This window comes from Dasypus novemcinctus, chromosome 11, assembly GCF_030445035.2.
Source record: "Dasypus novemcinctus isolate mDasNov1 chromosome 11, mDasNov1.1.hap2, whole genome shotgun sequence".
In the NCBI taxonomy this organism is placed as follows: domain Eukaryota; kingdom Metazoa; phylum Chordata; class Mammalia; order Cingulata; family Dasypodidae; genus Dasypus; species Dasypus novemcinctus.
The window spans coordinates 3,199,291-3,265,956 of NC_080683.1; the positions used below are offsets into that span (position 1 = coordinate 3,199,291).

A 66,666-nucleotide genomic window follows, 5' to 3' on the forward strand; every position below is an offset into this window, starting at 1 on the left:
AAATTAATAAGAAAATAATCTCATCAACTGGTACTTTAACCTGAACTGTTCCTACTACAAAGCCAGGATAAATGTCTCATTCTTTCCTTTAATTATAATATTCCAGGTAAGGAGTTGGTGTCAAAGTTTCCTCTGATGGCAGGAAATGAATTTGCCATTCTGTAAACCCAGGTCCAGGAATTTCCTGGGCTCTGTGACCTTGTGTTGAAATCCAGACACATGGAGACACTGGACTTCCTCTGGCCTCTCCTGTTAGAAACCTGACCAAGGTATTGGTGCTGGGGTTGGCACGATCCCTGTGAACCAGTGTTAGTTCCCTTGCTTTGCTCTGTACTGGGCACCTCTGGTGAATTCTATCTTCCCAAATGTTGGACATCCAAACATTTCTAAGGATTCTGAATATCAGAATCAAGCTTGTTAGAAGCCAAACAATTCGTGTTCCTTATAAATTGGTTAACTGATAGGAACATAGCAAAGTTAAGTTGGCTTAAGATCCAGAAGTAAAAGGCTGATTACAAATCTTCACCCCTCCCTCCAATGCTCTCCTGATGTATGCTTGGATCATATGCTCTGAACACCACTTTCTTTGATTCTATCATTTTTTAAAGATTTTATTTACATCCCCCTCGTTGTTTGCACTCGCTGTCTGCTTTGTGTCCATTTGCTGTGTGCTCTCTGTGTCTGTTTGTCTTCTCTTTAGGAGGCACTGGGAGCTGAACCTGGGACCTCCCATGTGGAAGAGATCTGCTCAATCACTGAGTCACCTGTGCTCCTTGCTTGTTGCGTCTCTCATTGTGTTTCCTCGTTGTGTCTCTTCGTTGCATCATCTTGTTGCATTAGCTCGCTGTGCCAGCCCATTGCATCAGCTTACTGTCTTGCTCATCTTCTTTAGGAGGCACTGGGAACCAAATTCAGGACCTCTCATGTGGTAGGCAGAAGGCCAATTGCTTGAGCCACATCTGCTTCCCTCTCTATATTCTTATTGAGAAGTCTCCACTTACCTTTTTCCTTCTATTTTATTTGTTGTGAGGCATATAAGATATACAAAGTATATATATAAAGTTTATATATAATTTAACATCATGTACTCACCACTGAGTTTATGATCTGGTATCACTACAAAATTTTCAAAAATAAGCTTGAAAATCTTTATTTAAGGTCACGTTCTCTCCCACTTACAACACATTAAACTCTGAACACTGCATTCATTTCCCCAGTGAGATTTTCACAGTCAGTAGCAGATAGTTACTCTTGCTTCTGTCAGGCTACCTACAAGCCAGTCAATTTTTCACTGTGGCTAAAAATCAGATTTTAGGACATTGTGTTGAATTACAGGATGTAGTGGGAATGCTTCTATGGCTTTAGTCTTGGATTGAGTTTCAATATTGAGCTTCAGAGTTGATATCCATCCTTCCACAATCTTGAGTTCCCCGCACCGCCCCCCCCCCAAAAGGCTCATTACAAATGGCAAGAGCAGAAATAGCAGTTATGTACAGCAGGGGAAACAGAGAGAGATTGAGAGGTGAAGAATTTTCTTGTTTATTATTATTGTTGAAAATGCTGTAATAATGATTGAAGTGATAAATGCACAACTATGTGATTATACCAAATACCATTAATTGTACCCTTTGGATGAACTGCATGCTTTCTTAATATGTACCAATGAAATTGATTTGTTTATAAATAAATAAAGGCAAGAGCTATAACCAGAGCCCTTCCCTTTTACCCCTTCAATATATTTCACCTGAAATCATAAATTTCACAAACGTCTCACTTGCTATTCAGCCACCCGAGCACTGTGGCGTCACGGTGAAATGTAAGCAAGCTTAAGGTGTCCCAGCGTCACAAGGACAGCAGTGTGGGCAGAGTCCAAGCCCAGCCTGTGCCAACTGGAGGTGTGACTTTGACAAAGTCACGGTCACCTCTCTTAGCCACAAGTCTTTCACCTGTAAATGATTTGGATTAATTTACCTTTGAGCTTTGTTCCAGCTTTCCAATCTTATTATTCAGCTAATGAGCCCATTAAAAAACACTGAATTTTCAGCTTGCAGATTTGGGGATCGTGGGAAATGTGATTTCTGGCCCCAATCCCACACGAGTGTGAAATTTGTTAGGAGTTTTCTTTTTTAATTTTTATTTTATTTTTAAAGGAGGTGCCAGGGATTGACCCAGGACCTCATACATGGGAAACAGGTGCCCAAATACTGAACTACACCTGCTCCCCAGTGTTAGTTTTCTGGGGATGGTTTCTGTTATATTTTCCTTCCTTTTTCTCTTTTTTTTCTTCTGCTCCATCCAGAACAAATACCGAGGCCAGCAGTGGTACTGCCGCTCTCTAGTTCACCCACCAACGATGTGGCCTTCTGAAACCTTATTTACATAAAGAGGCAGCACGCCATTCAGTTGAAGTTTGCCAATTTGATTTTTAAAAATATTGCTTTGAAATATTATTTATCTTGATTTGGGGACATCTTAAATTTTGCACCCTACACGAGTGCCTCATTCAAGTCCTTCTTGGGGGTGTGTGTGTCTTATTTAACTCCCAACCCTTCACAGGCCCCTCGTTTGTCTCCTGGCCTGCAAAAGTGGGATCCACTGAAAGCCTGATTTAGGCACCGCCAAGGCTCACTTGCTTTGCTGGATTCCTGCTTCCTATCATTTACAGTCTGTGTTAGTTTGCCAAAGGGCTGCTGATGCAAAGTACCAGAAACGGGTTGCCTCTTATAAAAGTGACTTATTTGGGGTAAGCCTTTCAGTTCCAAGGCCACCACAAGAGGTACTGTCTCACCAAAGCCAGCTGCTGTTGATTCTGTTGTGTGGACACGTGGCAAAGCAAGATTGCTGCCCATCTCTGCGAGGCCACAGCCTTCCTCTCCAGGCCTGACGGCCACTCTTTTTAAGATTGATTTTTTTATTTCTCCCTACCCGCCTCATTGTTTGCATTCACTGTTCATTGTGTGCTCATCTTCTTTTTTTAGGAGGCATGGGAAACCAAACCCAGGACCTCCCATGTGGGAGGGAGGCACCTAATAGCTTGAGCCATCTCTGTTCCCTACTTTGTTGTGTTTCTCACTATGTTGTTCTCCTTATATCTCTTGTTGCATCATTTTGTTGTATCAGCTTGCCGCACCAGCCCGATGCGTCAGCTCGCTATCTTGCTCATCTTCTTTAGAAGGCACCAGGAACTGAACCGGGTACTTTCCACGTGGCAGGCAGGAGCTCAATCGCTTGAGCCACATCCACTTCCCAGTCTCCTCTTGAGCTGCTCTGTGGGCATGGCCTCTTTGAGCCTCTCAGGGGCTTCTGTTTTCCTGCAGTCCTCTCTCTCACATTGCAGAATCAAATGTTCAGGCTTCCGTTTCCTGTGTCTGTGTTTTCATTTATATCAGACACAGGAAGGGGGCGGGGACAATCTGAGTCATGCCTCACAGTCCAATCAAAAGTCCTAAATTGATCTTATCAAGTAATCTGATCAAAGACCTCTCAACGGAATTTAATGTAACCAAAGAGTATCACATTCAGAGGAAGAGATTACAAACACAATCTTTCTTTTTGAGATTCATAAAATAATCTCAAACTGCCGCACAGATTTTGAGCGTTTCTCTTACTTTCCTGCCTGCTTAACCTCGCACTAAAAATGTGCCTTTAAAAATATTCTTTTTGGAGTAATGGAATTGTTTTAAATTTTTTTGTGTGGTGATGAATGCACAACAGTAATTATACTAAAAGCTATTGGTTGTGCACTTAGGCTAGATTGTATGGTATGTGAATTTATCTCAATAAAACTGCTTTAAAAATATTCTATTCGGAATATTAGGAAAGGGAAAAGCTGTCCTTTCATCGTCATCAATTGAGTCTTTTTTTTTTTTTTTTCTGGTCAAAAAGAAGTCCAAGCCTTTGTCTCGGAAGTTCCTTCCTATACTTTTTTTCTTCTACTCTTCCTGGTAACGAGGACTGAATTGGTTAAGTCCCGTGCTCGCGCCTGGCCCCTGGTATTTGCGGCTCCGTCAGTGTTAGCTGTTATCTTTTCCTTGTTCCAGGGGCAGCCTGGGAAGTCCCCAGCGCGCAGAGCCCGAGCATTCCTCACCAGAGGGGTCGAGGGGAGGACCGCCCGGAGCGCCAGGGCCGAAACTGCTCGGCTGGGATGTGGCCGCGAGCCCGCTGCCCCTATTCCCAAAGCGTTCTTCGTCCAGTTTTTACAGATAAGAACCTCACCTTCCCCTTGCCAATCTCCTTCCTCCTGATCTTTCCTTTACATTAAAAAAAAAAAAATTGCCCAACCTTTTCCGCACCCTTGACATGTAACACACACCAGCTGGAAACCAGAACTCATTTAACAGTCAAGCGGGGAGCGATGTCGCTGAAGTGGGTGAGCGCCTGCTTCCTGGATATGAGGTCCTGGGTTCGATTTCCTCTACCTCCTAAAAACAATACAAGGAAATGAAAAAAAAAAAAAACCCTCCCTGGGGAGCGGATGTGGCTCAGTGGTTGAGCACCTGCTACCCATGTACGAGGTCCTGGGTTCAATCCCCGGTGCGTCCTTAGAAAATAAGTCAAGAGCTCTAACAGGCTTGCGGAGTGAAGGCGCTCTAGAATCACCCGGGGGCCCGCTGGACAGGCTAGCTGTGGGGCCCCCCGAGTTCCTGATTCGGCAGGTCTGGGGGGGGCCACTATGTCCCAGGGAGTGCTGCCCACGCAGGGACCCCGCCCTAGAGGAGCTGGCGCCCCGAGCAGCCGCGGGGTGCCGGCGCTGCGGGGGCGCCAAGACGCGCAGGTGCATGGCGCAGCGTTGCGGGTAGTGGGTTCCTGGGACGGGACCTCCTCCTGCGGGGACGCTCTCCCTGAGACCCTTCCCTCAGCGCGCCGGCAGCTGCTCCTGCTTCCTCACCCGAGCCGGGCGGCCCTGCGGCCTGCGCGGGGTCCCAGGGGCCCGCCTTAGAGCAGCCCCCCCCCCCACGCGGCCCCCTCCTGCCCAGTGGACCTGCCCACGCCGCGGAGCGCACCACCGGCCCTTGGGGTCTCGCTCACCCGCTTCTCGCGCCTCCCCAGGAATAAGATGGCCGCCGCGAGGCCCGGATGTGCACGCGCCCTCGCGCTGCGGCGCCCAGCCCGAGGCCCGGATGTGCACGCGCCCTCGCGCTGCGGCGCCCAGCCCGAGGCCCGGATGTGCACGCGCCCTCGTGCTGCAGCGCCCAGCCCGAGGCCCGGATGTGCACGCGCCCTCGCGCTGCGGCGCCCAGCCCGAGGCCCGGATGTGCACGCGCCCTCGCGCTGCAGCGCCCAGCCCGAGGCCCGGATGTGCACGCGCCCTCGCGCTGCGGCGCCCGCCCGAGGCCCGCTCGTCCTCGCTGTTTACCCACCGAGGGCTCTGCAGACCGCACGCGCCTTCCCCCCTGCGGGCCCCGGGCTCCTGCCCCTCCGTGCGACCCCGGCGAGGGAACACTGGGCGGACGGAGGCCATGGATGGCACCCCACCCGGAGACACCGCGAGGGGTGGCCCCGGGCTTTCCCAGGCCGCCGGGTGCAGGGCGCCAGCGGCCCCGACGAGGCGAGGCTCTCCTCCATAGGGAAACGCTGGGACTTCTAAATCACTCCTCTTGTGACCCCTCAGGAAATGATTTATTCGGACAAAATCCACCTGTGAAGGAAGCTGTGAGGTGAAAGGTTGACGGGGCTTTCCCAGGGAGGAAGCTGCGCGCCTGCACTCCCACCTCGCTGCGCTGCACGGAGATGCCTGCTGCACGGAGAGCAGGGGGTGCCCGCCAAGGCCTCGCCCCCCGCCCCAGGGTGGAGGCCGAAGCCAGCCCAGCCTCCAGAGGCGTGATAACTGGAAATACAACAGTGGAGGAAGCTCAGAGGCACTCGGACAAGCACACACAGGCAGAGAGATGCCCGTGGGACAAATGAGCCTGTTTCTGCATTAATGGCATAAAAAAAAAAAAGGCAAGGAAGTGGGACTATAGATTAAAGAGGCTTAAGAGACACCAGGGAGCTGACGTGGCTCAAGGGTTAAGCACCTGCTTCGTACACGGGCAGTCCCAGGTTTGGTCCCTGGTGCCTCCTAAAAACAAAGCAAAAAAACAAACAACAAGCAAACAAATGAAAAAAAAACAAGGGAAGCGGACTTGGCCCAGTGGTTAGGGCGTCCGTCTACTGCATGGGAGGTCCGCGGTTCAAACCCTGGGCCTCCTTGACCCATGTGCAGCTGGCCCATGCGCAGTGCTGATGCGCGCAAGGAGTGCTGTGCCACGCAGGGGTGTCCCCCACGTAGGGGAGCCCCACGCGCAAGGAGTGCGCCCCGTAAGGAGAGCCACCCAGCGTGAAAAAAGTGCAGCCTGTCCAGGAATGGCGCCGCCCACACGGAGAACTGACACAACAAGATGACGCAACAAAAAGAAACATAGATTCTCCCGCCGCTGACAACAAGAGAAGCGGACAAAGAAGAACACGCAGCAAATAGACATGGGGGTCGGGGTGGGGATGCGGGGGGAGAAATAAAATCTTAAAAAAGAAAGAAAAAAGAAAAAACCAACTCAGGGGAGCCAGTGTGGCTTGTGGTTGAGCCCTGGCTTCCTACATATGAGGTCCCGGCTCAATCCCCAACCCTGGTACCTCAAAAAAGACATCAAACTACAATGTGTAGATTTTTCTTGGTGTTCTGATTTGAACATATGAACTGCAAACGACATTTTTGGGACATTTAGTGAAATTTGAATATCAACTAGGTGCTAGAAGATACCACATTAATTATTGTGTTTTGGTGCAAAATGGCATTATGGCCTGTTTGTTCAAAAAAAGAGAAACATATGTTAAGAATGTAAGAGCAGAGAAACAGACTTTGGCCCAGTGGTTAGGGCGTCGGTCTACCACATGGGAGGTCCGCGGTTCAAGCCCTGGGCCTCCTTGACCCGTGTGGAGCTGGCCCATGTGCAGTGCTGATGCGCACAAGGAGTGCCCTGCCATGCAGGGGTGTCCCCCGCGTAGGGGAGCCCCACGCACAAGGCGTGTGCCCCGTAAGGAGAGCCGCCCAGCGCGAAAGAAAGTGCAGCCTGCCAAGGAATGGCGCCGCCCACACCTCCCGTGCTGCTGACGACAACAGAAGCGGACAAAGAAACAAGACGCAGCAAAAAAAGATACAGAAAACAGACAACCAGGGGAGGGGAGGGGAATTAAATAAATAAAAAAAAATAAATCTTTAAAAAAAAAAATGTAAGAGCAAATATCATGTGGTCTGGAATTCTCTTTAAGCTATTTCAGCAAAGGAAATGAAAAGAAAAAAGGAACATAGGCCAATGTGGCAACACCTCGTAACTGCCAAAGCGGGGTGTTGGGTATGTGGAGCTCATGATGCTATCTTCCCTACTTTTGTGTTTCTGAAAATGTCTATGAATTTTAAAAATTACATTAATAACCACAAATTCTGGAAAAAGTATAACGGAATTACCCCATGACTTGACCAGGTGGGCCTATTTCACCTCTTCTGTTCCGACGGCCTTATCCCAACGTTTTTTAGAAAAGCAGCTGAAAGGAGAACAAACCTCTAACTGCTAACGGATGTGGCCCTCACCCCTCAGCCTTACCTTCTTAACATCTGATCCAGCCATCGCATTTCCCTTCCGCGTGGAGGGAACTCGTGGCTCTCCCACTCTCCCGCGGGCCGCCCACGCTCTCGTCTTCACAAGCACCTACCTTAGGGTGGGGGTGCTGTTTTCTCCTGCCGGTTGTCACAGGAAGCACAGCATTTCTCTGGGAGAGGCTTCTTCCGTGCATTTTGCAAATCTGCTAAAAACCTGCTCCCTGTTTTATGGAGGGCAGTACCCCTTCCTCCATCTTAGAGGCATGAAACAGAGCAGGTTTGTAAACATCTTGTGGGGTTTCTCCTCCTACTTCCCGAAACGCGCGTGAAGCGCAACCCGGTCTTCTGTGATCCAGAGGAATGTCCAAGGGAAAGGAGGGCTTGATTGGCCACAGTCGGATTTTCACAGGCTCCCTCCCCCAAACGCATGCCCAGCCTCACAAGCAGACCTGAGAAAAGCAGACACGTTGATATGCATTGGCAGAAGAACAGAGACTTCACCAATGTTCATTCTCCTTCATTAAAATTTTTTAAGTTTATAAATATTTTGATCCACAAACAATCAAGGGGGATGGCGCACCTAGTTATTTACCCTGAAGCCTGTCGGGACATCCACCAACCCTCCCCAAGCCAGAGTCCCCCCACCCCCAAGTCCCCAGTCCCTGAGTTCGGATTCTACAGGCCCACCCAGGTCCCGTCCAAGAAAAGGACCAACCGCTGTCCTGGGGGCAGGGAGGGTCGGGGGGCCCCACCTGGGGGGGCGGAGGGGCAGTGCTCCCAGGTGAGGGTGGAACTTCCTGTGTGGGAGAGTCAGCCAGGCTTTCAGTCCTAAAGAGTGATTTCCTGTCAGAGAGGAATTCCTTTCGCCAAGTGCTAAGAGCCTAAGGGAAGGTGCAGCTGCACCCCTGGCAGACCTCGCCACAGATCGCGGGTCCTCAGGGCTGGTCCAGGCCGTGCCCCCCTGGGGCAGGGGCGGCTCAGAGCGTTCCGTAGACGCTGACCTTGGCCAGGGAGATGCTCTCTATGCACTGGTTCCGGCCTTTCTCATACAGGATGTAGATCTGGGGGTCCTGGGCCTCCCCACCCACGCTGCCCTCCAGGGCTGCCAGGGAGGAGTAGCCGCTGGGCCCAGGCCAGAGCTGCACCGTCTCTTTCTGCCACGAGGTGCCGTTGCTGAAGCTCCAGCGCAGGGTCAGGTTCACCCCTAGGGAGAGCGGGAGAGTCGGGGCGAGGAGGGTCTCCAGCCGGGCCCTCCCCTCCTGCACGCAGGCCGCCCCTGCTGGCCCCAGCGCTGGGCACTCACGGAGCTCGGGGTGGGCTGGGTTGGAGAAGAAGATGATGCCGCCGCTGGTGGCCACGGCGCCCGCAGCCACCACGGGGTCCACGAGCTCGGGGTCGAAGGTCACGTCGCGGGGCCGCAGGGTGTCACAGGCATCGTAGCTGCGGAGGATAATCCGGCAGTGGCAGTGGTAGTTGTTCTGGTTCCGGGCGTTGATGACGACCGAGCCGTCTGGGAGCTCATAGGGCTGAGGGGCCGAGAAGGGACCTCAGCGGGGCACGGCGAGGGGACAGGGCAAGCACCTGTGTCCAGAGAGGAGCAAGGGAGGGTGGGCAGGGCGGGGCGGGAAGTGTGGCCGGGGGAGCGCCCCAGGCGCCGACCTGGCACTCGTCGGGGTTGAAATCGTACTCCCGCTTGGGCTGGCCGTAGGGGATGCCGCTGACCCCGCTCCCGTAGCGCCAGGACGCGCCGTGGTCGTCGCTGAGCAGGCAGAAGACGCCGTCGCGCTCCAGCGTGCCGTGGCCGCACACGATGAGCCGGCCCTTGCGAGGCTCCCGCTGTTTCTGTGGGGCGGGAAGCAGGGGGTCAGAGGGAGCCAGCGCAGGCTGGGCTGTGAGAGCCACACCTCCTCCGTGGGAGGCCTGCTTGCTCCCCGAGTCCCTGGAGCAATCTTTCCAGAATAAGTTCCTTCGGGTGTCCAGGCCTACACCAGCCATGCAAGCACGAGGGGGCAGGCAGGGGTGCCCGCGGTACTTAACCCCTCCGTGCGCAGGCCTGCGGCTGCCCCGAAGAAGGGGGGTCTTTTTCCAATCTGCCGACAGGTGCCACATGGACTAGCACAGCCCTGCCAAGGACCCCCAGTGGGAAGTCAGCGGCAAAGCTCCATCTTGCCCTAGCGGGACGTTTCTTTCTTCCTGGAATTCCACTCAAGACAGAAAACCTGGCATCCTACGAACTTCCCCTTGGGAAGGAGTCTGTTTTGGGGTGTCCCTCGACTCTCTACCAGGCAGCCTGTGACAGTGAGGCTATTGTGTCAACTCGGCCGGGTAACTGTGCCCAGTTCTTTGGCCCAGCAAGCACTGGGCTAACTAATACAAGGGCATTGATGGACTTCAGTCACCACTGACTTTACTGCAGGGGTCAATTGTAACTATCTGGTTATAATTACATCCATCAGGGAGATTGCCATCAGCAATGAATGACACTTAACCCAATTAGCTGAATGCCTTAAAAGGAGAAGTGATTCCAGCATTCGGAGAGAATTTCCCAGCTTGTCTTTGGACAGCCACCGTCTCCCAGGACTCGTCAAGAGCCTTCACTGGATTTTCACTGCAGCCCCTGGTTGCACCTGCCTGCGGGACCTGGACCTGTGCCTCCCCACGGCTGCGTGAGAGACTCTAACAGAACCGCGTACTACTGACCCATCTCTCGCTGATTCTGTTTCCCTGGAGAACCCTGACTAACGCCCAGCCCCTCCACCCATCTCCCAGGACCGCCACCTGAATGCCAGAGCCGGGTCCGGGGGCGAACATCTCGGTGCCGATCTCCAGGGAGAGGTTGCGGGGCGGGCTCCAGGAAACGCCGTCGTCCTTGCTCCACACTAGCATGGTGGAGGCCACCGGGCAGCCGGCCCTGTGGGCGCAGAGCGAGTAGAAGAGGAACACCACGCCTGTGTCCGCGTCACTCACCACCGCCCCCAGGTTGAGCCCGTCAGGGGTCTCCCCGTCATCGATGATGAACGCCGTGGGGGACCACGTGCTGCCTGAGGAGAAAAGGGAAGGAGCGCGGGTGAGCCGGCGGAGCGCCCTTCACACGACCCGTCCACTTCCAGCTTCCGGCTAGGGAGCCCCGGCCCTGGAACGGCCGCAGGGCCCCGCAAGACCTGCCCTTCCCACCTCTCCGCTCTTCTCTTCCCTTGCTCACTCAGATCACGCGCGTTCCTCCACCCCCTCCTGTGCCCTGGCCGGCCTCCGCCTGTGCACCGTCCTCCATCAGGCTCACCCACTCTTCCACTGCCTTTGAGTCTTTGCTTACATGCCCCCTCTTTAAAACTGCAGTCCCTCCAATTACCGCTCTCCGCATTTTGTTTGTCTCCATCGCATTTATTGCCTCTTGACACACAAAAAGTCCTTTTCCTTATAGATTATGCTTATTAGCGGTTTCCCCCAATCGCCTGGGAGCCCTGGGAGAGCAGGGGCCGTGGGGTACTTACTCATAGAACCTAGAGTTGTGCCTGGCATAATAGGTGCTCAGGCAATGGTGACTGAATGTTCAGTCACTTGGGAATCCCGATCTCCAGTTACCCACCCTGAACTCCTGCTCCTCCTAGACGTCTCCCACCTTTGGGGGTCCCAGGCCTCCAGCCCTCCAAGGCGCCATGCCCCCAGGCTCCCCGTCCATCCATCCCTGCACCTGCGCTTGCCGCGCAGGCATCTCGGTACCCTGGTCCGTGGACCTCCGCAGGGCGATGAACTTGGCCCCCATATCGGAGGCCGACAATTTTCGGGCCTCCGCGAAGGCGAGGAGCGAGCCCCGCGGGGTGACGCTGATGAGCGGGATGCGGAACGTGTCCACCGAGCCGATCTGCCTGCCGCTCACCCACAGGAGCTGCTCCATGGTCACCAGGGGCTGCACCTGGGCCGGGGGGAGGGCAGGTCAGCGGGACGGCGCCTGGGGCCTGGGGGCGGGGGCCCCTCCTCAGGACCCCCGGGACAGGGAGGGCGCTGGGGGTCCACAGCCAGGCAACCCGGAGGAGTCCAAAGCAGAGCGGGGGCCCGAGCGGGGGAGGGAGCCCCGGGGGCAGGGGGCGAGCGAGGCGGCGGCTGGAGAGCGGAAGGCGCGGGCCCCGAGGGGGCGCGCTCACCAGACTGAAGTCGTCCTCGGCGCCGGCCCCGGGCCCCGCCAGCGACAGCAGCACCGCGAGGAAGGCCGCAAAGCCCCGCGTCCCGCGGCCTCCCCGGAGCCCCATGCTCCGCGGCTCCCGGTTCCGCCCGCCCGCCGGGCCGCTCGCCCCTCGGCTCCCCGCGGCCGCTGCCGCCGCGACCCCGGCCCGGCCCTTTAAAGGCTCCGCGGCCCCGCCCCCGCGCCCACGGCCGCCGCTCCAATTGGCCCTCCCGGACCCCCCGCCCCCCGCCGGGCCCCCCGCGCCGGAGCTCCCGGGGTCAATGGCCTTCCGCAGGCTCCCGAGCACGTGACCCGAGCCGGGCGCGGATTGGCTGAGCAGGAGACGGGACTCGCGTCACGCCACAGCAGCTTTTTGATTGGCCGGGACCTCCGGTCGCGTCACAGGGGCGGGGCCGATTTTAAAGAGCCCGGCGCGGGGAACAAAAAGGGGAGCGTGTGGAGGCATTGAAAGTCGCAGGATTATTGAGACAACAAAATATCGATCTTTAATAAAAATTTTTAAACTACAAAATCGCGCTCTGGAAGATCAGGTGGGGCTCGGCGGCTGTACAGGAGGGGTGCAGCCCTGAGCGGGGGCCTGGTCTCTCACTTCTTCCTCTTCTTTTTCTCCGAGGGCACCTCGTTCTTCTTGCCCAGAATCTGCAGAAGGCTCTTGGACATGTAGTAGGGCCGGTCCAGGGAGCCATCGTTCCGCTCCAGATCTTCCACTGAGTCGCGAGAAAGACCCACCGGTCAGAGTGGACCCTCGGAGTGTCATCCCTACCCCTTGGGGAAACCAGGGACTGGGAAACTCGAATCCAAGCAGCACCACCCAAGAGGTTTTATAACCCAGCAGGGCAGGTTATGTCATCTGTTTCCTCATCTGTAAGGTGGGGTCAGTGATCCCTTATTTCATAGTGTGGTAGAAGATTAACAGGGGGAAAAAAGGCACGTCAATTACTTGGCCAGAGCCTGAGACATACTAAGCCTTCAATAAATGTACACGGTAGGGTAAGGCAAGTCCCCTCTCATTAGAGGAACCTACAGGGAAGTCTCTCTTAAGGCTAACTTCCAGCCTAGATTTTCTTGGGGGACAGTGTTCCTTCCTTGGAGAGCCCACCAGCCCGGAGACTCACTCATCTTCCCCAAACCCGTGGCCTGAGGGTGTCAGAAGAGGTTCCTTAGCGCCCTGTTGTTCCTAGAAGCACTGAGTCCCTCCAAAGCCTGAGCTGTCCCTGACCATAAGGGGGAGGCGGCTGGGGATGCCACTCACAGAAACAGAGGAAAAGCGTGTCCACACACATCCCGAAAACGCTGAAGAAGCCGCTGGCGATGACGTAGGCTCCCAGGATGGAGGTCTGGAAGACACAAGGCCCGCCGGGGCAAGTGCAGTGAGTGTCCCATGGTGATGGAGGAGGTGGTTGTTACGGGAGGAGTGGGGTGAGGGGGGTGGGGGGTATATGGGGTCCTCATATTTTTTTAATGTAACATTAAAAAATAAAATAAGTAAATAAATCAATTAATTTAAAAAAGGCCTGTCGGGGCTGCCGCGTTCCTCGGGAGAATTGTAGGGTAGGGGTGAGGGGGGCCGAGGCAGAGAAAGAGTCACCATGATGGGCAGCCAGTAATAGTTGAGCTGGGGGTTCTCGAAGTCCTTGCCCAGCCCCTGGATGCGGCCGGAGAAGAAAAAGAAGGACAGGACACCTGCGGGAGAGGACAGAGTCGGCGCAGCTCCTGAGCTCACCTCCTCCGCTGCCCAGCACCCAGGCCCTCTGCCCCCCGCACCCCCGGCTCGGGCGCTCACCGACACCGCCGACCACCAACAGCTTCCCGAAGAACAGCAACAGGTCGGTGACTTTATCCAGGACCACCACCCTGCTCGGGAGTGGAGCGAGATGGGGGTGAGAGGCCCGGCAGGGGCGGGGCCTGTGCAACAAAAAGTGCCCACATTCCAAGGTGCGCCAGCCCGTCCTTAAACCCGCAGGGGCCCTCCCAGAGCGCCTGCGCCCCAGGGCCTGGGGCCGGCCAGGCGTGGAGAGCCGAGCTCGGCCGCGGGCAGGGGCGGCCTGACCTGACGACGTTCCTCATCAGCAGCATGAAGGCGTTCTTGGCCGAGACGCAGAAATTCTTCCCGTAGATGGCGATCTGGAAGGGGCGGACAGGTGAGAGCCTGCCTGCGGGGGGCTTGCCCGAGCCGGGGCGGGGGGCTTTTTCGTGCAGGGTTCGGGGGGGGGGGGCGCACCATGATGTAGGCGTTGCGGTTCAGGAATTTGATGAACTTCTCCAGACACCAGAGGCAGCACTTGAAGCAGCACATGATGCAGCGGGCCAGCGGGTTCTGGGCTCCTGGGGGAAGGGGGCTCGCGTCGGCCCACAGGGCCCCGCCGGCCCCGCCCCGACCGCCCAGCCCCGGGCCCGGGCGCACCTCTCAGCTTGTGGTCGATGTACTCCAAGACCACCCGGGCCATCTGCACCAGGGTCAGGATGAGGGCGCCGAAGGCCAGCGACCCGGTGTGGTAACTGCAGGGGGGAGGCAGTCAGCTGCGGCTCCGGCCCCGGCGCCCCCGCGTTCACAGACCCCCAGGCCCCGCCCCGGGCTTACTGCAGCGTGCGGATGAAGGCCGCGCTCAGGGGGAAGGTGGGGACGTCCCGGGGCTTGTGGAAGGCCCAGTAGTAGGAGGCAAAGGCCCCAGCCAGGACGCACTGGCCCAGGGCCAGCACCCAGTTGAGGGTCCAGAAGAGCCCCAGGACACCGTAGATTTGCAGGTTGAAGAGGGAACGCTGTACCAGGCCCGTGGACAGGTAGCCCTGGAAGACGCACAGCAGCCCTGGGCACGAGGAGTTCACCGGCTGGGCCTGGGGTGGGTGGGGACAGAGTAAGCGCTGGCCTGGCCTTCAGGGACCCCAGGGCCGTGGCCTCTGCCCATTCCCAGCCAGCTCCCCGCCTCCGAGCCGCGGGAGGGGGCGGCGGCAGCCTCTGAGCGAGTGTTCCTTCCAGGAGTGTCCACCTGCAGGTTCAAAGCGGGCTCAGACAGCTCCCCTACGGCACGAGTGCAACCAGCCTGCTTCAGCCAGGAGGCCCTGGGCAGGCCGTGCGGGGGCCTTCGGAGACCCCCGGGACCCCCAGGGTGGCCCCCGCAACGCCAGCCAAAACCCTTTCCAGCAGGATCAAACACACTGGGTGTTGGGGGTATTAAGGAATTTCTGTTAGTTTTGTTGGGTGTGGCAGTGGCCTAGGGGTTGTGTTTTTAATAATCTGCCTGTTGAGATCCACCCTGACATAGGTGAGGTGGCACGCTGTCCAGAATTTGTCTTAAAAAGCTCTAGAGGAAAGTGGGTATGGCTCAAGAGATTGGGTTCCTGTCTACCATATGGGGGAGTCCTGGGTTCGGTTCTTGGGACCTCCTGGTGAAAGCCAGCTGGCCCGTGCTGCAGCTGACACAAGATGGTGCAACAAAAAAGACAGGAAAATGGGCGGTGGACTTGGCCCAGTGGTTAGGGCATCCGTCCACCACATGGGAGGTCCGTAGTTCAAACCCCGGGCCTCCTTGACCTGTGTGGAGCTGGCCCACATATAGTGCTGATGCGTACAAGGAGTGCCGTGCCACGCAGGGGTGTCCCCCGCGTTGGGGAGCCTCATGTGCAAGGAGTGTGCCCCATAAGGAGAGCCGCCCAGTGTGAAAGAAAGTGCCGCCTGCCCAGGAATGGTGCCGCACACATGGAGAGCTGACACAGCAAGATGACGCAGCAAAAAGAAACACAGATTCCCATGCCGTTGACAACAACAGAAGCGGACAAAGAAGATGCAGCAAAATAGACACAGAGAACAGACAACGGGGGGGGGGGGGGAAAGGGGAGAGAAATAAATAAATAAATAAATCTTAAAAAAAAAAAAGACAGGAAAGACAATGAAAGATGCAGCAGAGTAGACAGAAGAGACACAAGACAGTGCACAGCGAATGAAAACAGAACTGACAGCGAGTGCCAGCAGCATGGGGGGGTGGGGATAAATAAATAAAAGGCTCTAGTGAAAAACTTTTTTTCGGGTGATGGGTGGGGAGACAGATGACACAGAAGAGCAGAAAGTTGAGAGTTGCGCAGTCTGGGCAATGGGCACAGGCCTTCGCTTCCTCTCTCTACTTTGCATGTGTTTGAAAATATCCATAATAAAAAGTAACAACAGGAAAATAGAAAATGACCCTTTCCAGCAAATGTGCCCGATATCTTGATAACTGCTGAAGCCGGGTGCACACTTGGATTTTGTCCAAAGGAAATCACTGGGCCACCTACCCGCGCGTGAACCTGCTGGCTTGCGTCAGTCTCCACTCCTGCAGCCCAGCACAGGGAGGCTGTGCCCACCTGCACCAGGCAGTGGGTGGGCTTGCGGGAACTGAGCCTCGCCCGGGGGGAGCCACGTGGGCTCCCCAGAGGCGGTTTTCTTGTTTGCCTGTGGTGGTTTTGTTTGTCTGTTTTTAAGGAGGTGCCGGCGCCTGCCACGTGGGAAGCAGGCGCTCAACTGCCTGAGCCACACCTGCCCTCTCCTTTCCTTTTTTGTGCAGAGTGGGGCTGGAGCCCCAGCTCAGGTGCGGTGGTCACATGACGGCTGACAGCAAATCCCCAGCAGTCGGTGTTCCTGCCACTCCTGGGAACCTCGGGGCTGGGGGGCGGGGTTGCAGGGAAACAGCTCCTGTCCAGGCGCCCCCAGGGCGTGCCCATCTGCCTACCGGCTGGGGCACCGAAGGCTCTGCTCCCAGGGAGAGAGGCTTAAAAACCCCATCGCACTTGATCAAGCCCTCGTCGGGCAAGAGGCATTCCTAAGCACTTTCTGTGCCTAAGGAGTCGAGCTTCTCGGCTACCTGCTGGGACAGGTCTTAACAGTAGCTCCTTTACAGAAGGTGAGGGGCAGAGGGTCCAGTAGGGGGCTAATTGTCCTGACCATGGGAGGGCCCAGGGAGGGGTGGGGTCAGTTCTGGTCCCCAGCTCCCCCCACCCCGCCCTGGGCACACCTTGCCTCCTCTCCCAGCCTCAGTTTCCTTCCCCACACAGTAGCACCGGGCTGGCTCCCTTTCTGGCTCTTGTTGGGGCTGGCTGTGTGGCCTGGAGGGAGCCCCTTGCCCTCTCTGGGCCTCAGGCTCTCTGAACAATGAGAGATCTGGACCGGTCGGCCTCTAAGGCCCCCTCAGCCCCACTGGACGCCCACCCCGTCGCCCCTCACCATGGGGTCGCACGACGTATTCAGTGACGTGTTCTCACAGCCGGGCAGGCTGGCGTTGGGCGCCCACCAGACGTACTGGGGCTGTCCTGACGTGGCCAGGTACCCGGAGGGCGTCAAGGAAAGCGTGGCCCCGTGCCCGCAGGCTGCTCCCCGGGGGCCTCTCCCCAGGGCCGCTCCGGGCCCCTAGGCGGGTTGCTCCCTGCCAAGGCAGCCGGGCTGTGCCGTGCCCGTCTCAGCGCCAAGCCCAGGTCAGGGCGCGCCTGCCCGGGAAGGGCGCCTTCTTCCCGGTCTGGCCAAGTGCTGCCCTGCCCCACCCCCAGGGCTCTGGGAGGGCGCGGCCAGAGGGCAAAGGATACAGAGCGGTCATGGCCCAGTAGGCGACACAGACGAGCAGGAGGACGAAGGTGACCAGCGGGTAGAACATGGTGGACAGCATCTGGCCCACGGCCCTGCAGGGAGGCGGCGCCGTCACCAGCACGGCCGCGCCCGCCCCGCCCCTGCTCTCAGCGGCTGACCCCCGCCTCGCCGAGCCGGCCCCCTCCCCCGGCCGCGGGCAAGCGGGGCAGCGCCCCTGTCCCCTCTCTGTGTCCCCAGCACCCGGCGCAGGGCCGGGCATACAGGAGGCGCTCACTGAATGCGCTGAATTGAATACATCAGACTCGAGGGATCTTCCCCTGAGTCACCGAGAAGCCACCGGGGTGCAGCCTCGGGGTGAGAGGCCCCCGCAGAGTGGCCTCCCGTGGACGGGAGGGGTCCTGGGCGCTGAGTCCCGCTTCTCTGCGGGTTCCTGCCGTCGCCGCCACCAGCCACGAGGGCGCAGCTGCCGCCGCGACCGCCCTCAGCGGGGGCTTTCCCGGAGCCAGGGCCAGCAGAGCCGCCTCGTCCGTCCCCACGACCCCGCCAGGTGGGGGCTCATCGCCCCCTGACCGACGTGCGCACAAGCTCGATTTGGGCCGGTCCTCCTCCTCGGGGCGCCCCGCCCCTCGCGCGCCCCGCCCCCGGGCCGCCCCCCTGCCCCGGCGCGCCCTCGCGCTCCCCGGCCCCGACCTGCTGGCCTCCTTCAGGAGCGCGATGGCGATGCGGATGCGCTGCCGCAGGAAGAGGAGCAGCAGCAGCAGGACGCCCTCCAGCACGGCCAGCACGATCACTGCGGGGGGGGGGGGGGGGGGGATCAGCCGGGGTGACCCTGCACGGGGGGGGGGGCCGCGTGCAGGGGGCGGGGAGGGGGGCCGTCAGGCCAGGGCGGGCCTGTGGGGCGACACAGGTGTGCCGGGGGAGGGGGGGGGCGCAGGGGGGGCTGGAGTGCAGGGGGCGGGTGTGGGGGGTGGGGGGGTGGGCCGCGTGCAGGGGGCGGGTGTGGGGGGGGCGGGGGCGACCCTGCACGGGGGTGGGGGGGTGGGCCGCGTGCAGGGGGCGGGTGTGGGGGGTGGGGGGTGGGCCGCGTGCAGGGGGCGGGGAGGGGGGCCGTCAGGCCAGGGCGGGCCTGCGGGGCGACACAGGTGTGCGGGGGGGGGGGGGGGCGCAGGGGGGGCTGGAGTGCAGGGGGCGGGTGTGGGGGGGCGGGGGCGACCCTGCACGGGGGTGGGGGGTGGGCCGCGTGCAGGGGGCGGGTGTGGGGGGTGGGGGGGTGGGCCGCGTGCAGGGGGCGGGTGTGGGGGGGGCGGGGGCGACCCTGCACGGGGGTGGGGGGGTGGGCCGCGTGCAGGGGGTGGGGAGGGGGGCCGTCAGGCCGGGGCGGGCCTGTGGGGCGACACAGGTGTGCGGGGGGGTGGGGGGGCGCAGGGGGGGCTGGAGTGCAGGGGGCGGGGGGCGGCCCTGCGGGCATGGGGTGGGCCCTGCAGGGGGGCGAGGAGGGGCGGCCCTGGGGGGCGGGGCGGGCGCCGGGGGTCCTCACAGGCCGCCAGCCAGGACTCCTGCACGCTCTGGTAGGCGCTGAGGTCGGTGGTGAAGCCGATCTGGGAGATGGTGGCGCCCCTGTCCCGCAGCTGGCGGTACTGCTCCCAGCAGTGGTAGATGCCGTAGGCCAGCACGCCCAGCACCCCCAGGATCAGCACCAGCACCAGGGGCCCGGCCACCAGGCGCAGAAGCAGGATGAACAGCAGGCTCAGGACCAGGGCCACGCCGAGGGCGCTGCGGGCGGGTGCGGGAGGTGAGGGGCCCCTGCGCCTGTCCCCTTTCATAGCCCACCCCCGCCCCGTGCTTTTCCTCACACCCCCCATATCCAAATCCTGTTGGGCTTGGGGTCCATTCTGAGCGCCAGCTCTTCCTCCCCTGTCTGAAGTCTCTGTTTTAGACACTGGGCTAGAGGACGGAGAATCAGGGAGGGGAAGAGGACGGGAAGGTACGGGAATCTGAGGACTCACAGAAGGATCCAATACCAGGATCGGGCAAAATCTTCAAAGATCTTCACACTGATATCACGAGCATTGAGAGTGTCAAGAAGGCCGCTGTTGGAGAGATACTGGCTCAGATGGGGCTCGGGTGAGCAGGGAGGGGGTGTGTGGGCAGGGAGGGGCTGGGGTCAGCAGGGAGGGGCTGGGGTGGGCAGGGAGGGGAGGGGTGTGGGCAGGGAGGCCCACCTGATGCCCTGGGAGATGTTGCCGGTGATTCCTGGGAGTTCGGGCACAGTGCTGTTGGCCCATGGGAAGCAACGGCCCAGGGCTGGCGGGAGAGAACAGGTGAGGCAGAGGGCGCTGGGTGGGAGGGCCCGGGGCTGCCTCGTTCTCTGGCCCCCACCACAGACCACAGTGCCCTCCGTGGGGGAGGGGGGACGGGGAGATGGGCTCTGCCCCTGGACAGGGGCCCCTGCCCTGCGGAGCCCAAGCCACTCTTCCTCCATTGTCTCTCAATGGCCCCCTCCCTCCCCAGCCCCCCGTGGCCCCCAGCGCCATCTTGGCCCCGACTATCGTGTGCACACGTGCCAGCCTGGCCCCCCCAGCCCAGGGAGGCCACGCCATGCGCAGCCCTCATCCTCGAGGGCTTCAGGCCACCCTGCTGTCCAGAGGCCCCGCCCTGGCCACAGAGCCCCCTCCCCCAGGCGCCCCGGAGCACCGCCCTTCCCCGCACAGCTGTAGGTTTGCCCTTGCTGGTGCCTCCGAGTGCTGCCCCTGCTGCAGACATCCCGTCCATCACTGTTTTTTGAGGTTACGGGGCCAGGAATTGAACCCAGGACCTGCTATGTGGGAAGCCGCTCAACCACTGAGCCACGTCAACAAACTGAGTTGGTTTTCTTGTTTGATTATTGTTTATTTTTAGGAGGCAACGGGGACTGAACCCGGGACCTGGCGTGTGGGAGCTCAACCGCTTGAGCCGCATCCGCTCCCCGCCCGCCCGTTACTTTCCATTCAGCAGGAGCTCTGTCCCACCCTCCAGGAAGCCTCATCAGCCCACGCCCTCCTCCCGTGACACCTGCGACAGGCCCAGAGAAGCCCTTACCTCCACCCTCACAACAAATTTGCCAGGCAGGCTTGCTTTAGCATCCACATTCTGATCTAAAAGGTGGAAAGTAGGAGCGGAAAGCCCGAGGAACCGGCCCTAGACCACATGGCTAGAAAGCGCCAGAATTAGAACCCCGAGCTCTCCCACTCTGGCCCATTCATCTGAGGCACTTCCTACTGTACTTCCATTCAGAACAGAATGTCCTCTCTCAGGCAATAATTTAAAAAAACATTTTCCAAGAAAAAAACTACTGACTGTTGGAAAGAAGAGTATACGGGGGGGGAAAAAAAAGTGAAGTGCGACCCCGCCTGGCAGCCCCCTTCCCCTGCACCCTTGGCATGAACAACCTTCCCCTCCTGGTGCGGTGAACGTGTGGGTGTGGACGCAGATTGCCCACGGGTGTTCCCATGGATTCTCAGGCGAGCGTCCCTGCGCTCCCCCACCTACAGGCCACCTTCCTTCCCCCTGGCACAGAGCAGGCGCCCAGGAAACACGGATGAGCTGCCTGCAGGTCACACAGCAGAGAGGAGAGCCAGGGGCCCGAGAGGGGGACAGGCGCCAGCGGCCCCAGGGCTGCGGCCGACAAGCTGTGTGATCCCACCTTCCTGGGCCCGTTTCCACATCTGAGCAATAACAACATAGGCCGGGCTGACGCCTGGGGCAGGAACGCCCGCTCCTCACCTGGAGTGGAGGGGAGGAGGAAGGCGGGGCAGAGCTCCTCTTGCAGGCTCTTCAGCACTGGCTGGGGGAGGTGGGAAAGGACAGACACACAGACACAGAGCGAGGTGAGAGACGAGAAGCAGGGGCAGCACCGGAGGGAGTGCCCCCCACCCCCAGGAGAGCCAACCTGGGGACGGTCTCCCAAAGATGCCCTCCCCACCCCGCGGGCCCTCTGGGGACAGCGACGCGGGGCCGCTCACCGTGTCCGCGGGCACGCCTGGCCGGCAGAAGTTCCTGTCGGCGGCGTAGAACACCTCCCCGACCGTCCGCGAGTACTGGTCCATCCCCACCGTCCAGGGCTCCGCCGGGCAGGAGGACACGCACACCTGGGGCAGAGAGCGCGCTCAGGGGCTGGCCCTGAGGCCGGGGCGGGCGCGGGGGCGGGCTCTGACCTGGGCGGTGGGGCACTGCAGGTTGTTCGCAGCGGCCGAGATGACGTTGGTGGCCAGGATGCAGCTAAAGATGTTGAAGTAGAGGAGGTAGGGCTTGTCCCTGCGGGCGGGGGAGGGGAGGGCGCACCTCAGGGCCTGGGCGGGGGGGGGGGGGCCGCAGGGGGCATGGGGATGGACCTCCGGGAAGCTGTCCCCAGCGGCTGGCGTCCAGAGGCCTTGGGCCGCACAACCCAGCCGAATCACCCCGATCGCCGGCTGCACGGCCTCGTGCGAGTCACTCAACCTCTCACTGCAGAAGTACCCAGCCACGAGCTGAGCGTCGGAGTAAGGGATCTAAGTGCCGGCTTGTCGTACTGACTGACCCCTGGAACCACCTTGCCTTTCCCAGGAGGAAATCAAAGCTCAGAGAGGTTAGGTAACTGCCCAAGGCCACACAGCCAAACAAAGCCCAGGCAGGGACTCAAACACCAGCCCAGTCTCCGGACTCCGAAAGCCCCTGTGCTGAACGTGACGCCACACCGCCTGCCGGTTCTGGGGGTTTACTCAGAAGCTAATGTCCAGCAACGGAGGCCTCTCAGCGTGGACTGGCTGGATGTGGGGGCGGAGGGAACCATGGGGAAAAGGTGGGAAAGAGCGTGGACAGGGTCTGGAGCCCGAGGGCGGGGGTCCCCTGCCCGCCGCTGGCCCCCCCTCGCTGTGTCCCCCCGCCCCCTCCCCACACTCACGTGTTGCTCCCCATGCCGCAGTAGGCCCCCGTGGAGTTCCTGGGGTACAGGACTTGGCGGGGGTCTCCATACACCCAGGCTGGAGACAGACGCACAGACACATCAGTGGAGGGGGCGGGCTTGAGGGCGGCACTGGCGCGGCCCCTCCCGGGACGGCAGCCCCCTGCCCCAGCCCTGGCACGCGCTCTGGGCCGCTGGAAACTCACCCACGATCCCCACCACGATGTAACCCAGAATGAAGACGAGGAAGAGGATACAGCAGATGACATCTGTGCAGCCCCTGGGAGGGAACGGCAGGTCTGAGCTGGGGGGGCCTTGAGGGGAGGGCATGGTGGGGGCGGTGTCTGGGGGGGGTCATGGGCTGCAGCGTCGGTGGGGGAGGAGTGAAGAGTGGGGATCAGGTTATTTATTTTTAAGCTGGTACCGGGGATTGAACCCTAGACCTTGTATATGGGAGGCAGGCGCTCGACCACTGAGCCACATCTGCTCCCCAGGAGGTTTTAAAAAGAAAAACAACTTTTCTTAGGTGGGTGACCTTTCTTCTGAAGTTTAATACAGAAAATTGCCCAACTCCCACTCGGCTGGATGAATTTTCACCAAGCGCCCACGTGTGTGGCCAGCGCCCGGGTCCATAGAGTATCGCCGACACCCCAGAGCCCCCGGGGGGCCCTCTCCCCCCTCCCAGACAAGCCCCCCAAGGGCACTGCCCTCCCGGGGCGGGTCCTTCCCTTTCGTCTTTACAGGCTTCTTACCAATGGCTTGGCAAAGACAAAGCAAAAGCAAGGCCCCCGAGCCCGGCGCCCACACTCACCTGTTTTTGATGGGGCCTCGAAAGGAGGGGTCATATTTGACGGGTTTCCCTGGGGGGCACAGGGAGGCGTGTGGGGGGTGAGGCCCCGAGAGGAGGCTCTCTCCCCTATTTCCTGTCCCCCCCACCCCAGGACCCTACCCAAGTGTTTGGGGGGAGCAGGACAGGTGGCTCGAGGTCTGCTGGGCAGCTGGGCGTGGGCTCATCCCAGGCGGACCGCAGGGCCGTTTCCGGCTCCCAGCTGGAGGCCCGCGCCGGTGCTCCCACCCTGGCCCGCTCCCCTGCAGGTGTCCCTCCAGCGCTCCCGGCCCCAGCCTCACGCTTCCACCTTCCCACACCCTGCCCAGGGCCATGTGGATCCAGCCCACCTGGAAGGTCCATTCCCACCCTCCCGCCCCAAGCCTGAGAAAGACACCGGGGCCCAAAGGCGGTTAGCCCTTGCTGGTCCTGGGGGGAGGGAGGGGGCTCTGGCCAGAAGGGGCCTGGATCACCGGGCCCCCCGGGGCTGCGGGCAGGTGACACCTGAGCCCGCTGTTGAGATTGTGGAAGCGCCCGGCTCCCGGCCCTCCTTTAGCACACACGGAGGTGGGGCGGGCAGCCAGGCGGGGTGGGTGCTGAGAGGAGCCGCAGGGCTGGCCTGCAGGCTGGAAGGGGTGGGGTCCGCTCTCCCCAGGTGCCCTGGACTCTGTCCCCGCCGAGGCGCGCGGACATGAGGTCAATGATTGACCGCTCCAGGAAGTCTGCCGGGGACGCCCCCACCGCCCCTTCCCCGAACCCCAAGCAAGCCCCACCCTGGGGGGCCCTAAACTCAGGGGTCCCCTCCTCCAAAGCACACCCCCAGACTCCCAGTCTCCTTAGGCCGTCCCCCCGCTCCTCCCGGGGATCCACGGAGGCAGGCCCTCAGGCCCCCGGCCCCCACTTCCAGGACCCCTGGCACACCTCCCGTTCTGGAGACAGTCCAGGCCCCTCGCTGAGGAGCCCCCAAAGGCCCCCGCCCCTCAGGGTACCCCAAGGCACTCCTTTCCCCCTTGCAGAGACCCCCCAAGGCAGGTCCCCACCCCCTCTCCCCAAAACCTCAGGCCCACACGACCCCCAGCAGAATCATCCCCCCCAGCCCTCACGGCCACTCAGAGACCCCAGCTGGCAGGCCCCCCAACTGCCCCGCGGCCCCGGGCCCCCCAATCCTGACGTGACACCCAGCAGGCAGCTCTGGGGCACCTTGCTCCCCCGGGGGCCCAGACCCCCAGCCTCGGTCCTGGCGCTGCAGCACCGGGCGCTCCCCGCCCCATCCCCTCGTGCCGCCGGGACAGCCCCCCTGCCTCCTTCCATCCTGGCTTTGTTTCCCCGGCCCTCCCCTGAGGGACCTCAGCTCCTCCCCAGGAGCCGGCCCCCAGCACCCCCTGCTCTGCAGTGGGCCCAGGCCCACCCCTCCCCGCCCTCCGCGGGGTCCGGGGGCCTCCGCCCCAAGCCTCACCGTAGGCCTCGTCCCCGTCCTGCTGGCCCCCCATGGCTGTCTCCCGAGTGATTGGCGCCCGGGAGACCTGGCGGCTCACCTGCCGCCCGCCCCGCCCCGCCGGCGTCACGGCCCCACCCCCGCCCCTGGCCCCGCAGCGCTGGTTCCTCCTCCTCCACTCCGGGCGGGGCGCTGGGCCCTCGGGCTGCAGGGCACCGGAAAACCCGCCGTAATTTTGCCAAGGACCTCAGCCTCCGTGGTTCCTCTCACCCCGCACCCCTTGCCAAGGATGAAGTGTTTGCACCTGCCTCCCCCGCCCCCCCCGCTCCCCGCAACGGGCGGTCACGCCCCACCGGCCGCGCCTGTCTTGCCTGCTTCCCGCCCCACTTGGCCCCCGGCCCCACGGTCCCTCTGGCCGTTATGTCCCCACCCCCTCACTCCCCTCAAAATCACCTGGACAGCTTGTTACCAAATGCAACATTTACTGAGGACAAAAGAAGTCAGTTGGCCTGGAGGCCTGATTTCAATTCATCAAACTTCAGCTGGGGGGGGGGCGGCGGGGCGGCCAGCTCTGGGAGAGGGGGGCCGTCAGACCTCCAGGGCCTGGCCGGGGTCTCTGGCCTAGGAATGTGAGAAGGGGTGGGGGGTGGGAAGACGGCAGCGCCCCCCGGGTGGGCTGCCCCCCCAGCACGGGCTGCAAGCAGCGGGGGGGGGGGGGGGGGGGGGGGGGGGCGTGGGGGCCGCTGGAGCTGGAGGCCAGCCAGGCTCGGGCAGGGAGGGGCTCGGCCGTCCTCAGGGGTTGAGGGGGAGGCAGGGGGCCGAGCTCCGGCAGCAGCTCGGGGGTGGGGGGTCCAGGCGGGCCAGGCGGCTCTGCTCCAGCGCGATGGCCTCGGCCGAGTGCTTGCACTTCTCGGAGCCGCACTGGCAGGTGAAGTATTTGCTTTTGATGTCCCAGAAAGCGGTCGCCGTAGTCAAACCTGTCGGGGGCGGCACGAGGGGCTTGCGGCGCCCGGCCCCCGGCTGCGTGGAGCCCACGCCCGCCTTCGGCCCCGGAGCGCTGGGCCTCTGAGCGCTCTCAGCGCCGGCACCACCCGGGGAGCTGGCTTGGCCCTGACCTACTCGCACAGCGCCTCGGCGAGCCGGGGACCTTGTCTTAGCAACCCCCCCGGTAACAGGTGTGCACACTCGGCCGCCTGCGCCTGGAAACCGCCGCTCCGGCCTCCCGCTCCCGGCCAAGGCGGCCGCCTCGCCCACGCCCCTGGCCTCACCCCAGCTCCTCCCCGGTCCGGATGTCTCGGGAGCTGAAGAAGGCGATGCGCGGGAACCGCAGGTCCTGGTGCAGCATGAAGACGCGCACCGGGATGATGTTGGGGTCGCACAGGTGGTTGATGAAGCGGCTGATGTTGCCGTAGTAACGGGCGTCGATGCAGTAGACCTCTCCGTCCTGGAGAGAGGGGCGTCACAGCTGCACCTCCCTGCCCCTGGCCAGCCCCCCGACCCCCTGCCCTCCCGTCCCACCTCCCCAAGCCCCGGGGAGCGGAGGGGGACAGAAAGGTCTCCGGCTCACCTTGTTATCTAAGTCGAAGAGGTAGGAATCATCTTCTCTCACGTCGGCCTCGGCGTCCGAGATCAGCTCCCCGACATACCTGTGGGGCAGCACGGGGGGTTCTGAGGGTGAGCGGGGGGCGAGCAGCTGCCCCAAACCCCGCCTCTGCTCGCATGCAATCCCCATTCGCCACTCGTCAGCTGCCCCAGTTCCCAGCCACGGGCCCCCCAGGTCAGCCTGGCTGAGGAGGGGGGAGCGGGATTGGCAGGAGGGGCGCGGGGACGACACAGGCGTCCCCCCAAGGGGCAGCCGCAGCAATCGCTGGACTGGCAGCTGTGGGGACCCGGAGAAGCCACGCCCACCAAGTCGAAGGGGAGGGCTGGAGGCTGGACAGAGGGAGGCTCAGGTGCGCCTGGCAACGCAGGACCAGCACCCGCGGGGGGGGGGGGGGGGTCGGGGGGGGGGCGGGTTCAGCTCAGACGCAGGGAGGAGGCTGCGAACTGGGGACTGCCAGCAGGCAGCGGGTGATGCAGGGCTGAAGGGCAGGAGGCACAGGGGCGGTGAGGACATGGGGGTAGGACCCCGTCTGGACAGCGGAGGGAGCGGGAGGAGCCCGCGGAGGGCAGGATGGAAGGGCCAGCGTCCTGAAAGCCACAGCAGCCGCCCGGAGGCCGAGGCAGACGCCAAGAGAGGGAGGCCAGGCATGTAGGGCGTGGCTGGTGGGGAAACTGAGGCCAGAGGAAGGGGCCACTTGGCTGAGAACGCAACACGATGGAGAGAAACTGGGCAGTCCCCTGAATGGACAAACAGCGTGAGCTAAGGTCTCCTTCTTCAGACTAAAGGAGATCTAGATAAGCTGGAAGGCTGTGGAGGAGGGCCAGGGGGGAGGAGGGGAGGTTGCGCGATTACAGACTCAGAGATGAGAGAACATGGGGGGGTACGGCCCTGAGGAGGTGGGCGGGAGGATCGCTCTTATCACCTCCATTCTACAGGTGAGAAAAATGAGCTGCAAGAAGAAAAGTGACTTGACCAAAGACACTGTGGAGGAGCAGGACTCCAGCCAAGGCCTGTCTCCCAAAGTGGTGCTCGTCCCAGCGCCCAGCGCGCAAGGTAGGGGAGAGGGCGTGGGGAGGCTCAGGGAAGGTAGGGAGAAGTTGTGGGGAGGCTCGGAGCACACCCGGGTGGAGGGGAGGACGGCGTGCGCCGTGGCGGCAAAGGCCCTACGTGCCGGGCAGCGCGGGCGGGGGGCAGCGTGGGCTGGGGAGGGGTCCTGGGGCAGCAGTCAGGACGACGCTGTAGCCGTGCGCCCCCCCCCAGGTGCCAAGGGGCCCCTGCCTGACTCACTCGCAGATGAAGGTGCCCTGGGGGATGGTCTGCAGGGCGCGGACCCCCCAGCCCATCTTGGCTGTCCGGTAGAGCTGCAGCCGCACCCTGTGGGGGGAGGGAGGTGCTGGTGGGTGGGGGAGGCCGGCAAAAGCCGGGGGAGGGGGGGTGCCGCGGGGCGGGGGCCTCACTTGATGCCGCTCTGCACCACGCGGTTCTTGCAGTTTCTCCAGCAGGAGCACGCCTGGTTGCACTCGAAGATCAGGGGGGGCTCGATCTTGTTAAATTCCTGCAGCAGCCGCCCATCCTGGGGTCCAGAGGGAGGAGAGGACAGCGGTTTCTGTGCAGCACCTGCTCAGCTGCTCAGGACCCCCAAGAGCCCCAAGAAAAAACCCACTGCTGGCCCCGCCCCCAGGGGGTGACGATGGGCCGGGGAGCCCGGGGGACCCTGGACCTGGGACGCACAGGAACGCCAGCACCCCACCTGCATGCACCTGGGCCCGTCCCACCTGGCATCGCCCCCTGCCTCCCCCACAGGGTTGGGGCAGGGCCGGGCCCCCGGGGAGCTGGCCCGAGAGGCCAGAGGCCGAGGCAGGACGGGCGCTGTGCAGGGCGAGGCACACACCTTGTCATACCAGCAGCGGATGCTGAGCTGGCCGCACAGGCAGTTGGAGCTGGAGCAGTCGTCCACGCACGTGCAGTGCTGGGCGGGGAGGCGCAGGGTCAGCGCACCCCACCACCGGCCCCCCACTGCGGCCCCTCCCCGGGGGCCGGGCTTCAGGGTGGAGGGGGTGGTGGCCCCAGGGGGAGGGCGGATCAAGGTGCCGCAGATGAGGGTGTCCTCAGGGCCACCGCAAGCCCGTGCGCCCCTGCAGCCTCGGTGGGGGTCCCGCCTGCCCGCGCTGGGCGGCTCTGGGCGCCTCGAGGCCTCACCTGCAGGTGCGTGATGTTGCGGTCGATGTTCATGGTGGACGTCTCGCAGTTCTCCGAGATGTACTTGTAATCCTCGGGGCAGGGCTCGCCGTCCACGCCGTTGACGCAGGGAATGGGCACGTTCTCGTAGCCCCGAGCCACGTCCCTGGCAGAAGGGGAGACGGGGCTGGGTGAGGGGCGCACCTCCGTCCGAGAAGGGGCTGGGGGCGACCCTGGCTCACCGGGGTTTGGGGGGAAGCGGAGGCTGCACAAGCCAGGACAGGGTCTGGAGGGGCTTCTGGGGTTCCCTAGAGCGTGGGGAGGAGACTGGGGTGGTCTGGGGTTCAGCAGTCAGAATAGAGTTACCAGATAAAATGCAAGTGCCTAAATTTTTTTCATTATTAGTTTTTTATTTATTTCTCTACCCTCCCCGCCCCCAGCTGTCTGCTCTGTGTCCATTTGCTGCATGTTCTTCTTTGTCCGCTTCTACTCCTTGCTGTGTCAGCTCTCCGTGTGGGCGGCGCCACTCCTGAGCAGGCTGCACTTTCTTTCGTGCTGGGCGGCTCTCCTTACAGGGCGCACTCCTTGCGTGTGGGGCTCCCTATGCGGGGGACACCCCTGCGTGGCAGGGCACTCCTTGCGCGTGGGCCAGCTCCACATGGGTTTGAACTGCGGACCTCCCATGTGGTAGACGGACGCCCTACCCACTGGGCCGAGTCCGCGTCCCCCTAGTTAAATTTGAATTTCAGGGAAGTGGACGTGGCTCAACTGATAGAGTGTCCATGTACCATATGGAGGGCCCAGAGTTAGATACCCAGGGCCTCCTGACCCGTGTGGACTGGTCCATGTGCAGTGCTGCCGCATGCAAGGAATGCCTTGTCATGCAGGCCACTCCCACTAAGAAGAGCCCCACGTGCAAGGAGCGCAGCCCATAAGGAGAGCCGCCCTGTGTGAAAAGGGGGCAGCCTGCCCAGGAGTGGTGCCGCACACATGGAGAGCTGACACGGCAAGATGACGCAACAAAAAAGACGCAGTTTCCCATTGCCGCCTGATAATACAAGTGGACACAGAACACCACACAGCAAACTGACACAAAGAGCAGACAACGAGGGGAGAGGAGAGAAATAAAAATAAATCTTTGAAAAATTTTTTTGAATTTCAGATCAATAAGTGTTTGAGATTCTCCTGCAGTGCCTGTTTGTCCTTGTTTCTTTAGGAGACACTGGGAACCAAACCTGGGACCTCTGATGTGCAAGGGAGGCACCTAGTTGCGTGAGCCACCTCCAATCCCTGCTTTGTTGTGTCTCTCATTGTTTTCCTTCTTGTGTCTCTTGTTGCGTCAGCTTGTCATGCCTGCCCATCTTGCCAGCTCACTTCTTTAGGAACCGAACCCGGGACCTCTGATGTGGGAGGAGGCACCGACCGCTGGAGCCCCCTCCGCTCCCTGGCACTCGAGGTTCAACCTCGGCTGGGTGCGCTCCATGCGGGCCAAGCCCGGCGGGGGCTCACCGGCAGATGATCTTCTCAGTGCGGGCGGCCCGGTTCCCCACGCCGAGGCGCAGCTTGCGGTTAAGCTGGAGCGCAAACCACACGTCGGAGCGCTCTGGGGTCAGGTCCCACGCCGTGTCCCCCTCCTTGTTGCGCAGCTCGGGGTTCGCCCCGCGCGACAGGAACAGCCTGGGGTGGGCGCGGGGAGCCGTGAGGGGAGGGCGGGGGCGCAGCCGGGGGCGAGGGGGCGGGTGGGCGCTCACAGCACGCAGTCGTGGTAGCTCTCGCGGGCCGCGATGTGCAGCGGCGTGTCACCGTGGTAGTTGACGGCGTGTAGGTCGCAGCGCGCGTTCAGGAGGACCTCGGCGATGGCGGCGCTGCCCGTGAAGGAGGCCCAGTGCAGGCAGATGTTCTCCTCCTGGCGGGGCAGGAGGCACGGGGTGGGGCGGCTGCCCAGCGCCGGGGCCCGGCCTCCCCCCACCCGCGCCCGGGACCCGCGCGGCGGCTCACGTTGTCGGTGAGGGTGACGTCGGCGCCCCGCGTCAGCAGCATGCGGATGACCTCGATGTGCTTGTGCTCGGCGGCCCAGATGATGGGCGTCCAGCCCCCGCTGTCCTGCGGGTGGCAAGGGGGTGAGGGCGGGTCGGCCTGGGCACGGGCGGCCGGGCGGGGCGGTGGGCGGGGGGCTGACCTGAGCGTTGACGTCCACCTGTCCCGTGCTGAGCAGCAGGCTGACCATCTCCAGGTTCCCGATTTTGGCTGCGTGGTGGAGGCAGGTTGAGCCGTCTTCCTCCTGGGGGACACACAGGCGGGCGGTGCCCCCAGCCGGAACCTCGGACCCCCCCCCCCCCCCGCGTCCCCAGGGGCCGCCGCCCGCACCTTGCTGTAGACGCAGCCACCGCGCTGCACCATGTAGCGGGCCGCCTCCAGGTGGTTGTTGACCACGGCCTCCATCAGCGGCGTCCGCTGCTGCTTGTCCACCGCGTTGACGTTGGCGCCCGCCTGCGGGGAGAGGGCAGGCGGGCTGGGGCCGGGCGGGGGGCCGGGCGGGGGGCTGCGCGGGGCGGGCGGGCGAGCGGGGCGGCAGCTCACCTGCAGCAGCACGTGGCAGATCTCCACCGAGCCCTTCTGCGCGGCCGCGTGCAGCGGCGTGCGCTTGCTCTGCTGGTCGCTCTGGAAGTTGGGGTCCAGGTTGTCCACTGCGGGGAGAGCCCGTCGAGCCGGGAGAGGGGGGGACACGTGGTCAGCGAGCCAGGGGCGGGCGGCAGGTCCTCCGGGAAGCCTTGGCACCCCGGTCGGGGTTAGGGGCCCCTCCTGGGGCTCGCCTCGGCCGCGGCATCCTCGAGGCGCCAGGAGCCCCTGCACTGCCCTCGGCACCACGGCGCGGGGGCCGGGTACTTCAGCGGGGCAGGCGCTCAGAGCGGTGCCGGCAGCTGTGCCTGCTCGCCCTCCTCCCCGCCCTCCGGGCGGTCTGCTCCCCACCGAGCTCAGTCCCTGGGGCGCCCCTTTCCTCCTGGGGTTCTGTTCCCCACTGCACCCGGTCCCTGGGGACCCATGCCCTCCTGAGGTCGGCTCCCCACCGAGCCTGGTCCCTGGGGCACCCCCGCACTCCCGGAGGTCTGCTCCCCGACGTGCCTGGTCCCTGGAGCCCCCCTGCCCTCCCGGGGGTCTGCTCACCACCGAGCTCAGTCCCTGGGGCGCCCCTGTCCTCCTGGGGTTCTGTTCCCTACTGCGCCCGGTCCCTGGGGACCCCTGCCCTCCTGGGGGTCTGCTCCCCACTGTGCCCGGTCCCTGGGGCCCCCCCCACCCTCCTGGGGGTCTGCTCCCCACCGAGCCCGGTCCCTGGGGCTCCCCCCACCCTCCTGGGGGTCTGTTCCCCACCGCGCCCGGTCCCTGGGGCCCCTCCCCATCCTCCTGGGGGTCTGTTCCCCACCGCGCCCGGTCCCTGGGGCCCCCCTGCCCTCCTGGGGGTCTGCTCCCCACTGCGCCTGGTCCCTTGGGCCCCCCCTGCCCTCCTGGGGGTCTGCTCCCCACCGAGCCCAGTCCCTGGGGCCCCCCTGCCCTCCTGGGGATCTGCTCCCCACTGCGCCTGGTCCCTTGGGCCCCCCCTGCCCTCCTGGGGGTCTGCTCCCCACCGAGCCCAGTCCCTGGGGCCCCCCTGCCCTCCTGAGGGTCTGCTCCCCACTGCGCCTGGTCCCTGGGGCCCCTCCCCATCCTCCTGGGGGTCTGTTCCCCACCGCGCCCGGTCCCTGGGGCCCCCCTGCCCTCCTGGGGGTCTGCTCCCCACTGCGCCTGGTCCCTTGGGCCCCCCCTGCCCTCCTGGGGGTCTGCTCCCCACCGCGCCCAGTCCCTGGGGCCCCCCCACCCTCCTGGGGGTCTGTTCCCCACCGCGCCCGGTCCCTGGGGCCCCCCTGCCCTCCTGAGGGTCTGCTCCCCACTGCGCCTGGTCCCTGGGGCCCCTCCCCATCCTCCTGGGGGTCTGCTCCCCACTGCACCCGGTCCCTGGAGCCCCCCCCGCCCTTCTGGGGGTCTGCTCCCCACCAAGCCTGGTCCTTGGGGCCCCTCGCCCTCCTGGGGGTCTGCTCCCCACCACGCCCGGTCCCTGGGGTGGGGCGGGGGCCCTCGCCGCTCCCCGCCGGCCCCAGCCCAGGGCCTGACCGCTGGTTCCGGCAGGTGTGCGAGCGGAGGCGGGGAGCACTCACACAGCATCAGGATCACCTTCTGCAGCTCGCCCTGCTTCACCGACAGGTACAGCTGCCGCGGGTGGAAGCGCAGCTTCTTCCGCCTGCGGGGGCGAAGCAGGGTGGGTCAGCCCCCGGCCCAGCCGCCCCTGCAGCCCGCCCGGGGTGCCGCGCCTCGGGGCAGCACCCCCACTCGCCTTTCCGACTCCTGGATGACCAGCGCCTTCTCCAGGGCCTCGCGGCCGGGCCCGGGCGGCAGCCCCACGGCGGAGAGGCAGCCCCCGTTGGGCAGGGTCAGGGACGGCCCCGAGCTGTCGATGGTGTCGGCCAGGGGGTCGCAGGGGGGGCGCCGGGGCTCCCCGTGCCCTCGCATCCGGGCGCTGGAGGAGACGTCACCGGTGTCTGGGGGGGGCGGGGTGGGGCGGGAACCCCCGGGAGGGAGGGGGGCAGTACCTGGGCTGGGAGGTGTCGGCTCTCCCGGGGGCGTCCTGGGCCAGGGGTGGGGGCAGGGGGGCGGCGGTGCCGGCCGGCGGGGCCGCCCCGTCCCCCCGGGGGATGGTCACCTCCTGGGCCTCGGAGGCGTCCTCCCCGCAGTGGGGACAGAAGATCATGCCGTTCAGCTGCGACACACAGGCCTTGTGGAAGCGGTGGGCCACGCGGAAGTCGGGGTGGCACTCCAGGAAGGTGCCCTGGGCCGGGAGGCGCGGTCAGCCCCGGGAGCCGCCTGTCCCCGGGGCGCACCCGCCCGCCCGCCCCCCGCCGGCCACTCACCGCCGTGCAGAAGTAGCCGCACCCCGGGCAGCAGTGGTGCTTGACCATGCGGGCGCGGTGTGCCTCACAGAGCACCATCAGCGCCACGCGGCTCGAAGGCCTCATGGTCTCCCGCTTGAGGATGGCGGCGCTGCAGCCCGACAGCTGGGGGCATGGAGGCGGGCAAGGGGGCGTGAGCGGGGGCCCAGGCCCGCCCGCCGCCCCTCCCGCGGCGCGGCCTACCTCCCTGTCCACGCTCTCCGTGGCCATCCACTTGTGGCCTGCCCACCGCCCTGCCCGCAGCGTGGCCCACCTCTCCGTCCACGCTTTCCGTGGCCATGCACTTGTGGCCCACCCACCACCCCGCGTGTGGCGCGGCCCACCTCTCTGTCGCCATGCACTTGTGGCCCGCCCACCGCCCCGCCTGTGGCGCGGCCCACCTCTCTGTCCACGCTCTCCGTGGCCATGCACTTGTGGCCTGCCCACCGCCCTGCATGTGGTGCAGCCCACCTCTCTGTCCATGCTCTCCGTGGCCATGCACTTGTGGCCCGCCCACCGCCCCCTTCTCCGTCCACGCTCTCCGTGGCTGTGCACTTGTGGCCCGCCCACCGCCCCGCCTGCGGCCCACCTCTCCGTCCACACTCTCCGTGGCCATGCACTTGTGGCCCGCCCGCTGCCCTGCATGTGGCGCAGCCCACCTCTCCGTCCACGCTCTCTGTGGCCATGCACTTGTGGCCTGCCTGCCGCCCCACCCGCGGCGGGGCCCCCCTCTCCGTCCACGCTCTCCGTGGCCCACCTCTCCGTCCACGCTCTCCGTGGCCATGCACTTGTGGCCCGCCCGCTCGCTGATGCGGTCGATCTTGGGCGCCTCCATGCGGCAGCTGCAGAGGGGCAGCTCCTCGAACCCACGCTCCGTCTCCAGCGAGGACGTGTCATTGGAGACCCCTTGGGGGGAGGAGACGAGGAGCTGAGGGCGGCCGGGTCCCTCGGCCTCTGGGACCCCGGGGGGTCCTCTTACCCCCGCCCCCGTCCAACCTCTCCCGCCACGCTCCGGAACCCCCAAAGCCTGGCCGTGACGGCAGCGGCCCCGGGCCCCTGGCCTTCCCGTCCCCTTCGGCCCCTGGGGCTCCGCCCCCTGGTGACTCTCCCTGCCCCGGCAATTGGCAATTACCAGCGTGGTTGGGGGAGAGGGTCCCCTCGCTGGGCAGCTCCAGGGACCCCAGAGGGACCTCCATGTACTCACTGGGGCCTGCCGAGCCCACACCATTCACTCCTGACACAGAGACAGAGAGAGCGAGAGTGCGAGCTCGCAGGGCGTGGCGTGGCCGCGGGGCTCGTGCAGGCGTGCATGCGGGCGCGCTCGTGGACGTGCGTGCTCTGGGGGCGGGAGGGGGCCAGCGAGGGGCCCAGGGGCGGAGGCGCCCGCTCACCTCGGGGCTCCTTGGCCCGCGGGGGCTCCCGCTTCCGCCGCTTCCGGGAGGGCTTCACCCACGGGCTGTCCTTCCTCCACTTCTTCTTGGCCTTGCGCCGGCCGCTGGAGCCACTCTGGGGGCGGAGGGACGGTCAGCCGCCGGGACAAGCCCGCACCAGGCACCGCCGCTCCTCCCGGCCGCCCCGCGTCCCGCCCTCACTCTGTCTGACTGGTTGCCGGACTCTTCATCTTCCTCTTCCTCTTCTTCCTCCTCCTCCTCCTCTTCCTCTTCCTCCTCTTCTTCCTCCTCCTCTTCCTCACTCAGCTGTTCCGCCAGAGCTTCAACTTCAGACTGGGAGAGGGACCCGGTGGGGTGGGCGACAGTGACCCCAGGCCGCAGCTCTCTCCTGGGGGAGGGGCCCGGCAGGACACACCCACCCCCAGGGCTGGATAAGGTGGGATCAACCAGGGAGGGCTCCCTGCAGGAGGGGGCGTGGGAGGGAGAAGGGAAGGGACTGGACAGGGAGCAGTGGACTACCACACTGCAGTGCCAGAGGAGCTACAGGGACAAAGAACGTGCGTGCAACGCCATGTGGAGTAGAAAATAAAAAGCAAGTTCCAAGGGACAATGGTATAGCACAGTGGTTCTTAACAAGGGGTCCACGAGCTTGAATTAAAATCCAAAGAAACAGTATTCTCGTAGGGACATGTTGGTGCGGGTGTGGTACATTCACTGAATAACACACAGGGCAGCGTGGGCTTAGGAAGGGGTCTGAGGTTTTCACCCGACTGGCACAGGGGTCCGTGCAATAAAAAGAGGTTAAGAACCTCTGGATAGCACGATACCCTTTTTATGATGTTCGTAAACAGGCAGGACGACTCACACACTAGGTGAAAAGCCAGCAGACGACTCTGCATGTAAGCGGATCAGGGTGACATCACCCGAGCTCCGAGCCGTGTTAACATCCCTAACAAGAGATGGCCGGGCAGGTATTCTGGGCTTCCCTGGTGATGCGTAAGGAAGTATTTGGAACCAACTATCAAGCCTTCTTGCAAATAAAGAAAAAGGAAAAAAAAGGAACCTAGAGCTGACCACACTTGTAGATCCATCAGTTTCTTAAAAACACGGGGCAGAGAGGAACATATCAAAGCTCACCACAAGTTCAACATCTAACTGCGAGGAAAAGTCTGTAGGCTAACTGACCTGGTTTCTCCAATAAATAAATGGCAAAGAAGAAAAATTTCGAAACAGAGGGTGAAACTATATCTCAAGAGAGAACTAAGACAAATGCCAGCAAACCAACGTGTGCACCTCATCTGGATCTTGACAAACAAAAACCCATCTAGGAACCAACTAAAGAAACAGGAACACAGTCCAGATTTTTGATAGGATTTGAGAATTGCTGGTAAACTCTTGCTGTGTAAGTAGCAACGTAGTAATATTTTAAAAGCCCTTTATCTAAAGATGCAGATGAAAATATTTATAGATAAAATGATGTAATGTCTGCGATTTAGCTTTAAAGTAATGCGATAGGTATGTGTATTGGGGGATGGCAGGGCTTGAACAAGGGAATAAAAAACCCCAAACAAAAAGGGATGCTAAACCCAGAGCTCAGGACGGCGCTGACCTCGGTGGAGAGGATCAGGGGAAGGCTTGGGGTGGAAACACATCACAGGTAGTTCTGGGTGGTGGGTAAGTAGGTGTTTGTAAGGTTTAAAGAAAAGGGGGGGCAGGAAGCAGTGCAGGAGCCTGGCCACGGGGGGGCAGGCTGTGGGGGGGCCACGCCTCACCTTGCTGTCGGAGTCCACGCGCTCATCCACGGAGTAGGAATCGTAGTAGAGGCTGAAGTCGTCCCCCACCACCGTCTCCCACTCCTCCAGGGGCCCGGGGTCCCCCTTCTCCAGAGTCACTGCTCCCAAGCCCCGGGCAGACCCCAATTCCTCCGACTAGAAAAAGACCAGAAACTCTGAGGCCACTGGCACCTGCCGCAGAGCTCAGCCCCAGGCCTGGCCCCCACCCCCAGGCAGCCCCCCAGGGGGAGACGCCCCCTGCCTCCCTGGCTCACCAGGCCTCCGGAGTTCAGCTTCCTCCTTTTCACAGCGTCTGGAAGGAGAAGGGAGTGAGGCCGGGCCCCTGGACCCTGGGGCCAGGGCCGGCGCAGGCGGGTGGAGGTGGGACTGACCTGAGGTCACCTTCCCCAGGGAGTGCAGGTCATCACTCATGCGGAAGTGCTGCACCTCGGGGGGCCGCTTCTCGGGGACTGGGGGCTGGGGGCCAGAGGGAGCACACTTAGACCAGTGGGCGGGGACCTCCAGGTGGGGCGGGGCTGGAGAGCCACACCCTGGAATTCAGGAGCCGGAAAGGAGCTCGGGAGCCCAGCGGCCCAGTGCTCACTCAGCGCTCACTCTTCAGAGGCAGGGGCTTCCCGCATTTTACAGGCCAGGAAACCCAGGGAGACGAAAGACCCTGGGTGACGGCTGATGAACGTCTTCCCACCACCAAGTGGGATGCTTGGCAGGGGCTGGCAAATGCTGTGTTGTGGCTGTTAATACCCCCCACCCCCACCCAAGATGAACTGACCTGGACTCAGGCTGCCCAAAGCCACAGCCACTGGACACAACCGGATCAAGAGTCCTTAAAACCCTGCCATGAAATTTCTGAGATTCTGGGGCCTTAGTCATTTCCCGCTGGGGTCACTTCCGTGGCCCTCCTCCCCGGTAAGGACTCCCAGAGGCTTAAAAGGGAGCTCGCGCCCTTTCAAAGAAAAGAGGAAAAAATTCCCCCCAGGCTTGGCTCGGAGCTAGAAAGGAAGAGTAGGCAGAAGTGCTTTTACACACTCCTTATCGAAAAGGTGAGAAAGACGTTGACTACCTAATTAACTCTTTAGTGGCTGCTCCCCGACCCCTCCCTCTCTAAGAAAGGATACTCCAGGGAGAAAGGAAGATGGGAGTTTATTCAGATTAAGGCCCCAGGCCCAGAACCGTGGACGGATTGGCCTGAAACTAAACTGTAAAAAAGCCCCGGGGGCTCCCTGCTGGTCACCCCACCCCACAGCCCCTCGCACTCACCTGCCCGTTGCCTGGCTTAGACATGGTTTTCCGAGCCCGGTGGACCTTAGGCTGCCCCTCTGGGCCGGGGGTGGCGGGAGGGGGCTCGGGCCCCGCCGCAGTCGCTCCCTGGGCGCCCGGCATACTCAGCAGCCTCATGGCCAGGCTCTGGACAGAGGGGGGCGACTTGCCGGCCCCCGTCATTGACATCTTGGCGCGGCTGGGACAGGCACCCCCCTTGCTGGGGGAAGAGGGGAAGGACTTGGTGGCGTGGCCTGGAAAACAGACAGGCAGGCAGATGGCAAGATAAGAGGGAAGGCAGGCCAGGAGGGGGTCCCCCGCCCCCAGCCCCACAGCCCTGTCTCTCACCCAGCAGGATGCGGCCCCCGTGGAGATCCCCATCTCCCTCGAGACTCTCGGGCTCATCCCCGATGAGCGGTGTGGCCCCCACAGGGGTATCGGCCCCCTCATCGCCAACGGTGACGGTGACAGAGGCTGGGGACGAGGGGCCAGCGGGCTCCAGGGGGTCGGGGGTGGTCTTGGGCAGGGTCTCCTCGCTAGGAGGGGGGTCCCCCAGAGAGCCATGAACTGAAGAGGAAGGGAAAAAAGTTCCAGGCTCAGGGCTGTTACTGGGGAGACCGAGGTCCACCCGCCCGTTTCTGCTGCTCTCACCTCTCTCCGCGGCTCCTCTGGGCTCCTTCTCCAGCAGCAGTGCCCCCACCTCCGCGGGGGGCTCCCCCTGGGAGGGGAGACAAGGGACAGGAGGGCTGGTCAGCCCGGTAGGGAGTTGGGGGGCCCAGGACGCCTGGGCCCTGGGAAGAGACAGCAGGCTCCGGGGCCTACCTCTTCCCCGGTGGGCGCCCCCCCTGCCGCGGCCTCGGCTGCCCGGAGGGGCCGCTCGACCCCTCCCCCGGGCCCGCATCAGCCCCCCTCCCTCTCGGTAGACCCCGCATCTCTGGGGCCGAGAGGAGAGGAGGGGGAGGGGGCGGGGCCTCCGCGCCCCGGCCCCGCCCCCTCCTCCCGGCTGCACGCGCCGCTCCCCCTTTGTCCCCCAGGCCGCGGGGACCCCGGGCACCAACCCCTCCAGCGCCCGCTGCCCCCCAGCCCGGCGGTCGGCCCCTCGTGCCCCTCGCGCGTGTCGCTGGGGCCCCGGCGCCCGCCGCCCACTCGGGGGCAGCCGGCGGCTGCACGCGCGCCTCCGTGCCCACTCCCCCCACCTCCCACCCCCTGGTCCCCTCATCCGCCCCCGGTGCTGGCCCCCCGGATTGCTGCAAGTCCCGCCCGGGCCCCCCGGCCCCGTTGCACCCCCGGAGCATTGCACGGGCGCGCGCTTCCCCCGGGCGCGCGCGCGGGCATGCACCCGCCTCTCCCCCTCCCCTTCCGCACCTCGGCGGCCGCCACCGCTGCAGCTCCCGCCGCCGCCGCCATCGCCGCTCGCGCGGGGGGCCGAGCCGGCGCGCGGCCGCCCCGGGTCACGTGGGCGGGGGCGGGCGGCCGGGGAGGGGCCTTAAAGGAGCCGCCGCGCGCCCGGGCCATTTTCCCCCAGGGCGGCCTCGGCGGTGGCGGTGGCCGCCCTGAGCTGGGGGCCGCAGGCGACAAGTGCTGCCGTTCCCGGCCTCAGCTCTGCGGGGAGCCGAGCGCGACGCACGCCGGGGCCCAGGTGTGGCTTCTCCGTGCCCACCTGGTTTTAGGTAACAAGGGGAGCGCCTGCCTCTCCCCGGCCCTCGCCTCGGCCGTGTTTCCACCAGCCCGGTTGTGCTTCTCCGGCCTCTGGCTGCTCTCGTCCCTTTCGGGTTGCGGGGCCACCAGATAGAAGGCTCGGCCTCAATTTCGGCCTCCCTTCCCTAACGATGGGGCTGCGCGGAGGACACTTGTACTCTTGGCTGGTCCTGGCTTGTGGCCTCAGGTGCCCTGGAGCAGCGTCCCTTTCCGAAAACCTGGGACTAGCTGTCTCTCGCTTGTGCCGGGCGCGCTACGGCCTCATAGGCGCTAGGGATCCAGGTAAGCCCCTGGCAGTCCGAGTCATTACGATCAAGGGACACTGCAGTTCCTTTTTTGTCCCCCCTGCTGAACACTTTGCAAGCCAAGCCAGACACTCCGTGGGTCACAGCCGAGCTGGCAGTAAAAGTACGGATGATACTGCACCAAAACGCATAGCTTCGAGCAGGAGTTCCAGTACCAATCCTTTACATAGTTGCATTCTGGCCAAAGTTTGGAAAACATCTGTATGATTTCACAGGCAGTACTGGACACGGGCAAGTGGTTGAGCTAAGGGGCACCTGAGGCCAAGTGAAGGCCCTCTGGGAACTGTAGTTCTCCTTGATTAAGGACTATTCCAGAGCTTTCTGGGAATTGTAGTCTTCTCTGCACTTGAACCCAAAGGGAACAAGCAGTTTTTAACTTTCCCCGGAAACTGGACCTACTCCCCAAAAATTGCCCAGTCACAGAGTCCTGCTAATTTCAGTGGGTGCACCGGCCACCTGTGTTCTTAGCTCTGGCACTGAACCCCTCAAATAGGAGAGCAACTCAGGTATATCCCAGCCGCAGTCAACCAACCAATGTGCTCCTTCAGTGCTACGGGGTATCCTGGCAGGAGTTGAGGTTACAGATCTGACAGTCCCTGGCCAGAGGCGCCCACCAGTTACACTTCCCTTCTCCTGTCAAAGACGGGGCTCCTTCAGGCAACGGGACCTGCAGGAGCCGTGACCTCTGGGTTTGGAGCACAGAGCACCAGCCGGAGAGGCCGTCGAGGGTGGCACGGTCACAGAACTGGTGGAATTTTTTCATAGACACGCAGTTGCCAGAGTATAGAGAAAAAAAAAGTTTTTTTTTTTTATTTTGTGGAAAATAAAAGCAGAAAAACTAAAACCCCAAACTCCAGAAAAAATCCTAAAAAATACGTTTTGTTTTCTTAAAAAATACTGTATAAGTCTCTACTCCTCTCCCTCCCTCCCCAACAGCCCTTCTGGTGTCCTTCCTTCTAAGTGCCCTCCCCCCACCCCCACCACTATTCACATCGTTCTCGCTATGGTACCCCCCTCTCCAATCTCTACCCAGGCTGCTCACCTCCATGTTCTCTCACCTGGCTCCTGACTTGGTTCTCCGTAGAATTTTGGAGAGCCTTGTACCCACAGTCCCCTTCCCCCAGCATGCAAGCACTGCCACCCCGTTCCTTTCCTGGGATTCAATGATCTCCCCTACCACTCCCTCCACTGCGGATCTATTCTAAACAGGAGCCGGTAAGCGGCCTCCTGCCAAATTCCCTCCCCATTCCCACCCACCCAATCCCTACCTCGAGAAACGTCTACACCTCCTCCTGGGTAGCCTTTAGCTTAGAATAACACAATTTCCAGGCCTTTCCCCCTCCTTATCCTATAGAATCCTTCCCGCCCCCCTCCACATATCCATGCACTTCTAAGACTAGACAATCTTTCTCTGGGATCCCCTGGCCTTCCCAAAGAACCCTCTCCCCATCTCCTAACTTTTCTTCGGCTCTGAAGAGGCAGGGTCTTCTCTCCAAGGAATCTTCAGCCCCTCCCCCGGGATGCGCGGCCGCTGGCTGCTCCACCATGCCTTGCTGCCCCAGCCCCACCCCCCCTTCTCCTGGACCGCGGAAGCCCGCCCGCACCCCGGCGCCCGCCCCGCGCGCGCGCCCCCTAGCGGATGAGCACGTTGATTTCGGCCACGCTGGCCTCCAGCACGTTCTCGGCCGTGGTCTTGCCGTGCTGCTCCTTGAGGTGCCGCCGGATGGCGGGCTTGTGCGCGAAGCGCACGTCGCAGTAGGAGCAGCGGTAGGGCCGCGCGCCCGAGTGCAGGTTGAGGTGGTCGTGCAGCGTGGACTTCTGCGTGAAGCACTTGCCGCAGATGCCGCACGAGTGCGACTTGACGCCGCGGTGCACGTTCATGTGGCGGTTGAGGTTGCTGCTGTGGTTGAACTGCTTGCCGCAGCGAGGGCACATGAAGATGAAGTGCTGCGCCCGCATGTGGAAGACCAGCTTCTCCACGCCCTGGAACACTTCCGGGCACTTGGTGCACTTGATGTTCTTCAGGGGGTTTCCACCCGAGAAACCCCCGGGCAGAGGCCCGCGGCTGCCCCCCGCCCCCAGGCTGCCCCCCGCCCCCCGAGCAGCCATGGCCACCGCGGCCGCCTCCACCAGGCCCGACGTGGCCCCCACGCTGGCCCGGCCCCCCGGGATCAGGAGCAGGCCCTCCCCTTCCGCGTCCTCGGACAGGCTGTAGCAGGCCTTCACCACGCCCTGCGGCGGGGCCACGGCGCTGGGGGGCACGCTGCTTTGGGCCAGCTCCCCGAGGTGGCCGCCCACGGACGCCGCGATGCCCAGACCCCCCCCCAGGCCTCCGGGCGGTTTGAGCCGGTGCGCCACCTCCAGGGCGGACTCCACCTTGACGATGCAGATGTCGGACACGTCCTCGTCCTCGTCCTCGTCCTCGTCCTCGGCCTTCAGCTCCAGGTCCTCGTCCAGCGGGAACTCCAGCTTCACCGGGCGCAGGAGCGGAGGGGGCAGAGGGGGCGGGGGAGGGGGCTTGGGGGCAGGCTTTGGGGTCCTGGCAGGGGGGAGGAGGGACTTGGTGGCGCCGACGCCGCTCACGAGGCCGGCCTCGCTGACGCCGTCCTCTTTGAGGCCGATCTTGGGCTCGATGAACTGGCTGAGCGCGTTCCGGCACTTCTCCACCACGTGCTCCATCTGCAGGTAGGAGGCGGCCGTCAGATAGTTGACGATGTCCCGGACGGCGAATTCGAGGGCGCCGGTGTAGCAGGACAGGAGCAGGTCGGCCACGATGCGCGCGCTGTGCATCAGCGACACCTGCAGCTCCGAGCTGGGGTTCAGCAGGAACTGGTCCCGCAGGAACGGCGAGCAGGCGGCCAGGATGACCTTGTGGCCGCGGAACTTGAGGCTGTCGGCCACGATGGTCACGTCGCAGAACCGCTCCTCGGCGCGGAGCTGGTTCATGTTGCGCAGCGTGGCGGCCTCATGGCCGGGCAGCTGGAAGCGCAGCACTTCCACCCCAGAGGCCATGGCGGCGGAGGGGGGCACCCCTGGTTGGGAAGGAAACCGGTCAGAGACAAAGGTCTCCGGCTCGCCGAGGCCGCAGCGCCCGCCCCTCCACGCCCTCGCTCCCCCCCAGGCTCCTGGTCCTCAGGCCTCTTCCTCAGTTTCCCCAGCACCCGGGGAGGCGCGGGCCCCCGGAGGGGAGGGAGGCGTGGCTCCTGGGGGCGGGACGCCGGCGAGCATGGGGCAAGCCCGCGCGCCCACGGGGGAGGGGCCCGGGGGGGGCGGGCAGAGACCTGGGGCTCCGGGCTCCCAGCGGCCCGGGTTGCAGGCTCCCCCCACCCCGCCCCCTTTACTCTCTGCCTCGTTCCTCCGCCCCCCCCCCGCACGTTTGCACGCGCCTTTCACGTCCCCCCCCGCCGTCCGCACGCATCGTGCACGCCCCCCCAGGTCCGTGGCACGCCCCCCCAGCCCCACGACCCTAAATGCACGCGCCTCTCACCTGGCCGGGTTCCGCGCGCTGTTTTTTCCCCCCCTATCTCCCCCACCCCCCCGGGGCTGGCGGCGCCCCCCACACACGGGCAGGGCCTGGGCAACGCGCAGGCGCGGGGGCGGCCGGGGCGCGCGCGCGTGGCCGGCTCCGCGTGGGTGTAAGGGGGAGGGGCGGGGGCGGCTCGTGCTGTGTGTCCCAGGCCTCGCGCGCGGCGGCGGCGGCGAGGACTCGGGGAGGAGGAAGAGGGGAGGGAGAGGGGAGGGAATTAAAGGAGCAGGATCCCCCCTCCCCGGCCCCCTTCTTCCCCAGCCCCCCCACCACGCGGTTAAAGGGGCCGGACGGCCTGGCCTCCCCTTTGGCCGGGATTATTTGTCCGCCAGAGCGGAAATACGTTCCACTCCCCGCTCCTTCGCGCTCCCCCTCCTCGGGGCCTCCGGGCCCGCGGCCCGTCTGCGCGTGCGTGCCAAGTGCCGCGCCGAGGCCGCCCGCTCGGCCCGCCTCCCGCGCCCCGCGGCCCGCCGCGCCGGCCGCCCCGCACCCCTCGGCCCGCGCCCGCCGGGGCTCCCCGCGAGCGGCCTGGCGTGCGGCGGGGCGCGCGGCCACTGCCCCCGGAGGCGGCGCCGCTGCGACCCGGCCGTGCGGGGCGGAAGCCCCGGGGGCCCCGCGGCCCCCGCAGGTCGCCGTGTCCACGCGCGCCTCTCCCGTTGCGCGTGTTCCCGGGTCCTCCAGCCACACTTGCAGACCGTCCCCACTGTCCCGAAGCAGTCGCCCCAGCCCGCCGGGCTGATGACTTCACTTCCCACAAAGCCTAATAATTCAGCCCTCCGCTGCCCTCCCCTCTGCTCGCGGCCGTTCGCAGCCACCCCGCCCTCCCCTCCGCGCCCTCGCAGAAGGAATCCCAACTTCTTGCCCAGACGCACGCCCCCTCCGTGCGCGCTCGAGGACCTGGCGCGTTCCACCCTGCTGTGTAAGCTGGCCCTAGTACCCGTTCTAAGCACACGGTCGTGTGTGAGTACACGCCACCGTCTTCCTCCTCTCCTCCGCGGGCCCTCAGCCCCCCGCCCACCTCCCCTCCCCAGGCTGACCGCCCGGAACAAAGCGCGCCGGGCCCGGCTCCGCTGCCCTCTTTGTCGCCCCCTCAGCCGCAGTCTCCCTGCCCTGCTCGGCCTGGCGCCCCGCACACCCACGCTCGCTGCTCCATTCGCCAAGCCGGGGTGGAAGGCGCCCCGGTTTCCTACGAGCGGATGTGCTTATCACGTCCTCCGGGAGGCTAGAGCCCTGCTGCTTTCCTCAGCTCTGCTCAAGGTGCTCGTTCCTTACACCTCAGTCTTGATGAAGCGGCATTATAGGGCTCAATATCTGGTTTCTCCATTCGATTGTAAACTCGACTGCAGCAATTATGCAGTGGGTTTTGTTTTGCAATTAAGTTGCAAAATGGCTGACCCCTGAAATCATCCCTTTGGCCCAGCCAGCGTCCACCCATAAAAAGTTTGTTCCTGGCCTTAAACTTGACCTCCCAAAGTCAAGAGAGGCTCTTTGGTGGGAAGGACAGTGCTAACTTGGTGTCTTGACTTTTCTGCCCCTTCCTGTGGCTTTCCATTCTAAAATGCCTCCTTCCCTTTCTCTCCTTTGTTGTCTGCAGTGTGGATTCCAGGAAGCAGCTCTGGGCTTCTGTGTAGGACTCACCTCAGCTCAAAGCCGCATTCTACTAATTCACTAAAGGAGGGCCGTAGGCAAGTTACTTTGTCTTCTGACAGAGGTCTGTAATTTTGATTGGGAGGCACTGACTCCCCACAGGGCTTCAGCGAGGTTTAAAGGAGTCTGGCACACAGTAGGGGCTGAATCAGCTGATGGTTCACTTTCCCTTTTCCCTAGGCTGGAGACAGTTGGAAATTAAAAAAAGAAACAACTTTAAAAATAGAGTTTTCCCACCCCACCGTCTCTATTCCTCATTGCCAAACTTCTCAGAAGAAGTTGAGAAGTTGTTTTTTTTAAATTCATTTTTTTCTAGTGGTTTATGTTTATTGCACTTTATATAAACTGGTGGGTTGGGGGTGGGGGGGTCTTGTCCTTCCCCACAGGTGGTTGGAGAAGACAGGGCAAGAGCCCAAAGAGGGACCCTCCTTCGTGCTAGGAAAGCCGTAATCCCGTCCTGGGCTCTGCTTGGACCCGTCAAAAGCTTGCATTTCAACCATCCTCGGCATTTTTTGCTGACGTGAATTGGAAAATCATAGTGATATCCAAATTTGTGGAAGGCAAAGTAACATTTCCACATGAAAGCAAGCGTGTTCGCATCTTTGCTGGCCATTTGCAGATGGAGGTGATCTCAGCGATTGCTCAGGATGAAATGAAATGGATTTTTATAGGAAGCGGGTGGCTCAAGCGGTTTTGGGTGCCTGCCTAACACATGGGAGGTCTCAGTGTCTGTTTCTGGTGCCTTTTAAAGAAGGCAAGCAGACATAGAGCACACAATGAACAGACACAGACAGCAGACAGAGAGTGCAAACAACGAGGGGGGAGAAATAAATCTTTTTTTAAAAAAAGAAAAGGATTTTTGTATTGAAATCATATACTTTTATCCTTAATAGTCATGATGGAATCTTCCATTTATGGATTGAGAGAATCCATGTCTCAGCCAAACAGCTTTTAAAAGTACCTGCATGGATCCTTCACACTCCAGTGAGAGCAGAAATTTAAAAAGCTGGCAAGTTAAGAATTTGAGTTTAAGTTATTTATCCCATACCCTTTAAAAAAAAAAAGATTATTTATTTATTTCTCTCCCCTTACCTCTACCCCCATGTTGTCTGCTCTGTGTCCATTTGCTGTGTGTTCTTCTTCGTTTGCTTGCATTATCTGGTGGCACCGGGAATCTGTGTTTCTTTTTGTTGCATCTTCTTGCTGCATCAGCTCTCCATGTGTGTGGCACCCCTCCTGGGCGGGCTGCACTTTTTTCACATGGGGTGGCTCTCCTTACGGGGCGCACTCCTTGTGCGTGGGGCTCCCCTACGCGGGGGACACCCCTGCGTGGCACGGCACTCCTTGCGTGCATCAGCACTGCACATGGGCCAGCTCCACACGGGTCAGGGAGGCCCGGGGTTTGAACCCCAGACCTCCCATATGGTAGACGGACACTCTATCCGTTGAGCCAAATCTGCTTCCCACCCGTACCCTTCTTGCTGCTTCTCTTTCTGGGAATGTGGATGGGACAGGGCCTCATCTCAGCCTCTAGCCCTGGTGGCAGGTGGAGTGCCCAGCCCCACCCAGGGGCAGATTAACCGAGAAATAAGCGGAGGTGCAGGGCCACCTTGGCCGCTCCTTGGGGACCTGCTGTGGGGGTGTTTTTCCACATTTATGCTGTGGAGGGGTCTAGAATCACCTAGACCCTTGTCCTTTGGTGCTCAGCCTCTGCTACTGTGAGAAGAAGCGGCCTCTGTGCGTCCTGGGTTTCAGTACCAGACCCCCTGGTGTAGTGTTAAGAACAGATAAAGCCAAAAATAAATTAACCTAAAAACTAATAGTAATAATAAAGAATGAAGGAGCAGATGGAGAACAAGCGGTTGAGCTCCTGTCCACACGGGAGATCCTGGGTTTGGTTCCCGGTGCCTCCTGAACACAAACAACAAGCAAAACAAATGAAGAAACCACTCGGGGGAGCGGATGTGGCTCCGTGGTTGAGTGCTGGCTTCCCACTATGAGGCCCTGGGTTCCATCCCCGGTACCTAAAAAAAAAAAAGAACAGATAAACTCAGGATTCATAGTGGGCTTTAGAAAGAAAATATGACTAGAGAGGTAAAGGACAGCTAGGAAACAGAAGGCCAGTTCCGGTCTGAATCCCCCTGGGCCCAGAGGTTTCTGTTTTCACTAAAATAGAGGCCCTGCCCTGTGAGCTCCTTCCCAGCCCTCTGAGTCCATCGGCGCGTCTCCGTCTTCCTTGTGCACCTGCTGGGAGATGGGGTGAAGGGCTGGCTGGGGCTGAGACCTGCGTGGACTAGACCCCAGCACCGTCGTGCTTCCTAAGGAAGGCGAGGTGTACCTTAGGGAATGCAAAGCCGTGTGGGAAAGGCCAGCATTTCTCTGCGACAGAGTTATTTGGGGCAGTGGACTCACCTCTGCAATTCGGCTACGCAGGCTGGAATTCACGGGGAACGGTAGGAGAAGGAACAAGCCATTCGGGACTTTTTCAGTTCGCGGGCTGCTGAGGCTTTCCTGTGTTTCCACGGCACCTCTGACTTCTCCCTCTTTCTCTGTGGCCCCACACTCCTGCTTTCCTCCCTTGCAATCCCTTTTCAACCCTGGGGAAACCGGGGTGGGGGGCAGTTCTGGCAAGTGTTGGTAGGGGCTTGAGGAAAGAAATGTGACCACATCCCTGCTTGCCGTTCGCAAAGCCGTCTTCCCTGCGCCCCCGTCCTGCGCCTGCCCCGGGCCCTGTCCCCCGCTGCGTCCTGCTGCCGCTTCTTCTCCTTCATTCTCCTGAGGGCTTTGGAGGCCCCCCGGCCTCAGCCTCCTGGCAGACGCCCCTTCCCCTTCTCCGTGAGAGGAATTGAGTTCTCCTCGGAGCCCCTCGCCTCCTGCCTCTTCCAGGCCCCCCTGAGCAGACCCCCGGCCCTACCCAGCCCTGCCCAGCCCCAGGTCGGCGCAGGGGAGGCGGACACTCCACCACCTTGTCAGGGCGGAGGGGACAGGACTCTCCACCTCCTGCCCTCTCTCCCGTCGTCCGCAGATGCCTCTGGTCGCCGAGGGCCGCTGGCTGCCGGCCGGTGGTACCTGGCGCGGGTCACCCCGTCTTCCCGAGCAGTAGCTGTGCGGCTCAACGAGCTCTCGCCCCAATTAAAAAAAAATTATTCAGTTTAATTTTTTTTCATAGACTCAGTCATACGCTTCGAAATTCCATCAGTATAAAAGGGGACCCAGGAAAGGCTTCCCTCCCACCCCCACCAGTTCCCCTTCCCACCCGCAACCCCAATTACTCCACCCGGCAAAGCTTAACCTCCTCCTCCCAGCTCCTACCTTGGCTCGGTTTCCGCGCCTCGGCTCCCGGGAGCACTCCCTGGTGGTGACCAGAATTGGAACCCCGGCGGCTGGGAAGTTTAAAACGGCCCCGCTTGGTTCTCTGCGTAGCCTGGGGGCGCGGGCCAGCCCCGCCACCCTCCGCAGAGCCCGGTGCGGACCTCCCTTCCCTGCAGAGCCGTGTCCCCGTCCTTGCTTCCCCGAGGCTGAGCGCTCGGCCGCTCTCCGCCAGCACCTGCAGCGGGGCCCTCGAGAGCCCCTCCCCACCACACCTGCTTCCGCCCCTCTGCCCTCCCCGAGTGCACCCCCCCAGTCCCCACCCCCGGCAGACCCCCGCGCCCCGAGAAGACGGAGGCCAGACGCCTGCTCTCACCCTCACAGGCGCCCTGTCTTTCCTCCTGTTTTCCTTTCCTCGGCTGCAGAGTCTGTTGCAAACCCATCGTCGTGCCTCCATCCCCCGCCCCGCCTCTGCTCCTCTCCTTGCTTTGCCGAGAAGAGAGAAGGCTTCTCCCCTTTACTGGTTCTGACCTTGGAGTCTATGAGCCCAGACAGGTCTTCGCTACATTAAACGAATAAATAGAAGCTCCGTCCCCAGCCCCTGTGCCCCCCGGCTGCTGCCGTCACCTCCCCATTCCCAGCACAGCTGTCCATCCGAGTGGTCAGGTGGTCACCCCCTCTTCACACCCATCCTCCCTCCCCCAAATAATGGAAGGAGGGTAAAATGAGCACCCACAGGTAAAGCCCAAGAAACAAACCCCTGGGATTCGTCCCCAGCTTAAGCAAAAAGATACTCCTGGGGCTTTAGATGCCCCCAAGGCCCCGTGCTGACCACGCCCTCCCCCTCCAGCAGGGGCGGCCCCCGTCCTGGACTGCTTCTATATCCTTCCTTTGCTTCTCTTCACAGTTCACGTATCTCTAAACAGTATAGTGCTTGTTTTTCGGGCTTGGCCTTCACACACGTGGAATCATCTCTTCTGGGACTAGCTTTTTCACCCAGCGTGGTTTTTTTTTTTTTTCGGACTTTATAGGTGTAATTCATTCATTTTCTTTCTTTTTTAAATTTTTATTTATTTATTTATTTGTAAAGATGTTTAGATGACACAAATGTCACACAAAAAATATAGGGGATTCCCATATACCTCACTTCCCACACCTCCTACATTTTCCCACATTAACAACGTCCTTCATTGCAATTGCTGAACACATTTTGGAGCATTGCCACTAAGCGTGGATTGTCATTTACACTGTAGTTTACAATCTCTCCCACCCAATTCTGTAGGTCATGGCAAGATATATAATGGCCTGCATCTGTCATTGCACTGTTAGGATGACTCCCAAGTCCTGAAAATGTCCCCATATTATAGCTGTTTTCCCCTCTCCCGGCCCTCAGAACCTCCAGTGGCCACTGCCTCCACATCAGTGACCCCATATTATAGCTGTTTTCCCCTCTCCCTGCCCTTAGAACCTCCAGTGGCCACTGCCTCCACATCAGTGATATGATTTCTTTCATTGTTAGAATTGCAATAGGTCTATAGTAGAATACCAGTAAGTCTACTTTAGTCCATAGTTCACTCCCCAATCCTGAGGGTTCTGGGATGGTGATGTCTACTCCACCTCTAACTGAGAGGGGACTGCCATCCCATGGGGCCAGTGGATGGAACTCTCTTGCTTACAGTTATAGACTCTCTCGGTTCCTTGGTGTGGTAGTTGTCTATCATCACCTCCTTGTTAGTTGTCCTGGGTGAGACCACTGAACAGGAGTGTTGCAACTCTGTTGAGATTCATGGCCCATCTGGCACATGGACAGCCCAAAGATTTAAGTCTCTTGAACGTACATCTTCCAACTTTAGTACTAATTATAGGTTCAAATAGAACAGGAGAGCCATGTGTAGGGAAACCACAACTGAGTCCAAATGTGTTACTGGGGAGCATAAATTCCAAAGTAGGGCCCACTGGCAAGGCATCAAACTCTTGAGCTATCTGCCCTGACTATAGTGTCTGGATGTCTCCAGAGTATTCAGGAGTCCCATTATTTGGGATTCACTGAGATCCTGTTGAAATGTGTGTAAGTGTAACTTCTGGAATGGCCTCCTGACTCACTTTGAAGTTTCTTAGTCATATAAACTCATTTGTCTTTACCTTTCCCCCCTTTTGGTCAACGTTTTTTTCCAGTTGCGTTGCTAGTTGGTGCTTAGTAGTAATCCCTTGGTGCCAGGGAGGTTCATCCTTGGGAGTCATGTCCCACACTGGAGGGAAAGGTAATGTATTTGTTTGCTGAATTTGGCTTAGAGAGAGGCCACATTTGAGCTTATTGCTCTCAGGAGCAACTCTTAAGCACCCTGTAATACTGAGCTTAGTTTCAATTTCAAAAGTAAAATTTTATAAGTAAAGTCACCAATATCAAGGGCCTGTCAATGGGCCATCCTCCTTCACTAGTCATAGCCCCTGTACTCAGTGGCTTCTTGCCCAGGTGTGCTTCCTCCCATGTATCTCCTATCACTGACATTCCACACTGATGATTCTCCTCTGCCACAGTTGTCACCCTTCTGTGGTTCAAAACGTCTTCATAAATGAAAGCAATAAAATAGTCAAATATAATTAATAAGAAAATGAAATAATAATTTTTAAAACATAAGAATTAAAATGCAAAAAAATTAAAAATAAATAAAAATTTGGGATAATAAAAAATAATGAAAAAATATTAAACATTTTTTTGACATTTTGCCTTTCATCACCATAAGATCTGTTGTCCTATATATACAGTGACATTTTCTTCTGCTTATTGCCCCAGTGTCTTAATTTTTACATTTTGTCCTCACAGAAATTTTAGGTTCCAGAAAAGTCATGTACCATGGGAAGCAGTTGTGGCTCAACTGATAGAGCATCTGCCTACCATATGGAGGGTCCAGGGTTCGATACCCAGGGCCTCCTGACCCGTGTGGAGAGCTGGCCCACACACAGTGCTGCCGCGCACAAGGAGTGTTGTGCTGTGCAGAGGTGTACCCCGAATAGGGGAGCCTCACGTGCAAGGAGTGCACCCCGCAAGGAGTGCTGCCCTGTGTGAAAAAAATGCAGCCAACTGGGAGTGGTGCTGCATACATGGAGAGCTGACAGAGCAAGATGACGCAATGAAAAGAGACACAGATTCCGGTGCCACATGACAAGAATGAAACCGGACATAGAAGAATAAACAATGAATGGACAATGGGGGGGGGGGGACAAGGGAGAGAAATAAATAAAATAAATCTTAAAAAAAAAAAAAGAATCCTTAAAAGAAAAAGTCATGTACCAAATACAGGGGACTCTCACATAACCAATATCCTCCCACGTACCCAACGTTCTTTCTATGGCACGTTTACGTCACATTTCGTGGGCCTGTTATCCTGTTAATAGACCTTTGCTCTGTTTGAGTGATCACACAGTGTGCTGTGGACACTCCCGTCCCAGGGTCAGTGGCTGCACTGCGGGGCAGAGGTCTGCAGCCTAGGGTGCGTGCCTCCCCGCGGGGGAGGGGGCTGGCCTCGGGGCCCTGGGTGGATTTACGGGAAGGACTCGTTTTCCAGCTCTGACTTCCCAAATGTCCTCCCCCTTGACACTTGGGAGGGCCCCTTGGAAGGAGGAGTAGGTCTCTCTCCCCTCCCCTTGGCACCCCCCACCCTCAGCTTCCAAGGCACCAAAATGTTGGTTTGAAAAATTGAGTGATTGGTGACGGGGAACACGTCATCCTGTAGGTCAGGTGCTTTCCCTGACACGCTTCAGTCCTCATCGTGCTCAAGTTTCCTGCAGGGTGGTACGTCTGAGCGCTCCTCTGATATTCTGGCTTCCCTGTTTCCCACAATGCCCCTGCCTCCAGGCTCCCTTCCTTCCACAGCCTCTGTCTCTTCTTCGGCCGCTCGCTCTCCTCCTCTTCCCACCTGGTGCCTTGGCCTTACCCTGGTCCATCGCCCTGGCTGGTAGCAAGCGCTCTCAGGAGGTCACTGTTTGGGGAGCACATGTGGCTCGAGCAGTTGAGTGCCTGCTTCCCACACGGGAGGTCCTGGGCTCAATCCCCGGTGCCTCCTAAAAACAAAATAAACAGTAAGCGAACAAACAAAACAACCACCTCAGAGGAGCCGGTGTGGCTCAGTGGTTGAGCGCCGGCTTCCCACACGGGAGGTCCCAGCTTCCATCCCCCGCGCCGGTACGAAAAAGAAAGGGCAGTGACCACCCTGACGACAGGTCTCTTCGTCCAGCCAAACGTGTCTCGGGTTTCCAGGCTGGAATATCCATCTCCTCCTGGTGTTCCAGCCATGCCAAGATGCTCCCGTCCTGGGCGGCGTCTGCTCCTTTTCTCCCCTGCCTGCTTCGGCTCGTGTGGTCTGGGCAGCGGTGCCTGCTGGGGGCAGCTCTGCGGCCACCCCCTGCCTTCTCTTCTGTTCTGCGACCATGTTCCGGTCTGTCTCAGTTCTGCCATCTGGGGAAACGTCCTAATGAAAAGGCCTGCCCAGGCCCTAAACCGGGAAACGGGAGCAAACAGCTCAGATGCCCAGCAGGGCAGGAAAAGCTCAGCGGAGGGTGCCCTCCCCCCGGGAGGGTGAACACCCACCCTGGCCAGCACAGACCTGTCCCTCTGCTCCATGGGGGGCACTTTGGCCTTCCTGGGAGCCGGGCCACCATAGGCTCTCTTCCTCTGCTCTTTTTTTTTTTTAAGATTTATTTTATTTATATATTTCTCACCCCCTCCCCTCTTATTGTTTGCGCTCACTGTGTCTGTTTGTTGTCTGCTCATCTTCTTTTTAGGAGGCACCAGGAATGAAACCTGGGCCCTCTTATGTGGGAGGAGGGCACCCAATCGCTTGAGCCGTCTCTGCTCCGGGCTTGTTGTGTCTCTCATTGTGTTTCCTCATTGTGTCTCGTCGTTGTGTCAGCTCGCTGTGCCAGCCCATCGCGTCAGCTCGCTGTCCTGCTCGTCTTCGTTAGGAGGCACCGGGAACCGAACCTGGGACCGCCTGTGTGGTAGGTGGGCGCCCAACTGCCCGAGCCACATCCACTGCCCTTCCGCTGCTCTGTTGACTTTGTGCTGGGTAAGTAGTGAGTGGCCATTTGCTGAGAGTTCCTGCTGTGCTGATCCTGTCTTCCCATGAAGCTCCGTGTAGCAGCGCGCTCCACGCTGCCATCTCATCAGCCAGGGCAGAAGCAGGCCCTGTGCTCAGGGAGGCTGCAGTCAATAAACAGTCAGTCACGGTACCGTGTGCGAATGCTGAGACGGAGGCGTGCCGGTGCTGCGAGGACCCAGAGCGGGCTCAGAGGGGCCCCCGGGGTCTTCTCACTGTTTGTCCTCGTCCCTCCTTCCCGACTTCTTTGCTTCGCTCAGCCCCTTGTCTTCTCCTGCCAGGTCTACAGAAGTCTCCTCATGCACCCTCCAGGCCCTTCCACTTCACCTTCCACACTGATCCAGAATACTGTTTCTGAAATTAAATCAAACCATATCACTTCCTTACCTAAAATCTGGTAGAGTGAATCGCGACGAGCTTCAGCCCCCGGCTCCTTCCAGGGTGCAGTTCCCTCCGAGGCCGCCAGGTGGCCCGTCCTTCTTCTGCCACCCTGAAGCACCCAACCCCTTGGAATCCCTTCCTGCTCCCTGGGAGCCTTCACTCACGGGCCCTCAGTCTCCCTTGTCAGGGGGCTGAGCACTCATCTTGCTTCTTTTTTCCTTAAAGATTTATTTTATTTTTTTATTCCCCCCCGCCCTTGTTTGCATTCACTGTTCCCTGTGTCCATTTGCTGTCTGCTCTCTGTGTCTGCTCTTTCAGGAGGTACCGGGAACTGAACCCGGGACCTCCCGTGTGATAGGCGGGAGCTCAATCGCTTGAGCCACATCCGCTTCCCTTTTATTCCCCTTAGGGTCAAAAAATGCTTATTGTGGTGACATCCATACAACGCACGATTTCCCATTGTAACCATGTTCGTGTGGACAACTCAACAGCATTAACTGCATTCACAATGTTGTGCCACTGTCGCCACCATCTATTTTCAAAACTTTCCCACCCCCCAACCAGAAACCCTGCACCCATAAAGCCGAGCCCCCCATTGCCCCTCCACCCGCTCCTGGTTACCTGTTGGACACTGTCTGTGTCTATGAATTTGCTTATTCAAGTATTTCATAGAAGTGAAATCGCACAGTGTCTGTCCTTTTGTGCCTGGCTTATCTCGCTCACCGTGAGGTCGTCCCGGGTCTCATGTTGTCACAGCTATCAGAGCTCCATGCCTTTCTGTGGCTGAAACGTATTCCACTGTCCGTATTTACCCCATTTTGTTTATCCATTCGTGGGACGTTTGTGAACAAACCTCTGTGTGAGTCCCTGCTGTCGAGTCTTCTGGGTATATGCCTAGGAGTGGAATTGCTGGGTCATAATTCTATGCTTAGCTCTGAGGAACCACCGAACTTTCCACAGTGAGCGCCCCATTTTACACGCAAGGGTCCCTATTTCTCTGCATCTTCACCAACATTCGTTATTTCCCTTTTAAAAGTAATAGCCATCCTAGTAGGTGTGAAGGGGTATCTCACAGTGGCTTTTTCTTTTTTGAGGTAATGGGCTGGGGACTGAACCTGGGACCTCATACGTGGGAAGCTGGTGCTTAACTGCCAGGCTACACTGGGCTCCCCTCACTTGTTTTTTTTTTTCCCCGTTTGTTTGCTTGTTTAGTTTTGTTTATAGGAAGTACTGGGGATCGAACTTGGAACCGTGTACGTGGGAAGCAGGCCCTCAACCACTCGAGCTACATCCGCTCCCCTCACAGTGGTTTTAATTTGCATTTCTCCAAGGCTAATGATAATTAGCATCTTTTCCTGTTATTATTGGTTCTTTGTATATCTTCTCTGTAGAAATGCTTATTAGAGTCCTTTGCCCAGTTTTTTAATTGGGTTTTCTTTTCTTGTTGGGTTGTAGGAGTTCTTTATGTAGTCTGCATATTAAGCCCTTATTAGATATATGATTTCCAAATAGTTTCTCTCATTCTGCAGGCTGTCTTTTTGCTTTCTTTTTTTTTTTAAAGATTTATTTATTTATTTAATTTCCCCCCCTCCCCTGGTTGTCTGTTCTTGGTGTCTATTTGCTGCGTCTTGTTTCTTTGTCCGCTTCTGTTGTCAGCGGCACGGGAAGTGTGGGCGGCGCCATTCCTGGGCAGGCTGCTCTTTCTTTTCACCTGGGCGGCTTTCCTCACGGGTGCACTCCTTGCGCGTGGGGCTCCCCCACGCGGGGGACACCCTTGCGTGGCACGGCACTCCTTGCGCGCATCAGCGCTGCGCATGGCCAGCTCCACACGGGTCAAGGAGGCCCGGGGCTTGAACCGCGGACCTCCCATATGGTAGACGGACGCCCTAACCACTGGGCCAAAGTCCGTTTCCCTATGCTTTTATTTTTTAAAGATTTATTTTATTTATTCCTCTCCCCTTCCCCCCATTGTCTACTGTATCCCTTCTCTATGTGTTCTCTGCTTGTACTTGCATTAGCCAGCGGCACTGGGAAACTGCGTCTCTTTTTTGTTGCATCATCTTGCTGCGTCAGCTCTCCATGTGTGCACATGGCCCTGAACGGGCTGCGCTTTTTCCATGCAGGGCGGCTCTCCTTACAGGGCACACTCCTTGCGCGTGGGGACCTCTACGCAGGGACACCCCTGCATGGCAGGGCACTCCTTGCAAGTGGCAGCAGCACTGTGCGTGGGTCAGCTCACCACATGGGTCAGGAGGCCCTGGGGATCGAACCCTGGACCTCCTATATGGTAGGCAGACATGCTATCAATTGAGCCACGCCTGCTTCCCTCTTATGCTTTTTAAAAAAATTGAAGTATATCATTCATACATGAACACACATAAACAATAAGTGTATAGCAAAGATTGTGAACTTACAAAATAAACATACATAACATCACACAGGAGTTTCATACATCACCCCTCCGCCAATTCTTTGCATTGGTGTGAAACATTTCTTACGAACTATACTAGAGCATTGTCAAAATACTACTACCAACTATATTCCTTATTTTACATTTGGTGTATTTTCCCCCCAACCCATACTATTTTTTTTTAAATTGATTTTGTAAAAATATTACATTAAAAAAAAATTATATGAGGTCCCATTCAACCCCACCACCCCCACCCCACCACTCCCCCCAGCAACACTCACTCCCTTCGTCATGACACATCCATTGCATTTGGTAAGTACATCTCTGGGCATCTCTGCACCTCATGGTCAATGGTCCACATCATGGCCCATACTCTCCCCCATTCCATCCAGTGGGCCCTGGGAGGATTTACAATGTCCGGTGATTGCCCCTGAAGCACCATCCAGGGCAACTCCAAGTCCCAAAGGCGCCTCCACATCTCATCTCTTCTTGCCATTCCCCATATCCATCAGCCACCATGTCCACTTTTCCCATTCCAATGCCACCTTTTCTCTGTGGGCCTTGGATTGGTTGTGTCTGTTGCACCTCTATGTCAGGAGGAGGCTCAGATTCCACATGGATACTGGATGCAATCCTCCTGCTTTCAGTTGTAGGCACTCTAGGCTCCATGGTGTGGTGGTTGTCCTTCTTCAACTCCATCTTAGCTGAGTGAGGTGAGTCCAATAAATCAGATTGTAGGAGCTGGAGTCTGTTGACGCTCAGGGCCTGGCTATCCTATTGTCAGTCCAGAGATTCAAATCCCCTAAATATATCTTAAACCCCAACACCAACTACAATTCCAGTAAAGTAGGATGAAAGTCTTGTGAAAAGAGATCCCATCTGAGTCCAGTTCCATCACTCAGAAACACCAGCTCCAAAGAAGGGCCATCTGACATGGCAGTGAACCCCATCTGCCATGACCATAGAACCCGTGGGTCTCTTTAGCCCTCAAAGGAACCAACACCTGGGGATTGCATCCACTCCATCTGTCTCCCAGACTCTGCTCAGCTGTGCACAGGGGCAATCCTTCTGACAGCCTCCAGACTCTTTTTTAGAGACTCGTAGCCGTATAAACTCATTTCTGCTTTCCATTTCCCCCTTACATTAGGTCAAACAGCATTTTAAAGTCATGTTATTATATGTAGACAGGGATATTCTGCTGATCCGCATTGAACCTTTAATTCAAGGTCATTTTCTAGTTCCATCTTCAGCTGGTATTTGGTAGTGATCCCTCGGTGCCAGGGAGGCTCATCCCTGGGTGTCATGTCCCACGCTGGGGGGAATGCACTGCATCTACATGCTGAGTTTGGCTTCGAGACTGGCCACATTTGAGTAACATGAAGGCTGTCAGGAGGAAATTCCCAGGCACAGTGCTGCTCTAGGCCTTGTTCTTATTTCAGGCATATAGGCTCAAAAGCATAGTCATTAGTATCATGCTTTCCCTGTTGGACCCTCATTCCTCCCTGGTCCTTACCGTTGCACCTGGGGGATTGCCGCTGTTCCCCTAGGAACCACTGGCCAGGAACTCAGTACCCCCCCAGCTGTAGTTTTTAATTGTTGCCACTATGAGTATATCCAAACATTACCATGCACTCTGGACATATGCCCTGTACAGCTCGCTGTCAGCCATACATCACCTGTCGATAGTATCCTATACCAGTATTCCTCTGCTGCCATTGTTGAACCACTCTGTGATCCAAAACTTCCTGAAAATTGAAGCCCAATATAATGTCAGGTTCCCTTACTAGTAAGATGGCATATAGCAATGGGTTTAAAGGTTAGATATAGAATATGTGTTGACTTGGAAAAATTCTACATCCTATCTTTTTTTTTTTTTCCCTATTTATTGAACTTCTCTTCACAAGGGCCCTAGTCCACAGTAATTCATATATACAGTATACAGTATTCCCCCACATCTACCATTAAACCTTTTCCCTTCCACAGCGGTATTCTTATAACTTATTCATATCATATTTACTTAAAGTGATGTACAGACTCTGAGACAATATGGCTTTCAAACAAGGTGACATCCGTGCTTACATTGTGCTCCATACTTTAGGATATACAGTTTTCTAAATTTTTAGTTATCCTATGTTTTACATTGTGGTTTACTTTATTAGTCTGTCGTCCCCTATATGTTTATGGTGTAATATTACATGTTTTATATCCATCCTTGTGTACTCTTGTGAAACTCCTCCCTTACCCCACATTTATTTTGGTTCCACACATTTAACGTCCATTTTCCCCTCCCCTTGGTGCCCACAGCGACAGCCAATCTCCATTTCTCGAGGAGCCACGTCCAGAGATACTTGCAACAGTGTTCAGGGCCTAACTTGCTCAACTGCCCTAATGCCCTGGGAGCCACCCTTTCTCTCGAGAGATACAGTTCCCTCTATTTGATGGCATTGGTCCTCCCCAGGATGTGGGTCCACCCCCACTCTCATTACTTGGGTCTCTACCCAATGGTACCACCCACTCTGGCAAAATGAGCATTCAGACATTCCCCAGGAGCCTGTCCCGCATCAGACCATCCCCTCCGAGCATCCTAAACAGGCAACCCTCTTAATTATATTTTGATATGATTTTCTCAGCATTTTACTCTCGACCAACACCTGACACTCTCCTATGTTCGTATGCTACCCCTCCCTCCCCCCACTTTTTGGGCAATATTACCCATCCGCCCATCCCCAGCCCCCCTCAAACCCGCAAAGCCCCACCCAAAGGCAACCCCTTACCCCCATTTTATCTCTTCTTTGTGTTCATACTTACCGCCAGCTCATCATAAATTCCACCCCTGCAGACGTTGGCTCACATCCTTCCTCCACCCCCCGCTTTCCTGTAAGCCTCTTTTCCAGTCTCTAGCTCTCTGAGGCAGCTTGCTTATTTCATATCATTGAGGTCATGTAGTATTTGTCCTTCAATGCCTGGGTTGCTTCACTCAACATAAGGTTCTCAAGATTCATCCATGTTATTACGTGTGTTTGTAGTGTATTTGTTCTTACAGCTGAGTAGTATTCCATTGTGTGTATATACCACATTTTATTGATCCACTCATCTGCTGATGGGCATTTGGGTTGATTCCAACTTTTGGTGATAGTGAACAATGCTGCTATGAACATTGGTGTACATATATCGGTTTGTGTCCTTGTTTTCAGTTCTGCTGGGTATTGGTATTGCTGGGTCATATGGCAAATATATGGTCAATTTTTTGAGAAACCGCCAAACTGTCCTCCAGAATGGTTGGATCCTTCTGCATTCCCACCAGCAGTGGATGAGTGTTCCCCTTTCTTCACATCCTCTCCAGCATTTGTATTCTTCTGTTTTTTCATAGCTGCCAATCTTATGGGAGTAAGATGGTATCTCATTGTAGTTTTGATTTGCATTTCCCTGATAGCTAGAGATTTGGAGCATTTTTTCATGTGCTTTTTAGCCATTTGTATTTCTTCTTTGGAGAAGTGTCTGTTTGAGTCTTTTTCCCATTTTTTAAATGGGTTGTTTATCTTTTTATTTTCAAGATATAGGAGTTCTTTATATATGCAAGTTATAAGTTTCTTATCAGATATATGGTTGCCAAATATTTTCTCCCACTGTGTTGGCTCCCTTTTTACTTTCTTGATGAACTCCTTTGAGGTGCAGAAGGCTTTAATTTTGAGGAAGTCCCATTTATCTATTTGTTATTTTGCTGCTCGTGCTTTTGGTGTGATATTCATGAATCCATTTCCTATTACAAGGTCCTGTAGATGTTTCCCTACACTGCTTTCCAAGGTTTTTATGGTCTTGGCTCTTATATTTAGGTCTTTGATCCATCTTGAGTTGATCTTTGTGTAAGGTGTGAGATGGTAATCCTCTTTCATTCTTCTACATATGGCTATCCAGTTCTCCAGGCACCATTTGTTGAATAGGCCACTCTCTCCCAGTTGAGAGGGTTTGATGGCTTTATTGAATACTATATGGCTATATATGTGAGGTTCTATATCTAAGCTTTCAATTCGACTCCATTGGTCTGTGTGTCTCTCCTTATGCCAATTCCATGCTGTTTTCACTACTGTAGCTTTGTAGTATGTTTTGAAGTCAGGTAGTGTGATTCCTCCAATTTCGTTTTTCTTTTTCAGTATATCTTTGGCTATTCGGGGTCTCTTTCCTTTCCAAATAAATTTCATAGTTAGTTTTTCTAGTTCCTTAAAGAAGGCTGTGTTGATTTTTATTGGGATTGCATTGAATGTGTAGATCAGTTTTGGTAGGATAGACATCTTAATAATATTCAGTCTTCCTATCCATGAACAAGGAATATTCTTCCATTTATTTAGGTCTTCTTTGATTTCCTTGAACAGTCTTGTATAGTTCTCAGTGTATAAGTTTTTTACCTCTTTAGTTAAATTTATTCCTAAGTATTTGATTTTTTTATTTACTATTGTGAATGGTATTTGTTTCTTGATTTCCTCCTGATCTTGCTCAATATTGGTGTACAGAAATGCTACTGATTTTTGCGCATTGATCTTATAACCTGCGACTTTACTAAACTCATTTATGAGCTCTAGAAGCTTTGTTATAGATCTCTCAGGGTTTTCTATGTATAGGATCATGTCATCTGCAAATAGTGAAATTTTGACTTCTTCCTTTTCGATATGAATGCCTTTTATATCTGGTTCTTGCCTCAGTGCTCGAGCAAGTACTTCTAAGACAATGTTAAACAGGAGCGGAGACAATGGGCATCCTTGTCTTGTTCCTGAGTTTAGAGGGAAGGACTTTAGTATTTCTCCATTGTAAACAATGTTGGCTTTAGGTTTTTCGTATATACTCTTTATCATGTTCAAAAAATTTCCTTGTATTCCAATCTTTTGGAGTGTTTTTATCAAGAAAGGGTGCTGTATTTTGTCAAATGCTTTTTCTGCATCTATAAATACAATCATGTGATTTTTTTCCTTCAATCTGTTTATATGGTGTATTACGTTGATTGATTTTCTTATGTTGAACCATCCTTGCATACCTGGAAGAAATCCCACTTGGTCGTGGTGTATAATTTGTTTAATGTGTTGTTGAATACGATTAGCAAGTATTTTGTTAAGTATTTTTGCGTCTAGGTTCATTAGAGAAATTGGTCTGTAATTTTCCTTTCTTGTGGTGTCTTTGTTTGGCTTTGGTACTAGGGTAATGTTGGCATCATAGAAGGAGTTTGGCAATGTTCCTTCTGTTTCAATTTTTTGGAATAGTTTCAGCAGGATTGGTGTTAGTTCTTTCTGGAATGTTTTGTAGAATTCACCTGTGAAGCCATCTGGCCCTGGGCTCTTCTTAGTTGGGAGATTTTTAATGACTGATTCTATCTCTCTGCTTGTGACTGGTTTGTTAAGATCATCACTTTCTTCTTTCATCAATATGGGTTGCTTATTTGTTTCTAGGAATTTGTCCATTTCCTCTAAATTGTCATTTTTGTTGGAATATAGTTTTTCAAAGTATCCTCTTATGATAGTCTTTATTTCTGTGGGGTCAGTGGTGATATCGCCTTTCTCATTTCTTATTTTGTGTATTTGCATCTTCTCTCTTTTTTTCTTTGTTAGTCTCGCTAAAGGTTTGTCAATTTTGTTGATCTTCTCAAAAAACCAGCTCTTGGTCTTGTTTATCTTTTCAAGTGCTTTCTTATTTTCTATTTCATTTAGTTCTGCTCTTATCTTTGTTATTTCCTTTCTTCTTCTTCCGGTTGGGTTACTTTGTTGTTGTTTTTCTAATTCCTTCAAATGTGCAGTTAGTTCTTCAATTTTTGCTCTATCTTCTTTTTTGATATATGAATTTATGGCTATCAATTTCCCTCTCAGTACTGCTTTTGCTGCATCCCATAAATTTTGGTATGTTGTGTTATCATTATCATTTGTTTCAAGTTAGTCATTGATTTCTTTTGATATTTCCTCTTTGACCCACTGTTTTTCTAAGATTGTGCTGTTTAATTTCCAAATAATGGTGTGAAACCTGGGCCTCTGTCCCTTGCAAATTTCCAGCTTGACTCCACTGTGGTCAGAGATATTGTTTTGTATGATTTCAATCTTTCTGAATTCATCAAGCTTTTCTTTGTGGCCTAGCATATGGTATATCTTGGAGAATGATCCATGTGCACTTGAGAAAAATGTATATCCTGCTGTGTTTGGGTGTAATGATCTATATATGTCTATTAGATCCAGCTCTTCTAATATACTGTTCAAGTGTTTTGTTTCTTTAGTGATTCTCTTTTGAGATGTTCTGTCCAAGGTAGATAGTGGTGTATTAAAATCCCCACTATAATTGTAGATGCATCTATTGTTTCACTTAGTTTTTCCAGCGTTTGCCTCATGTATTTAGAGGCACCCTTGTTAGGAGCATAAATATTTATGATTGTTCAATCTTCTTGACAGATTTTCCCTTTCACAAAAATGTAGTATCCTTCTTTGTCTCTCACAATTGTTTCACCTTTAAAGTCTATTTTGTCTGATATTAATATAGCTACTCCTGCCTTTTTTTGGTTATTGTTTGCTTGTATGATTGTTTTCCAGCCATTCACTTTCAATTTCCATGCGTCTCTGGGTCCAAGATGTGTCTCTTGTAGACAGCATATGGATGGGTCATATTTCCTTATCCAATGTCCCAGTCTGATTCTTTTGATAGGTGAGTTTAATCCGTTGACATTCAGTGTTAATACTTTCAAGGAATTATTTGTGTTAGCCATATTTTGATTGGATTTGTGTTTGTCATATTTTGTTTGTATTTTTTTCTTCTATTTTTGTCTTTTTTTGTTGCTCTTATACTCTCCTCCAACTCTGCCTGTCCTGTTTTTTCCTTTCTTTCTGCAGAACTCCCTTTAGAATTTCTTGAAGGGGAGGTTTCTTGTTGGTATACTCTTTCAGTTTCTGTTTATCTGTGAATATTTTGAACTCTCCATCATGTTTGAATGCTAGTTTAGCTGGATAGAGTATTCTTGGTTGGAAATTTTTTTCCTTTAGTACTTTGATTATATCATACCACTGCCTTCTTGCCTCCATGGTTTCACATGAGAAGTCAGCTCTTAATCTTATGGAGCTTCCCTTGTATGTGATGGTTTTCTTTTCTCTTGCTGCTTTTAGGATTTTCTCTTTGTCTTGAGCATTGGATAATTTGACAAGTATGTGTCTTGAGGTGGGCCTGTTGGGGTTTATGACTAGTGGAGTGCGCTGTGCTTCTTGGATATGTACATCTGTCTCTTTCAGTAGATTTGGGAAGTTTTCAGCCATTATTTCCTGAACCACTCCTTCTGACCCCTTTCCCTTCTCTTCTCCTTCTGGAATGCCTATAATATGTATGTTTGAGCATTTTGCATTGTCATTCAGGTCCCTAAGTCCTAGCTGGATTTTTTTCTATCTTTTTATCGACCCCTTCTACTATCTGTTTGATTTCTGATGTACTGTCTTCCACATCCCTAATTCTCTGCTCTGCCTCTTCTAGTCTGCTGATATTTGCTGCAAGTGTATTTTTGATTTCTTGAACTGTGGTGTTCATTCCCATCATATCTGTTATCTTTTTGCATATGTCTGCAATTTCCTCTCCGAGTGTTGTCTTCATGTTGTTAACCTCTTTCATTACTTCATCAAATTTGTCGGTGATAAATGTTCTGAAATCTTTCATTGCTTGAGCGAAGTTCTGTTCCCCTTCCTGATTTTTAGTTTGTTGATTGGATTCAGCCATGTTTTCCTGATTACTGGTTTGGTTTGTAGGTTTTTGTTGCTGTCTGGTCATCATTTTATCTTGATGGGTTTAATCAGTTCCTTAGCTTCTTTGTCTACTCTTAGAGATTAATTAGCTGTTGTTTTTGCGTAAGTGTTATATCTTCTCTTTGTCACTTTGTTCTTCTTATTCTAATTTCTTGTTGCTGGTTATGTTCACTTTAAAGGAAAGTATTAGTGCTGGGGAAAGGCAATTGTGCAAGCAAGGAAAAAGTGTAAAGTAGTATTGGTGATATATGTTCACAAAGCAAGAATATGAGATCTGGGAAGATGGAGGTTAGATTCATGTAAATTGTGTAGAGTTATAGCAGTAGGTAGAGTATCTATTATGAGGTAGCTGACTGAATATGGGAGGAATATGGTATGAGTTAAAAAGCTATTGTTTTCGTGAGAGAGGGAAAGAGAAAAGAAAGGTAATAGTTTCAAGAGTGGATAACAGACAGAAAACAAAACAAGGGTATTAGGAATTAAGAGTTAGATACTTTGTGGATCAAAGAAAGGGAGATGGGAGGTGGAATATAGGAGAGACAGTAGATGATGGTGGATATCAAGATGTAGGCAAAAGGGGATAGTGTAGGTAACCTAAATCAGTTCACTTAGAAATGAGGCAGTGAAGGATGAGAGAACCCAGCAAATGTGAGGTGTTTCCTGCAGGACCTATTGTATAATTGAGTTAAAATAAAATAAGTAGAAAATGAGGGACAAGAGGGAGAGCAAAAACAGAAAAAGAAAAAAGAAAAAATGAAAAAAAAGAGAAAGAAGAGAAGAAAGTAAAAAAGAAAAAGGGGGGTAGGCAAAGGGTGGGGAGCAGGTAGGGGTAAGAAAAAAACAGATATACACGAACCACAATTGCAACACCAAGTACAACAACAACAACAAAAAACCCTAAATAACTGAATAAAAAAAAAAGATTTTGGGGGATACGCTGGGAGAAAAGACTAGGGGATAATGCAATATTAGCAATCAGGACATTAAAAAAAGTAAAAAATAAGATAAAATGAAAATAAAAACAAAACAAAATGAAACAGTAAAGAAAAAATGCAGACGTTGAAGGCTAGGGCATTCAAGGACCTCAGATGGACCTCAGGGCGTGATGGATTCAGGGGTGGAAAGTCTGAGATATTGAAGACTCAAGAGGTGTGAGACTCTGGGGTGTGGGCCACCAGAGTTTAGGGGATTCAGATCTGGCCACCTCAAATCTGGTCAACAGGAAGCCTAGGAGCCCCACAGTGTAGCACAGCCCTCAGGGAGCCCCGCAGCTGGGCACCAGCCCTATGGGGGAAGTCAGAGCCGCAAACTCTGTATTATGTCTGAACCCTGCAATTCACTTACTCACTAGGGTTTATTTTTGTGGATATTTCGTCAATTCAGCTTTTGGACAACTCCCACCCTATGATCCCACAAAATGGCCACCTGGGGGCGCCTCTACACCTCAGCCAATTTAATGACGCAGCACCGGAGCCCAGCCCGTGGGTTGGGCTCCAGTTGGAAACGCCGAAAGCAGATTCCACAACCGGAATTCCCAAGCTTCGCAAAATATTCCCCAATCGGCTTCCAGACGTGTCCCCCTCCCTCGCTGCACCCTGTAACAACCTCCCAATTATGTCCCTTTATTACCAACACTCTGATTCCGTTGCAGATTGGCAGCCGGGCCTGTGGGGGCGGGGCTCCAGGCGGAAGCGCTTTTACTTGTGTCCGCAATCAAAAATTCCCCCGCTTCACAACAAAACACCATCTGTCTCCTCAAATCGATCCACAAAGGCGTCCCATCCCGTCAACCCCCCAACAGCCCGCCCAGGACTCGCGAATTCCCCAACACCGCAGAGCCACCAAAAAGTGCGGCTGCAGCGTGGGTTCCACGGCTCCACCCACACCCAAGGAGGGTGTGCAGGTCTCACCTCCAGGCAATAGAACCCAAATTGTATCTTATAGACCAATCCTCTCCGTTACCTTCCCACCAAATTGATGTCCAGACACTCCTGCCCTGCAAAAATCCCGAAAATCCCTGGTCCCAGAGAACCTCCGGCAGCGCCCAGCTGCCTCTTCTCAGGAGAGACGGCAAGGCAAGCTCGCTCAGCCACCATCTTGCTGGAAGTCCCATACTATTTTTTAAAATGTATTTTGTTACAGATATTGTGAACTTGCAAAACAATCATACAGATGTGTAGATTTCCCATACAACTCCACACCCTGGTGGAACATTTGTTACAGATTATGAGATAATATCATCAGACTATTACCACCAATCATGGTCCACAGCATACATTTTGCACACTCTTTCTGTATATCTCCATTATCAACACAGTATAGCTTGGCATTAATGCAAGAATATTATAGTATTGCTGTTAACCACAGTCTGTAGGTCACGCCAGTTGCAGTTTTCCCATGTTTCTCCACATTCCCATCACCCTGCAATAGTGATGTACATCTGCTCTAGCTCACAGAAGGACTCTCTTGCATTTGTACCCTTAACCACAATTCTCAACCGCCTCTGGGCTCACTGTGTTATTCAGTCCCTAGATTATTCTTTAGCTTTCTTTCTATTGACATTTGCTTCCCCAGACTACCTTTTTCAGTCACAATCCCATTTATAAACCAGTTGTTACTCACTATAATGTGTTATCATCAACTCTACCCATCTCCACACTTTTACACTCAAGTTAATTAAAACTTATGTATATTATTCCCTCTCATGCTTTTTAAAAAATATTTATTTTATTTATTTATCTCTCTCCCTCTCTCATTGTTTGCACTTTGCTGTGTCTATTTGTCTTCCTTGTTTCTTTTGGAGGCACCAGGAACTGAACCTGGGACATCCCAATATGAAACATATAACAAAGTTACAGTGGTCAAAGCAGCATGGTA

General features: G+C 57.6%; 4 protein-coding genes and 3 long non-coding RNA genes across 10 annotated transcripts; 3 read left to right on the forward strand and 4 right to left on the reverse strand.

Moving 5' to 3' along the window:
• Positions 1-8,077: 8,077 nt before the first annotated feature.
• NEU1 (neuraminidase 1) lies at positions 8,078-11,889 on the reverse strand. The gene is made up of 6 exons (XM_004452374.4): positions 11,719-11,889; positions 11,297-11,489; positions 10,355-10,617; positions 9,236-9,418; positions 8,880-9,102; positions 8,078-8,780 (listed from the first exon to the last, which is right to left on the reverse strand). Exons 1-6 carry the CDS (start codon positions 11,821-11,823, stop codon positions 8,554-8,556), a joined length of 1,194 nt encoding a protein of 397 aa, XP_004452431.1. The 5' UTR covers positions 11,824-11,889; the 3' UTR covers positions 8,078-8,553.
• A 329-nt stretch (positions 11,890-12,218) lies between these two features.
• SLC44A4 (solute carrier family 44 member 4) lies at positions 12,219-24,594 on the reverse strand. Its single transcript, XM_058306520.1, has 21 exons — positions 24,511-24,594; positions 23,040-23,088; positions 22,435-22,508; positions 22,229-22,307; positions 21,504-21,603; positions 21,312-21,437; positions 21,073-21,133; positions 19,533-19,614; positions 19,317-19,400; positions 18,848-19,083; positions 18,001-18,100; positions 17,307-17,402; positions 16,954-17,053; positions 14,341-14,594; positions 14,164-14,258; positions 13,981-14,084; positions 13,810-13,883; positions 13,543-13,613; positions 13,348-13,442; positions 13,012-13,096; positions 12,219-12,466 (listed from the first exon to the last, which is right to left on the reverse strand). The coding sequence occupies exons 1-21, from the start codon at positions 24,542-24,544 to the stop codon at positions 12,345-12,347; spliced, it is 2,121 nt and encodes a 706-aa protein (XP_058162503.1). The 5' UTR covers positions 24,545-24,594; the 3' UTR covers positions 12,219-12,344.
• Positions 18,986-20,481, forward strand: LOC131280354 (uncharacterized). The gene is made up of 4 exons (XR_009187842.2): positions 18,986-19,102; positions 19,235-19,434; positions 19,822-20,096; positions 20,209-20,481. It is a non-coding gene; the product is annotated as an uncharacterized lncRNA (long non-coding RNA).
• A 357-nt stretch (positions 24,595-24,951) lies between the features above and the next one.
• EHMT2 (euchromatic histone lysine methyltransferase 2) lies at positions 24,952-39,091 on the reverse strand. The gene is given in 30 exon segments (XM_058306517.1): positions 24,952-25,336; positions 25,339-25,446; positions 25,448-25,466; positions 25,758-25,933; positions 26,057-26,135; positions 27,380-27,466; positions 27,550-27,665; positions 27,984-28,061; positions 28,292-28,436; positions 29,780-29,947; positions 30,022-30,176; positions 30,269-30,373; positions 30,450-30,551; positions 30,638-30,760; positions 30,851-30,957; positions 32,461-32,543; positions 32,637-32,819; positions 32,893-33,128; positions 33,211-33,354; positions 33,986-34,134; positions 34,361-34,462; positions 34,620-34,734; positions 34,821-34,952; positions 36,392-36,547; positions 36,667-36,704; positions 36,784-36,868; positions 37,670-37,923; positions 38,018-38,236; positions 38,321-38,387; positions 39,035-39,091. Coding segments are annotated over 30 exon segments (3,882 nt in total). The 5' UTR covers positions 39,077-39,091; the 3' UTR covers positions 24,952-25,027.
• Positions 26,084-29,390, forward strand: LOC131280355 (uncharacterized). Of its 2 annotated transcripts, none has more exons than XR_009187843.1 (4): positions 26,084-26,163; positions 27,028-27,145; positions 27,353-28,461; positions 29,158-29,390. It is a non-coding gene; the product is annotated as an uncharacterized lncRNA (long non-coding RNA). The 2 variants fall into 2 exon arrangements; XR_009187844.1 differs by lacking the exon at positions 26,084-26,163 and adding an exon at positions 26,325-26,441.
• A 1,365-nt stretch (positions 39,092-40,456) lies between the features above and the next one.
• Positions 40,457-48,913, reverse strand: ZBTB12 (zinc finger and BTB domain containing 12). 3 transcript variants are annotated; one of them, XM_058306527.2, is made up of 5 exons: positions 48,531-48,913; positions 48,158-48,228; positions 47,811-47,965; positions 44,837-46,869; positions 40,457-42,704 (listed from the first exon to the last, which is right to left on the reverse strand). In XM_058306527.2, the coding sequence occupies exon 5, from the start codon at positions 42,682-42,684 to the stop codon at positions 41,305-41,307; it is 1,380 nt and encodes a 459-aa protein (XP_058162510.1). In that variant the 5' UTR covers positions 42,685-42,704; positions 44,837-46,869; positions 47,811-47,965; positions 48,158-48,228; positions 48,531-48,913; the 3' UTR covers positions 40,457-41,304. The 3 variants fall into 3 exon arrangements, with proteins under 3 accessions (XP_058162510.1, XP_058162509.1, XP_058162512.1); XM_058306526.2 differs by having other exon boundaries at positions 44,837-45,021; positions 45,938-47,965; XM_058306529.2 differs by lacking the exons at positions 44,837-46,869; positions 47,811-47,965; positions 48,158-48,228; positions 48,531-48,913 and adding an exon at positions 43,160-43,622.
• LOC111762727 (uncharacterized) lies at positions 43,840-51,368 on the forward strand. Its single transcript, XR_002795768.3, has 3 exons — positions 43,840-44,117; positions 44,793-44,909; positions 50,979-51,368. It is a non-coding gene; the product is annotated as an uncharacterized lncRNA (long non-coding RNA).
• The last annotated feature ends 15,298 nt before the right edge of the window (positions 51,369-66,666 follow it).

Excerpts from the sequence above, each read along its gene's own strand:
- NEU1 (XM_004452374.4), bottom strand. The coding sequence starts at position 11,823 with ATGGGGCTCCGGGGAGGCCGCGGGACGCGGGGCTTTGCGGCCTTCCTC. Across the intron at positions 10,618-11,296 it reads GCGGAGGTCCACGGACCAGG|GCAGCACGTGGTCCCCCACG; the intron begins GTACCGAGATGC and ends TTTTCTCCTCAG. Across the intron at positions 9,419-10,354 it reads GACCCGGCTCTGGCATTCAG|AAACAGCGGGAGCCTCGCAA; the intron begins GTGGCGGTCCTG and ends CCCGCCCCACAG.
- SLC44A4 (XM_058306520.1), bottom strand. The coding sequence starts at position 24,544 with ATGGGGGGCCAGCAGGACGGGGACGAGGCCTACG. Across the intron at positions 19,401-19,532 it reads AACATCTCCCAGGGCATCAG|CGGCCTTCTTGACACTCTCA; the intron begins GTGGGCCTCCCT and ends TCTCTCCAACAG. Across the intron at positions 13,614-13,809 it reads CTGATGAGGAACGTCGTCAG|GGTGGTGGTCCTGGATAAAG; the intron begins GTCAGGCCGCCC and ends ACTCCCGAGCAG.
- ZBTB12 (XM_058306527.2), bottom strand. The coding sequence starts at position 42,684 with ATGGCCTCTGGGGTGGAAGTGCTGCGCTTCCAGCTGCCCGGCCATGAG.